The 72,089-nt window shown below is 34.2% G+C and overlaps 2 protein-coding genes across 2 annotated transcripts; both read left to right on the top strand.

Moving 5' to 3' along the window:
- Positions 1-31,203: 31,203 nt before the first annotated feature.
- LOC115717958 (pentatricopeptide repeat-containing protein At4g33170) lies at positions 31,204-41,641 on the top strand. The gene is made up of 7 exons (XM_061105761.1): positions 31,204-31,535; positions 32,231-33,076; positions 33,624-34,074; positions 34,160-34,230; positions 34,329-34,453; positions 34,913-35,206; positions 38,473-41,641. Exons 2-7 carry the CDS (start codon positions 32,318-32,320, stop codon positions 41,540-41,542), a joined length of 4,770 nt encoding a protein of 1,589 aa, XP_060961744.1. The 5' UTR covers positions 31,204-31,535; positions 32,231-32,317; the 3' UTR covers positions 41,543-41,641.
- A 608-nt stretch (positions 41,642-42,249) lies between these two features.
- Positions 42,250-46,133, top strand: LOC115705991 (pentatricopeptide repeat-containing protein At4g33170). The gene is made up of 2 exons (XM_030633488.2): positions 42,250-42,843; positions 42,998-46,133. The coding sequence occupies exon 2, from the start codon at positions 43,058-43,060 to the stop codon at positions 45,668-45,670; it is 2,613 nt and encodes an 870-aa protein (XP_030489348.2). The 5' UTR covers positions 42,250-42,843; positions 42,998-43,057; the 3' UTR covers positions 45,671-46,133.
- Positions 46,134-72,089: the final 25,956 nt, after the last annotated feature.

The raw sequence follows: 72,089 nt of genomic DNA, 5'->3' as shown, positions 1-72,089 counted from the left end.
AAAGTAATCTAATATCGATATAGATTTTGACAAACATTTCCTGAAGTAAATGTTTTATATTTGTCAAAAAAAATGATTGTATTTATGTGAATACAACTAAAGAATCATTAAAAATGATTATTATTGATGCAATTTTATAGTGGGTTTTGAATATCCAAAAAGAATGTTAAGAAAATTACATTGAAACATCAAAGTATAAGAATAACAATGAGCATGACTAATGTTATTTAAATACATGAGGCATGTATTTATTGTTCATCATTCCCTGCAGAGAATGATACGAATTGAAGTCAATTACTTTTAAAGATTCTTCGTATTAGTCATGTTATTATACATTGTTATTACTTGCAATGTTGAAAATTATTGAATCTGACATATATTAAAGATTAAATTTTGCATACATCTTGGAGACTATGCAAAAATGGCATTCATATATTCTTTGAAAGATCGTAAAAGAAATTGTTGAATAATTTCTTATATTTTTATGGATGAACAAGTAATAAATTTTTAAGAAATTTATAATAATGTTCTACTTGTTCAACGTCATTCCCCGAAGTGAATGTAATGATTTTAAATAATCAATGACATTATTTACTACTCAAATATTTCCAGAAAAAAGTGGAAACAACCAAAAGATGAGATACCACACACAATCAAAGTGCATGAAATTTATATATCATGTGTGGAATTGAATAATAGTGGTCGCGTACCTGTAGTACGGACATACTTATAATCAAGATAAAAGTATACTTGATTATTGAATAGAATGTGAATTGTACAAATTTATTGTACATTTAGAATATTTAAATATCATTTGCTAAAGAGAATGAATAGACATGAAATTCTATTTCAAAAAATATAGATTTCACATATATTGGTAATGCCAGAAGCAAATTAATATATACATATTTTATTATTTCTTGAAATCAATAGTTTCAAACTATTGTTGGTACATGATATGTAAATATATAGTTACCATATAATTCAGTTTGCATATTCCCAAAAGTGGATATATAATTTACTAATATTTGTTAGTGATCCAATATAATCAAAGTGATAAAGAATCACAAAATGATTAGTTGAAAAGCTTCCTGAAGAAGCCTTACATACAATTGCTACTTTGAGTAGTAAAATGTCTTTGTATGTACCTAGATGTGTAACTTTTATCTAGTTATGAAAGTGATAATAAATAACTTATTATATGTACTTGTTGTACATTTAAATATATAATATATCAAGTCATGATAATTAGACTGATGAATAGTCTATTAATAAATTAGACGACTTGTTAAAAAGATATCAGGAAAAATAAATGATATGTTATGGTTATATATATTTGACCATTACAATAACATGATGAAGTTGTCATGTATCTTTTAAATTATACACATCATTGAATTGATGATAGTGATTCCTGAAGAGTGTATATGTTTTGGAGAATAATATAATTATATTATTCGTGTATATAAAAATAAAACTTGTAATGATTATGTTGTAATGAATTTACATTACATTTTGAAAGTTTCATTGAAATACAAATTATAGTGAACCTGAAGTTCATGAATTGAATTATTTTGACATGATCAATCATATGCAATAAATTGTCAAAGAATTTGACTAAATTTTGTTGAATAACCAGAAGATTCTTCTCATTGTTATTTATAAGGCTCAAAAGAAGAATGTGCATATATTTCCACATAGAAAATATTTAAATTATATTTTCTTAACAATCTTGAGCCATTGTTAGATTTTTATTGCATAGTTTCTTATCGATGTGATAAGATTATATAATCATGCATTTACAAAATGTGTAAATTTATGTATTTCTAATTATACACGTATGACTCATTCTTAGAAATGAATTAAGTTCATAAGGATTGAACTTGAAACTGAAGTTTATTGAACTTGAAGTTCAATGTCATATAGTATATATGAGTTTAAACAAATATTGATTCATTGTGATATACTGAAATCCCTACAGGTATATTAATATTATTAGATATCACAATTTTTAAAAATTCTCTCGATCAGGGGGAGAGAAGCAGTTGGGATCGATGATAATTTTTGAAAAATGATCCTTGCACAAAGTATATAAGAACAATATAGTTCAAAATGATATATACCAACTGCAAATCAATATTATTCAAAGTTGAGATAGAATGAGTTGAAAACGCCTGAAGCGTAAATGAACAATGTAGAAATTATTAATAAATGTTCATTTGATTTGCCCTGAAGTTGTTAAATCTAGAGGTACTCATGGAGATACCTTAATGTTATAAAGTATTAAAATGATAACCGTGATGAAAACGGCACTCGAAAAGACTCCCAAGAGAAGTTAGACATAACACATTTGATCATAATTGAATCCCTGAAGTGATTCTATATAGGTACCTATAAATGATAAATATATTTGAAAAATATGTAATTTAAAGAGATCTCTATAAGTTATGTCAATATGGGAGGAAATTATCATTTATTGAAATTTTTGTCGATAATAAATATTGAATGTTTGCATATGCAATAAATTAACATGAGATAGCAAGGATCATGGTATTAGATTTGTCGAGAATCATCGACATACATTTTAATTTTTGGCCAAAATATTATGACGCAATCTAGGCAAATTTACTCACATAAAGTGAAGTAAGACCTGTAGGGTGTGCAAATAAATATTTCTAATGAGAAATTTGCATATATGTATTTGTACATAATGAATTGTTGTACAAAGTTTGCATAGACATGAGATTGATTGAAGTAAGGCTTAAATATTGAGAAAATATAATCATGATTTGATTATAGCCTGGAATATATTTTATGAGGATTTATAAGCGTCACATAAATGTTGCAACAAAAGGTTATTTATTTGGAGCTCCTAATATAGTGAGAATTTGAAATAAGCCTTATCTAAAAATTCTAGAAGAATTTAATACATGTCTTAAGTGATATAAATTTAAAGTCGCGCGCACTATATGACAAAGATCTTTGTATGAAATAAAGACATGTAAGTAAATTATTATTTGAAAAATACCTATGGTTGTCTATGAAATATAAATACGTAAATTATACGTTGTGATAGACTCTTGAAAAGTTTTTGATTAATTGAAGAACAAACTTTTATTTCTTTTGTATTTCGAGAAATATTAATGTATAAAGTTTGTTCATTAGTATTGAAGTCCTGAAGTACTTCATATGTATCAAGAATTATAAATATATGATCATTTGATATGGAAATTAAGATCATAAAACAAGATGGAATAAATATATGGTCTTGGAGTACCATCATTGTCACAAATGAAAATTTATAGTACCATTAATGTGTTATGTTCATATCTACTTGAAATTTTAAATTTTCGTATGAACAAAGTTGTGTACACACATGAATGATACAATTAGTTGGATAAAGACTAATGTTCCACGAACCCCTCATCTATAATTTAGAAGTCCATACATACTCTGGAAGAGTTATAGAAAATATATGATCAAAGATTATATATGGTGATATTTTAAAAGTGATAACAATAATCTTATGAGATATATTATCACCAAAAGAATTATGGATCATATGTGCATGAGGGGGAGACATATTCATGTTGCACTCTTTTTCCCTTAGTTTAGGTTTTGTCCCAATGGGTTTTCCCGGCAAGGTTTTTAACGAGGCAACTTGCAAATAATTATGAATATGAAATACATATTGTACTCTTTTCCCTAGCTCAGATTTTGTCCCACTGGGTTTTTCTGGCAAGGTTTTTAACGAGGCAACTATAAATCATGTTAACATACTTGCATTTTATGAAGCAAGTAGAGAATGTGTGTGAGTGAGATCATTGGCATAGCATATTCGGGAAACATATGGATTGCACTCAATAAAGAAGTATCAACCCAAGCAATTCTCTATGGATAATACTGCTTGCATCGTTCAACTAAAAGGAGGTACATTGAAGGAGATAGAGTTAGAACACATTTCACGAAATTCTTCTTATACGCTTCAAGAAAATGCATATTGGTGTTCAACATATTCAATCAAGTGTCAATCTTACAAACTTATTCACAAAGCTATTACCAACATCAACATTTGAGAAGATGGCAGACAAGATCGAAATTCGTCGATTAGAAGATCTCCACAAATGCCTAAATGAGGGGGAGGAAGTTAGTTTACACTATACCTTTTTTCCTTTGACCAAATTTTTCAGCAAGATTTTTAATAAGGCAGTTATATTATGGACATCCAAGGGGGAGTGTTATAAATATTAATAATTATGTGGATGTCCAAATCTTTTATTTATTACCATGAATTGTAATCAACATTCCTCTTTTCCTTAGTTTCCCTTTTTCTTAGTTTCTTAATATCTCACTCTTGTATTTGTATAAATAGGGGTTCACCCCATTGGAATAAACACCTCAGAAATTCTCATTCACTTTCTCTTTCTCTCTTCTTCTTCTTTCCTCTCTTCTACTTTATATTATTTTATATTATTTTATAACAATAGTGTATTTTTGCTTTCGATTTTCTTATGAATACTTATTCTCTAAATAAGGAACAACTTTTTCTTAAGTTAATTAGTGCTAATTTTAGTAACACAATTTAAGTTAAGCAATAAATATTTTTTGAAAAAAAAAAGTCTGTAATATACCCTTTTAAAGGGGTATTTCTTTTTTTGACATTCAAGTTTTTTGATCTAATTCTTTTTTTTTTAATGATCGTGTATATTGTTATTGTTTAATCACGTGTAAAATTTTAGAATATTATAATAGTTTACCTACTTAAAATAAAGTTCAAACAATTGTTAATCGTATGTGCTTTAAATTTTATTTTTAGCAATGTAAATTACTTGACATTTTCTAAAAATTTATATATAGCCATAAATAATTATAACAAACACAATTATATAAAAAAAATTAGATTAATTTTTTTTTTTTTTTGCTGAATTAGAAAGAGAGTCCACCGTAATACTATTTAGGAATTTTCCTATTTTTTTTTTGATAGTATTGCGGAAGAGATAATGAAACATGAATGAAAAATGTTTATTGAATTGATTAACCAAAATATAGAGAAGGAAAAGAGTATATATACACACAGCTAAAAGTCGGTCAAGAAGTCCAACCGAAATAGTAGGACAACCTTAACTAACTTAACTACCAAAACTAGACTCAACTTAACAACCTGAACTGATGTAACTGATATAACTACCTCAGCTAATATAACAGTATCTAGCTCAATATGTTTGGTTCGTTCGTGAAAGGTGGGATTGTTAGCTATATGGATGGCCGAGTGATTGTCACAGTAAATGAAGGCTGGTGTTGGTTGGGGAATATGAAGATTGGTGAGAAGATATTGAATCCAAGTCATCTCGCTAGTGGTGGCGGCTAGTGCACGGTATTCGGCCTCAGCTGAGCTTTTGGACACCGTTGCTTGCTTCTTTGTTTTCCATGAGATGAGGCAATCGCCTATAAAGATGCAAAAACTGGTGGTGGATCGCCGAGTGGTGGGACAAGTGGCCCAATCAGAATCGGAGAAGCCGCGGAGATGAAGGGAAGAATCTGTGGAGTAGAAAATTCCTTGGCCAGGTGAACCTTTCAAGTAACGAAGGAGATGATGAAGGGTTGTCAAGTGTGTTGTCCGAGGGCATGACATGAACTGACTAAGGGTGTTGACAGCAAACGTAATATCTGGCCGCGAGAGAGTTAAGTAGAGAAGACGACCAATAAGTTGTCTATAATGTGAAGGATTGTCTAAGGTGTCTCCTTCATTGTCATCTAATTGTAGTCTTGGATCCATAAGGGCTTTAGCAGGCTTGCTGCTGGTATAACCGGTGTCATGAAGAAGTTGTAAGGTGTACTTCCGTTGGGACAAAAATAGACATGTCTTGGCGCGGGCAATTTCAAACCCAAGGAAATACTTGAGGGGACCCAAAGGTTTGAGTCTAAATCTTGCTTGTAGGAAGGCTTGTAAAGCATGTAGAATGTCTATGTTGGGGCTGGCTATGATAATATCGTCTACATAGACGAGAAGAGCAATAAAGGTATTATGAGATCCCTTTGTGAAGAGTGTGTAGTCAGCTTGGGATTGAGTAAAACCTTCTTGCAAGAGAGCATTAGTGAGCTTCTTATACCATTGCCGTGAGGATTGGCGAAGGCCATAAATCGATTTGTGTAGCTTGCATACAAGGTTGTTCCCTGTGACCGAGGATGGAAGTTTGAGGCCTGTTGGAATTTGCATATAAACTTCCTCTTCTAAATCTCCATTGAGAAAAGCGTTGTTAATGTCGAGTTGTAATGTGTGCCATTGTTTGATGGTGACAATGGCCAAGAGAAGCTTGAAGGTAACCATTTTGGCGACAGGAGAGAATGTGTCGAAGAAGTCCAATCCTTCTTGTTGTGTGTAGCCTTGAGCAAGTAATCGAGCTTTGAGACGTTCTACACTACCATCACTGTTGTACTTTATTTTATAGACCCATCGGCATCCGATAGCACGTTTGTCAGGAGGAAGTGGTACTACAGTCCAAGTATTGTTGGTAATAAGCGCCAAGAGTTCATCATCCATAGCTTGTAACCACCGTTTGAATTGAATTGCTTGCTTGTAACTTTGAGGTTCAAATTCAGCTGTAACTGCAAGAATGAATGCCTTGTAAGTTTTTGAAAGTTTAGAATATGAAATAAATTTGGAAATAGGATACGCAGTGTTAGATTTATCATGTAGTAAATTATAGCATTCAAAATCTTGTAAATAGCTAGGTGGTTTGGAAATTCTTGTAGATCTTCTTGGTAAAACTGTAGGTTGAGATGGTGAATTCGGCTGTTGCTGGATTGGGGAAGAATCTGCAACAAATTCCTGCTGGTTTGGAGTTGCAGATGGTACTGTAGTAGATGTTTCTTGAGTAGAATCAAGTGTATCCTGCAAAGAGGGGTTAGGAGAGATAATACTAGTGTCTGGTGTGATATAATCTGTGATATGTGTGTGTCAGTAACATGTGTAGTGGGAAGAATAAGTGGAGTGAAAGGATCAATGATATGAGGATTAGTATTAAGCTTATGAAATGGGTACACATTTTCGTGAAAAACCACATTCCTTGAAACAAATATTTGTTGAGTGTTTAAGTCATACAATTTATACCCTTTGATACCACGTGGATAGCCAAGAAACACACATGTTCTTGCTCTTGGTTCGAATTTGGTCCTGTGGGAGGTTATAGTCGAAGCAAACGCCAAACAACCAAAACACTTGATATCAGTATAATCGGGTTTCTTACCAAATAATATTTCATAAGGTGTCCGTTTTTGTAGGTTCGGTGTAGGCGTGCGATTAATTAAGAAGACAGCCGTTAACAAGCACTCAGTCCAGTATTTGATAGGAACTTTGGACTGGAAAAAAAGAGATCTAGCAACATTGAGGAGGTGTTGATGTTTTCGCTCAGCAACGGCGTTTTGTTCGGGAGTTTCAATACAAGTAAAATCATGCAATATCCCATGTTTAGCAAACAATTCTTTGAAAGTAAGCTCAGGAGCGTTATCAGACTTGAATCGTTTAAAGATGCAATTGTATTGAGTTTGCAAATAGGAAAGAAACTCCGGTATTATTGAAATCACATCAGATTTTTGTTTGAGGAGATAAACCCAAGTGAATCTTGAGTGGTCATCAACTAAAGTCAAAAAATATCTGTGATTAGTGTAAGAAGCAACATTATAAGGACCCCAAATATCACAGTGTATAAGATCAAAACAATGAGAAGTAAAGTTTGCATTATTGGGAAAGGGGAGCCTCCTTTGTTTAGCCAAAGGACAGATGTAACAAGGCTCTTTATTATGCAAATTCTTTGTATTACAATGTAAAGTATCTTGAAGCAAATCTAAGTGTTTATTTGATAAATGGCCCAAGCGTTTGTGCCAGACTTCAGCAGTGGTGAAAGAATTGATGGAAATGATATTGGTATCCAAAACATAGAGACTATTATCCAAATCACCTTTGCTAATCATCTTCTTGGTTTGTGATTCCTGTATGTAAAATTTATCAGCATAGAACTTAATAAAATGATTGTCATCTTCGGTTAACCTGCTGACTGAAATGATATTAAATTTAAAGGAAGGGACATACAGAACATCACGAAGTACCATATGTTTACCAATACAAACATTGCCACATTTATTTACCATCAGGTGTTCATTATTAGGCAAGAGCAGTTTAATTGGTTTAATAACATGAACACTTTGAAAAGATTTTATATCAGCGCATATATGTCTATTCGCACCAGAATCAACGATCCATGAATTAACTTCAGACAAATGAGAATAATTTTTCAAGACTATACCTGACTTACCTGTCGACAGTGGGCTGTTGATTACAAGTCTGGGAAGCAAGAAGACTCAGCAGTTGCTGATATTGAACTGGAGTTAACTGGGGTAATACTGCATTATTTTCACTGTTGCTGGTACTGGTTTCATTCGGAGTGTGGAATTGATTTGCTGCAGCATCTTTCGACTTCCCAGTTTTGTTGTATCCCGGCGGATAACCGTGTATTTTGTAGCATTTTTCTATGGTATGAGCATGCATATTGCAGTGTGTGCAAAAGGGCCTGCCTCGTTTTGGTGCTTGATTTTTCGAGCCATCTGATTTTCCTGCATTCTTTTCTCCTTGAAATGCAAATGCCATATTACCATTTGGATTCGAGGACACACTTTGTCCACCCCTTTGATTTTCTTCCTGAGAAACCAAATGAAAAACTCTATTAATTTCAGGTAAAGGGTCCATGACAAGGATATTACCTCTGACTTGAGAGTAAAAATCAGATAGCCCCATGAGAAACGACATGATGTACTCCATGTTGTAATGTTCTTGCAATTTCTTGACTCCACCACATGAGCACCCATTGCAAGTACAGCTAGGGCTGAAATTAGTCAATTGTTCCCAAATGGTTTTGAGTCTAGTGAAGTACATGCTCACGGTTTGGCTTTCTTGCTTCAAGTTCATCAAGTCTTTTCTGAGGTTGTAGACATGAGCACCATTTCTTTGTTGGAATCTCACTTTGAGATCGTTCCAAATAGCCGAGGCCGATTCATCATACAAAATGCTAGATGAAATTTCTTTAGAAACCGAGTTAATGATCCAAGAAATCACAATGTTGTTATTTCGAATCCAAGCGTTGTAAAGAATATGGTTAGATATATGGGGCTTAGGAATAGAACCGTTTAGGAAGCCAAGCTTGTTCTTGACAGAAATGGCTAACTCCATCGCACGACTCCAAGCAACATAATTGTCTTGACCGGTCAGCAGCTGAGACACCAAGATATTTCCAGGATTATCACCATGGTGCAGAAAATACGGATCCGAGGGGTCTTCAATCTGACTTCTCGATCTGGTTAGTTGAGCGTTACCTCCTATATCTGCCAACTGACTTTGGTTTTCGCCATTGTTGGACTGGATTGAAGCTCCATCATCAATTCTGGTTTCTTGGTTATTATTCGACATTGAAGGAGAACAAAAGAAGAACAGAAAAGAAAGGAAGGAAGGATGTCGATGAAGAATTCAAGGAAGAAGGGAATTCATCAATACGGACAGTGATCTTTACCGGAGAAGAAGATAGAGAACACGGCAAGAAGGAACAGAGTGAAATCAGAATCGAAAGGAAGCAAGTCTTCCTTGCTCTGATACCATATTGCGGAAGAGATAATGAAACATGAATGAAAAATGTTTATTGAATTGATTAACCAAAATACAGAGAAGGAAAAGAGTATATATACACACAGCTAAAAGTCGGTCAAGAAGTCCAACCGAAATAGTAGGACAACCTTAACTAACTTAACTACCAAAACTAGACTCAACTTAACAACCTGAACTGATGTAACTGATATAACTACCTCAGCTAATATAACTGTAATGATAAGGCAGAGGAAAAATAGAAACAGGGAACATATCATCATAATCTTGTTAGATAGAATATAAAAAAATATTTATATATTTATATATATGGAAGAGGTTTCAATGGTTACATTTTTATTGTAACCATCATGGTTACATTTTTTTAAGCCATTGGATTACTATTAAATGGTTGTGATTATTTTGGAAATTAAATAAAAATAAATAATAAATAACTTGTAACCTGAAAGTAACCTAATCATTTATTTCCTTATAAAACTTTAATTAAGATTAATTATATTTTAAAATTAAATTAATTATAATTATTAATTAATTTTTTGCAATTCATTACTATATAAGGATCTTTTAGCAATTTATTTTTTTATACTTAAATTATTTAAAATTTTATAGCAAAACTTTTTATAATTTAAAATTATACACATATAATTTCATAATTTAAATTTTATTATACTTGTAATCTTAATTTTAAATTATTACACTTAATTATTTAATTTGTTTATTTAAATATTTAAAAAGTAAAAAATGAAATAAGTTGAAGGATTTTTTAGAAAAAAAAATGGCTGCACTTGTTATCGATTGATTAGCTTGAGGCCTCACACTTAGTTCATATAATTGTAACAAAATAATTAAATATCATTTAAAAATAATTAATTATTTGAAAATTTATTATAAGAAGAGAATTTTAATTTGTGTCAAAAGAAGTTTAATTTTTGTAAAAAAAATAAATTTTATTGTAAATATTATAATTAAATGGTTTAATTATTAAAATAAGTCAAGTAAGGATTTAAATATAAATATTAATTGCTAAAAGAGGTCTTGTTAAATATTTAATTAATTATTTTAAGAAAACAGTTAATTATAATTAAATAATTCTAAAAAAGGAATGTCTATTTAATTAATTATTTTAAGAAAATAGTTAATTATAATTAATTAAATCTAAAAAAGGAAAGTTTACCTATTAGTAACCTGCTATTACAGGTTAAAAAAAAATGTAACCATATAGTTACAATAAAAATGTAACCATTGAATAGTCACCCTTATATATATATATAGATAAAATTACTAGAACGCTTTTAATATTAAAGGGCAATCATATGAAGCCACGTCATTACATAGGGAGCCATACCTTATTTTATACAAAACAAGAGTACATATGAAGATCTTTCCCATCTCAATAAAGATTTTTCATTTTTGGCCAAGAATGTACACAAAAACATTCAATAACTTATTAATTTTTAAGCAATTAAATGTATTATTATTAATTAATTTAAAATATGGTACAAATATTAAATACTTGGAAACGTGTCTCATGTGTAATTGACTTAACTCATCATAGTAATAATTGTATTAAAACAAATTAATTGATTAAAAGATTATAAAAAAAATAAATAAAAAAGAGTAATAATAATGCTTTGGGCAAAACTATTTAAGCAAATTAGCATTTTTCAAAGCTTCAACTACCACGTGAACATGAATTATGTGGGGGTCAAAGGTACAATTTAATTGTGGCTTTGGGTTAAGACATATTAGACTTAGGGTATGTTTGGTAGAGAAAAATAATTGGAAAGAGGGTTAGCTCTGAATTGAAATGAGTGTTAGAAAAAAAATTAAACTTTTATTATAAGAATAAATGATATTTTTTTTTTATTTGGACTCTCAAAATGAATGAGTTTTAAGTCAGGGCCTAAACTGTCTTAGCTTAGAGTCGTCGTTAAGAGGATGAAAAGTGTAATGAAATGATGAGGATAATAACTTTCTTCTATGTTGTTTGGTATTGAAAGGAAAGAAGTCTAGAGATAAATATAAAATATAAATATAAAATTACTATATTATTAGTTATAAAATATATATTAATTGAAGGGTAATTATGTAAATTCATTTATATATTAGTTTATTGTTAATCCTCTCACTTTTATGACATGTTTACTAATAAGTAATGGGAATCAATAGTAAGGTAATCATTACCTTACATTTGTTTTCTTACATTATTAAAATTAGGAAAGGGAGAAGTTGATTAAATAAGGGAGAAAAGAAAGGGAGAACTTCCTCCACCAATTTTGTAAGGAATGCCATTAAGGGTAATGGATTTTTATTATTTTTATTTTATTTTTAATATTAAATATATAATGACAATTTTGTCCTTTAAAATATGTCTTGCAAAATAACTACCATATAATATAATTTAACTCAAAAGGGCAATTTAGTCAATTTAAGCATTCCGATTACGTTTCCTAATAAAGTAAACAAGATAAATCACAACTATTTCATTTCTAAAAATTTTTAGTAAACAACATATTACAAATATTGATTCCGATTATTTTCATTTATTCCATTACATTTCTCTATTAATTTATTCCGATTCTGATTACTGTATAGTAAACGTGCCATTAGAAAGATTGAAAATAGAGGATTCGGAGGGAGACTAAATCCATTTATCTATCCCTTCCCTTTAAATTTCCATCTGATCCTACTAAACATAGCATTATATTTATGGTCCATCGAGCTTAGAGTTTTTTTTTATTATTGTTATTAACATATATTTTATATGATAGTGTTATTTGTATTTTTTGAGTAATGACTGTTATTAATCCATGTGGGACAATATTTTTCAATAATGACGTGTACAATTTCAAAGTTTAATATCAATCAAGCAAGATAGTAATTCAACCTTCCAGTAAATTCATACTACAGTTTCATATCCGAACATAAATCTAGCTCGCTAATCTAATAAGGTTAGGCCACTTTAGTTCAGGAGTACTATTTTACACTTAGCAACCTCATAACGATTATTATTTGAGTAATGATATGTACATCTAAGAAAACATTACATATAATATATAACATGATAATTTTTTTAACTAATTATATATATTTTTTTTTTGGGGGCTCGGAATCAACTATTTTTAAAAAAAAACACAGTGCATGTTTGGCATCATAACTAAAAAACTGTTTTTTATTTTTAAAAACAGAAAATTATTTTTTGAAAACAATTTGGCTTGTTTGACCTTATTTTTTTAAAACAGTTTTCAGAAAATAAAATTACAAAAAACAAGAATTTTATTTGAAACGCACTAATCAAACATGACTTGTTTTTAAAAACTTCAAAAACTATTTTTTATTTTCATTTCTAAAAACAATTTTTTGAAAACAAAAAACAAAAAATAATACCAAACATGCTCAAAATTATTTGGGAGTACTATTTTACACTAAGCAAATAGTATTATCTTGTAAATTTTATATTGTTAGTTTAGCAAATTTTTCCAAAATAAAAAAGTTCCTACAAAAGTTCATGTTTGTAATTGATTTTTCATTAAGTCACATATGATATGTATTTATACACGTAGTCACTAACTAAAGATAATATATTTTTTCTTTTTTTCTTTTAATATTGTTGGAATTTGGAGTGTTGAATTGTATGATTTTTGATTAGTGGTCCAATAATAATGGTCCCATTTGTCTAATGAGAGCCAAACATGAAAGTACTTGCATGTTCATATGGTAGATTGATGATGAAGATTAGACATATGCAACAAACATAATGAAATGTCTTTAACACAATCACAAAAGGAAATTTAATGTTGAAGTTGATTGTTAGTTTGAGATTAATTTGTGGTATAAATACATAAGTTTAACTTTTAGTTGTAAATAAATACATACGTTTAATTTTTAGCGGTAATAATATTTAAGTTATATTTTTAAAACTGTATCGGTATTTGGTCGTTAAATGTCAAATTATTATCCACTTGTCATTTTCTAATTGGTATATTAAACTATTTTTTTTAAAAAAAAAAATTTAATGATCTTGACCAATTAAGAATTACCATGTGGCAATTTACTTAACACTTAACAATCGGATACTTATAGAAATTCATGAATTATAACTTAGATATTATTACCGTAAAAAATTAAATTTATATATTTATTTACAATTGAGAATTAAATTTAAGTATTTATATTGTAAATTACTTTTAATTTAACCTTATTTTTATCATTTTGGTTTCTATTATAGGGGCCATTTTCTTTATATATATAAATTATAATTTATTTATATATATGACACTATACATTATAATTATAGTAGACACTTGTTATCGTGCATATTTTTAAAAAATTATAAATAATTTATCATACTAAAAATAAAATTTAAACAATCACTTACATCATTTATTTTTATTTTTTATACACATACAACTAATTAGTTTGAACTTTATATTAAACATAGTAAATTATTCAATTTTTTTTTTCTTTTAAATAAGTGAAATGTATGTTGTTGTCCCTGATTTTGCCCAATATACGTGGACCAACCGGACAAGGACACGTGGATCAAAAGATCTTAACATTTGAATTATTTGCTAAGTCTTTATGAAGAAAGGCAGTATCCGGAACCTGCCTCCCGGAGAAGGCATACGGAGCCTCCTATGCTCCCGGAGGCCTAAGTAACATCAAAGCATCTACGCGAGGTGTCAGGCTTCCCCTGAGCAGTCATCTCGCACTTAATGCCGCATGGGAGGAAACGTGTTGGGACTGCTACACGCAATAAAGACTGACGACACAACCCCCAATCTGCACCTACGAAGCTATAATCACTTAAGTCTATTGACGGCTACAATGCGAAGAGTCACGTCAGTCAAAAGGCAATAATGACATTCCACATAAAAGCCCTACAGCACTTAGGGATTTGACCATGCATTACCCATGGTATATTCATTGGGAATACCCAACTTTATGGATATTTGCAGAAATACATGTACTATAATCATGGGAATCACCCCACCAAAAACACTATAAATACCCCCTCAAAGCTCATTAAATGGGGTCGAGAATTTTGGATTGCATAAATGCAAGAAGAGTAAATACTCACCAAGAACATTCTCTGTATTTAATACACTCATAAATACACAGACTCGTGGACTAAGGCTCATTAACGCCCCAACCACGTAAAAATCCTTCTCTTAATTTCTTAAAGTTCTCTAATCTTATATTATTTTATTGGTTGCCGAAAACCTCGGTCAACATTTTGGTGCTTTCATTGAGAGCTGAAGAAAGCTTATGTAAACACACTTTACATTACAACAATGGTGGAAACTAGAAGCACTCTTCAACCTCGCCCTCTAGAAGATGCTCAAGACCCGAATGAGGAAGACGTTGCCTCAAGAGCAGCTGAGGGCTCCGAGGAAGAAGAAGGAATTCCTGATGATGATTATGAGGGAAACCTCGATGAGTATGCCTACGATGAAGGTAGCTACTCAGATTTGGTGCTTCTAAGATAAAAGATTGTCGATCATGAAGCTGAGATCGCAGCCCAAAAAGCGCAAAACCAAAAAATGCAAGAAGCAATGCTGGCCATGCAAAAAGCCATGGAGGCGGCTGGCATCCACGTGCATCCCAAGGCAATGACTGCTGGACTTGGCAAGGAACCAGAGGAATCCTCGCCTAGTACCCAACAGCAAAAGTCTAGGGAACCTAGCCCTATAAGGTATCCCGCTGAAGGGAACCAAAAGAAAAATCCTACCTTTACCCCTGGGAGAAAGAAAAAGGCGTAGGATCCGCGAAAGGTCCGCTCAGATTTCCCGAAAGGGAAATGTCCGCAAAGGGGCAAACTCCAAAAAGGGAGTCTTGGCCCTCAAGATCGAGAGGACCGAAAAAGCGTTTCCGTGCACCAGGAGCCCGGAGGTAGAGGAAGAAGAGGACAGAGATATCTTCCCGTCGATTTGAGAAATCAAATCAATGGGAATCAAGGTAACCTCCGGGATCACCTTGACCAAAAGAAATATGGACCCGCGATCTCCACGGGAACGTTAAATGAAGGGATCATGGCGGAACTCTCCATACTCCGAAAAGATATCGCCCGAGTCTCCTAGAGACAGAAAGGCGATGACTCCGACTCAGACTGTGAGGACCGGGAGCCGTGTGCTAAGCACATCCTGGAAGCAGAGCTCCCCAAGAACTTTAAGATGCCCGAAATGGCAGCTTATACCGGGAACTCCGATCCAAGCGACCACCTGTCGCGGTTTAACCGTGTCATGACGGTCATGAGAGTCAGCAATGATAAAAAATGTGTGTGCTTCCCGCTTACTCTAAGTGGGTCCGCGGAGGAATGGTTCAAGAAGTTGGAACCAGGATCCGTGGGCTGTTGGAATAAGTTACAGACCAACTTCCGGAGACAGTTTGTCGCCGCAAGAAAGGTCAACCTGGAGGTCAGTGCCTTGACTAACATCAAGCAGCTGCCCACAGAGACCTTAAAAAACTATATAAAGAGGTTCCGAGAGGAAGCCTCGAAGACCAAGAAAGTTGATGACGGACAACAACTTGCCCTTCTCCAGGCAGGCATCCGTACAGGGACTCCATTCTGGAACGAACTACAACAGGTTGGAGCTGCAAACCTTCAGGACTTCTAGAAAAGAGTCCAAAAATACATCAACCTTGAAGAGGCCCAAATAGTGGCCTATGGAGGATACTATCCCACTGGGATAGCAGGGTATATGCTGGAGCCCCGGCGTTGGGTACTGTCTTGATCGCGGCTTCACCAATGAGCGGCATACAATTCTCTGCCACTCCCGGATATAGCCAGGGCCAGACTTTGGCCCCCGCATCGTCCCATTTTGGAAATCCCTCAGGGATAAATGGACAAGCTCCCTCGCACTCCGCTCCAACCGCCAGCCTAGCAGGTCCTTCCCAAGGCTCGAGGAGTAAACGATTCTCCAAAGGCAGCACCCGGACGGAGGAGAAACGCCAAAAGAGGGGGTACACTCCACAGTACACCCAGTACACGGAGTTGACGGACTTCCAAGAGCGTGTGTACTTTGCTACTAGGCAAAATACGCACTACCGGAGGCCACCTCCCTTGTACAAGGATAGCTCCCGGAGGGACCCCAACAAAAGATGCGAGTACCACAACGACATTGGGCACAGCACCAATGAATGCAAAAATCTCAAGGATGAGATTGAAAACCTAATCCGATTGGGGCACCTCTATGAGTGGATCAAGAATCGGCTGCCTCACATTAACTCGGGTCAAGCGATAGGGGTTGTGCCGCAGGGAGCACCAGGGGGTGCAGCGGGAGTATTGGCTCCAGTTGCTCTCACCAGAGATGCCCAGCATATCCCCGGTCTGCCACCCAGACCCTGTTGGGTTTTATGCCCTAAATAAAACTCATTTCAATATAATCAAATGTACTTATTAATATAGATCAGAAATAATATTTAATGTTGCATGGTTCACATGATTTATTTCATGATTATATGTATGTAATGTATAAATTCATCTGAAACCCTTTTCACATACTTGATCCTGTTTATTGTGCTGTCAACACATTGGAAAGTAAACATGACTATGTGAATAAAGTTTCCTAGATTTATCAGACACAGGGTTTTACTGATATGATAATCTACAACAGAGTTTACTTGCTTTTGGAGAAGTGCTATGTTCTTTCCAGAGCATTGGTTAAAGTAAAGCTCAGGTTGGATGCATGGAGTATGCATCGGAAGGGACCGATATTGAACTTTGACTTAGATTTATTAAACTTACCGTGATATCTATTCAAGTCAATATCGCCTAGTTGATCCTAGATCAAATGTTCTTAATCCTGTTATGATTAGGCTCAATCTTGAAAGGCTATTCGTGTTCTTTGATTTGTTAGTTAAGCCTACTTTTAGGTCAGGGTGATATGTACATTTTGGGAACACGATAGTGCAATTGAGTGGGAGCGCTAGCATAAACATGGAATCTATAGCTTCTATCTGGCGAATAGTAAGCAAAGGATGATCTCCTTCGAGCTTGACCAAACGAACATAAATGGTGGAGTACTCATTTCACATAAGCTGAAATATCATTTATACGGGGTCAAGTATTTTAAGGATAAAATACATAGTAGGGTGTTACGGTAATCTAATTCCTTTACAGTGTAGATCATTCATATAGAGGATCATTGATCACATTATGATTATAACAATGGATAACTAATGATGCGTCTATATGGTGGAACATATAGAGCATTCTATATACTGAGAGTGCAATTCTGAGTTCTATGCGTGGATTCAACGAAGAATTAATAAGTTAGTGAATTTTAGTGCTAAATTCTTGATCTACTTATTGGAAGCTCGGTTATATAGACCCATGGTCCCCGCACTAGTTGAGATAATATTGTTTATAAGACTCATGTAATTGGTTTTGATTAATCAATTATAATTCACAAATTAGACTATGTCTATTTGTGAAATTTTCTCTAAGGAAGGGCGAAATTGTAAAGAAAGAGTTTATAGGGGCATATTTGTTAATTATGATACTTTGTATGGTTCAATTAATAAATATGATAAATGACAATATTATTTAATAATTATTTATAGTTATTAAATAGTTAGAATTGGCATTTAAATGGTTGAATTAGAAAATTGGCATTTTTGAGAAAATCAGATGCAGAAAAGATAAAACTGCAAAATTACAAAAAATGAGGCCCAAATCCACTAAGTAGGGCCGGCCACTTTTGTAAGAAATTTAAACTGATATTTTCATTATTTTAATGTCAAATAATTCAAACATAACCCTAGTGGAATGCTATAAATAGATAGTGAAGGCTTCAGGAAAATTACACTTTTCTTCTGACACTTCTAATTCAGAAAAAACTGAGCCTTCTCTCTCCCTATCTTTGGCCGACCCTTCTCTTTCTCCTTCCCTCTTCAATTTCGAAAATCTTAGTGTGAGAGTAGTGCCCACACACAGCAAGTGATACCTCAATCATAGTGAGGAAGATCGTGAAGAAAGACTTTCAGCAAGAAGGAAGTTTCAGCATCAAAGATTCAGAGAAAGAGATCCAGGTTCAGATATTGATAATGCTCTGCTACAGAAAAGAATCAAGGGCTAGATATCTGAACGGAAGGAGTCATTATATTCCGCTGCACCCAATGTAAGGTTTCCTAAACTTTATATGTGTTTATTTCATCGTTTTAGAAAGTTCATATTTAGGGTGTTAATCAACATACTTGTGAGTAGATCTAAGATCCTAGTAAAATAATTTCCAACAGACCCAACGGGAGAGTGGCCATGATCTCAGGAGGACCCCATATTGGAGGAACTACCCGCAAAGAATTGAAGCGGTATGCGGGGGCCGTGAAACACAATGAGGTTTGGGAGGTTACTCAGCTCCCAGCTCAAAGGCCCCGGCTGATGGATCAACCCATCACGTTCACAGAAGAAGACGCCAAGACGGTGTGTTTTCCCCACCATGATCTATTGGTCATAGAGACCCCCATCGCCAATAAGGTGGTGGCCAGAGTCTTGATTGACAACGGAAGCTCCGTGAATCTACTTTTTAAGGAGGCCTTCACTGCAATAGGTCTGACGGACCGAGACCTCTCACCTAGTGGTTCCCAACTCACAGGGTTTAACGGAACGACGCTTATCCCAATGGGAAAAGTGAGACTTCCCGTCACCTTGTGCCCGGACACCCCCCAAATACTGCACTTTTGTGGTGGTAGATTGCCCGACCGCTTACAACGCGATCCTCGGCCGACCGGCCCTGGTAGATTTCGGCGCAGTCACGTCTATACGACACCTGTGCTTAAAGTTCCCTACCCAGGAAGCTGGAATAGGGACAGTGAGAGGAAATTTGGGGGAGGCAAGGCAATGTTACAATGTTGCAACCCACCTGCCCGTACTAATGGTCCGGGAAACCATTGAGCCAGAAATGGCTGAAGAAGATGAGTTGGACCCCCGGGTGGGGTCTGAAAAAATTATGGAACCAATAGAGGATGTCGAGGAGATATCAGTGTGCGACCTCGACTCCACCAAAGTACTCCGGCTGGGAAAAAGCCTAGATGTGGAGGAAAAAGAAAAAATAATAAAAACACTGAAGGGCGCCATCGACATTTTTGCACGGCGCCAAGAGGACATGACTGGCATAAGTCCCCATGTCATCACCCACGTCCTCAACGTCAACCCGGACATGCCGCCAGTCCAACAAAAGCGACGCCCCCTCGATTCAGTAAAGGCCGAAGCCTTAGAGAAAGAGGTGGACAAGCTTCTGACAAATAGCATGATCCGCGACGTGTACTACCCGGAATGGCTAGCCAATCTGGTCCTGGTGCCAAAACCGAACGAGACTTGGCGGGTTTGTATAGATTTCACTGATCTAAACAAAGCTTATCCGAAGGACTGCTTCCCGCTACCCAGGATCGACCAGATGGTAGATGCCACTTCCGGATTCAAACTACTGTCCTTCATGGACGCCTACGCCGGATACAGCCAAACAAAGATGCACACGGCGGACCAAGAGTGCACTAGCTTCAGGACTGATAAGGGGGTATACTGCTACCTGGTCATGCCTTTCGGACTGAAGAACGCCGGAGCGACCTACCAAAGAATGGTCAACCGGATGTTCAAAGGCCTCTTGGGGCGAAACATGGAGGTGTACGTGGACGATATGCTCATCAAGTCTAAAGCATGCAATATCCATGCAGACGACTTAGAAGAGTGTTTTGAGGTAGTACGGAGATACGGCATGAAGCTCAACCCAAAGAAATGCACCTTTGGGGTCAAATCAGGAAAGTTCTTGGGCTTCATCGTCAGCCAGAGGGGGATTGAGGCAAACCCAGAAAAAATCCAAGCTCTCCTGAGCATGCCATCCCGCAAGAAGCATAAAGACGTGCAGAGCCTAACCGAAAAGGTTGCTGCCCTAAGCCGTTTTGTCTCCCGGTCTACAGACAAGTGCATCCCCTTCTTCAACATATTGAAGAAGTGCCAAAAGTTCGAATGGTCGGACGAGTGCGAGGAGGCATTCAAAAAATTGAAAGAGAACATGGCCAAGCCTCCGATCCTGTCAAAACCTGTTCTCGGGTTTTACCTCTGATATTTTCATTATTTTAATGCCAAATAATTCAAACTTAACCCTAGTGGAATGCTATAAATAGATAGTGAAGGCTTCAGGAAATTTACACTTAAATTTCACACTTAAATTTTCTACTTTTTTCATTCAGAAAAAATTGAGCCTCTCTCTCTCCCTATCTTTGGCCGACCACTCCCTCTCTCTCTTCTTCCTTAAGATTTTGAAATTTCTTAGTGTTAGAGTAGTGCCCACACACAGCAAGTGATACGTCAATCATAGTGAGGAAGATCGTGAAGAAAGACATTCAACAAGAAGGAGTTTCAGCACTAAAGAATCAGAGAAAGAGATCCAGGTTCAGATATTGATAATGCTCTGCTACAGAAAGGAATCAAGGGCTAGATATTTGAACGGAAGGAGTCATATTGTTCCACTGCACCCAATGTAAGGTTTCCTAAACTTTATATATGTGTTTATTTCATCGTTTTAGAAAGTTCATATTTAGGGTGTTAATCAACATACTTGTGAGTAGATCTAAGATCCTGGTAAAATAATTTCCAACAGTATAAACATCCTGACCCAAAGGGCAGGTTCAAAAAAAAAAGAGCATATGTATAAACATCCCGACCCAAAGGGCAGGTCCAAAAAGAAAGATATGTGCATCAAAAAAGATCATATATATAAAAATCCTAGCCCTAAAGGCAAGTCAAAAGAATAATTGTAAATATATACAAAGGGCCCGGGGACAGGCCTTAACCATTGTTTCCCCTTAGAAAATAAAACAGCTATGTAAATAAAGATTGTCTTAAATAAAAGAAAATTAGCTGTAAATAAAAAAGAAAAAAAAATAAGAAAAATCTGGGTTGTATTCAGAACGGCCTAGTCAATTCGAGGAGGAAGGCGAGGACCAATGCGGGCCTCCAGCATGGCGTCAAGCTTCTTCTTCTTCTCCCGGAATTTAGCAATCATCTCCGCGGGTTTTGGGTAGAAGTCGAGCTTGATATTCTGGCCATTTGTTGACCAGGCCATATAAACGCCATCGTCAAAACGCTTAATGCATCGGCTGCAGGAGACGGGAGAAAGGAGCTCATCTCTCTTAGCCTTCTTCAAGGCTTGGGCTTTAAAATCCTTCAGCTCCTTCAACTCCACGGCCAGGTTAGCCCTGGACTCCAAGTCCGCCTGGTGCAATTCCTCTAAGGACTTCACCTTGGCGGCCATTTCGTCTAAGGCCTCCCTAGCCTCCCGGAGCTCGCGTTTGGCCTTGGCAGCAGCCTCGCCCTCCGCCCTCAATGCCTCCCGGTGCTTGGCCTCCAGTCTATCCCTCTGAAAGACCTCCTCTCGGATCATCGCCTCCGCTTGAGCATCCCTTTGCTTGGCCTCTTCCTCGAACTTGGCTTTAGCAAGGGCCTCCCGCCGCGCAGCCTCCTCTTAGAACACCCGCCTTTCAGCAGACAGGTCCTGCAGGGTCTTCGCGACTTCGTCTATGCCCCCAAATTCGGACAAGACAAAGCCGTGATTGACTAGGTTCTTGGAAAGGCGGCCCGCCTCTGCAGCAAGCTGGAAAAGGAGGCAAGAGTGAGTAAAGGCCTTAAGAAAAATAATGAGAAAAGAGGTAAACCACGAAATACTTACCACAGTCAAGGAATGGCTGAGATCCTGATTTGAAAGACGGAGTTCAAGGATGCACAAGCAGCGAACCTTTTTGGTGCGCACCGGGTTAGCTGGGAGACGAACTCACCGGTCATCTCCGCGGCAAAAGGAGCCAAGGTAGGCCCGAGGAAACGATTGAACCAGTCCGTCAGGGGGTCCAGGTTTAGATCCCACGGGTTCTCGTAGTTCTGATCGTTGAGGGAATTTTGCATCTCCTCTCGCAAAATCCTCCTCAAGGCCTCCACCTCAGCATGCCCCCAGGAGTATTCGTCCATAGCATAATTGTACTTGGCTATCCGAAGCTCCTGCCTCGCTTCATCTCCGGGAACCGGAGTCAGCACAATGTTAGGAGGCACTGTAAACTCCTCCACCTCAGGAGGGATCCCGGAATCACGGCTCGGGGCCGGAGTGTCCATTCTCCACGGCCGTTTAGGTGTTTCCTCAGCCATCATCTTGCCTTTGCGCTTGCGGATCAGAGCAACCTCTTGCTCTTCTTCACTTTCTTCAACTTCCCCCGGAAGAGCCCATTGCTCTTCTTGACCTTCTTTAGCTTCCTCAGGAAGTACCTCCTCCTCATCCACTAATTCAATAGTGTTTGGAGGGGCACTGGAAGAAGCCTTCGTGGGGGTGACCATCTGGGAAGAAGTTGGAGGAAGAGAAGCATCAGGACTGTGGGCTCCGGCAAGGGTGGCCAAGATTGCCTCCATGGGATTAGCTGCTGCAACGAGAGAAAAGAGTTAGTGTTAAAATATCTGTGAAAGTAGTAAACACTTAAAAAGCAATCAAGCTAGTCCTACCCTGACTCTCTAATTCGGCCCTAGCAAAGTTTCGAATCTTAATGCTGGCTGCATCATCCCCGAGATAGCTGTCCGAGGGCCGAAACCAGCTAGAAGAAAGATAGGCCGAAGGATCCAAAGGAACGGGCTCCGGAGGTGCAGAACCCATCCGGGACCGACCTAAATAATCTCCTAAGTTGGAGAAATAATACTCCTTTGCATGATCCTCCCACCGGGTCGAGGGCATCCTAAACCTAAGGAGACGTTCATCGAACCCTACAGGCCTAAGGCTAGCATATTCGCTAACAGGAGGGACATACTGTATTGCTAAAGGGGACTTACCGGACCCGGAAGTGCTGGCGTCAGGAGCCCTTGTATTCGGCACCTGGATGGTAGGCCTTGGCCTGGGAGCCCTCTTCTCAATCGGGCTCCCAATGCGAAGGGATCTCCCGGTAGCCGTTTGGCTCCTCCTCTCGACTGGGCTCCCAACGCGAAGGGGCCTCCCGGAAGCCGCCTGGGCCTTAGTATAAGCCTTCTCCTGAGCCTTCCGGTAGAGATAATCCTGGTACTTCTTCTCCGCGGTGGCAATGATCTCATCCCGGAAGGTCTTCTCCGCGGCCGGAACCCTTACATTCGGGCAGAGGACCTTAGAAAGGTTGGAGTCATCCACCGACTGGTGTGCCATGATCAGCTTGGCCTTCCGACAGTTCTCCGTCGTGACCAAGCCCCCGACGTCGAGGTCCGCCTTATCATAAGTCGCGAAGATCTGGGCTCGCTGAAGAAAGATCTGAGTAGGCGCGGTCCGTTCGTACGGAGGGATCCTAACCCACTCCGTAAGAAGCTCCGGGTGCTCCACAGCTCGGAACTCGGAGGAGAAGAAGAAGCGATGGCGGTATTCCTTGACGTGTTTTTGCTGGTTATAAGGGACCACGCCATCATTCGAAGGGTGGGCCCGAAAGCCGTAAAAACCATCCTTAAGTTTGTCCCCCTTCTTGGGGTTAGAAACAAGTTCATAAAAATACAAAATCTCCGCTGGACTGGGAGAGGCCCATCCTCGGGCGGAGTAAAAAATAAAAGCCTGAAAGCAGGCGGTAAGCTTGAGGAATTAGTTGGTATGGCGCAAGGCCGACAAATACAAGGAAATTAATAAAATAATCTTGAAGGGGAAGCATAGCCCTAACCATTAGATGCGTCTGGCTCTAAGCCCCGAAGCCTCCGTAGTTGTGGTTAGGGGTCTCCGCATCTCGGGGCAGCCGGTGGTACGTCCCGGACATCGAAGCCTTGATACCAGCCACCTCCACGATGTTTTCCAGTTGGTGAGGGCAAGTCAAGGTAGAGTGAAGCTCAGCCGCCTCCCATCCTGTGGCACGGGGTCTATACCCCTCCTGGGCAACGAGACCCACCATGACTTATTCCAAGGTGGCCAGACGCTTTCCACCCTTCTTGGAAGATTTAGAACCGGATGCAGACATTTTGGTTCTGAAAAAGAATTAAAATTCCAGCAATTAGGTCCCATACCAAACCCTAAGTCAAAAGAGGAAATGGGGGTCCCTAACCGCTGGAAAGAGGCCCCCTCCGGACGGTTGTCAACAAGAAAGCCTTGGAAAGATTTCCTGGACAAAAGTCGGGTGCAAAAGTATCACAGAAAGTGACATTGCGCATAAAAGAAAAGAAAAGGAGAGGGGCAGAAAATCGAGAAAGACAAAGTCTTCTCTATACCCTCGAAGGTCATCACATAGAGAATAAGTGAGCCTTCACAAAAAATAACAATAATGTGTAACAAGAGTGACCCTAACACCAAAGAAGGGAAATCTAGACATATTACGTGAAAACTTGAGGGAAAACATTCCCAGAAACTTCAAACACTAAACCCAGGAAAACAAATAAACAGTAAAGCATGCCATGAACTCGAACATTAAAGTGAGGAATGCGAGAAACTTACATGAAGTGTTGGAACTGGGGGTTGCTGTTGATCAACAAAGAAATGTAGACTGACAGTAACGAGCAAAGGTTAGCAAAGAAATCTGTAAAGTGTTTGAAGGTTTTCTGGTCTGAGGATTTCTTTCTCTCTGGAAAACTCGAAGAAACTTGGCGAAAGGATGAAAGTAACCAAATGAAGGAAAGGTGGCGGCTTTTATAGGCCAAGGTGCATGTGGAACAGGCACAATCACCTACCAATCGAACGGTTGGGGAAGCGCACGATTCGAATTCCCAAGAATCCACGGTGAGATTGATTCGTAATTAAGGCGGTGGAAACGTTTGAGTATCCGTCTGACACACATTAATGCGCCGTATCAATCAATGGGCATGAAACAAATCGACGCCTGCAAAAAGTGAATCGCTGCATTAATGGTGATCATTAAATGCACCTTCACGCGCCCAAAGCACGTGCCAGGAAACCGAGGAGTCAACCGGAGGCACTTGAACAATCCTTGATTCATTTTGCAAATAAACAAGGCTTGGGGGGTAAATATTGCCCCTGATTTTGCCCAATATACGTGGACCAACCGGACAAGGACACGTGGATCAAAGATCTTAACATTTGAATTATTTGCTAAGTTTTTATGAAGAAAGGCAGTATCCGGGACCTGCCTCCCGGAGAAGGCATACGGAGCCCCCTATGCTCCCGGAGGCCTAAGTAACATCAAAGCATCTCCGCGAGGTGTCAGGCTTCACCTGAGCAGTCATCTCGCATTTAATGCCGCATGGGAGGAAACGTGTTGGGACTGCTACACGCAATAAAATCTGACGACACAACCCCCAATCTGCACCTACAAAGCTATGATCACTTAAGTCTATTGACGGCTACACTGCGAAGAGTCACGTCAGTCAAAAGGCAATAATGACATTCCACATAAAAGCCCTACATCACCTAGGGATTTGACCATGCATTACCCATGGTATCACCCCACCAAAAACACTATAAGTACCCCCTCAAAGCTCATTAAATGGGGTCGAGAATTTTGGGTTGCATAAGTGCAAGAAGAGTAAATACTCACCAAGAACATTCTCTGTATTTAATACACTCATAAATACACAGACTCGTGGACTAAGGCTCATTAACGCCCCAACCACGTAAAAATCCTTCTCTTAATTTCTTACAGTTCTCTAATCTTATATTATTTTATTGGTTGTCGAAAACCTCGGTCAACATATGCTATAAAATACAATATACAATATCATATAAAATGAGATATAATTTTTCTAGGTGACAAAAATAAAAAATGATCTATCATAAGAGCAAAAGTAATAGGGATAATAATAATTATATAAAACACTATTTTTTATAAAAAAAATCTACATTTGTACATTTTTTTTCTTTTTACGAAGTTTTATAAAAATATCACAAAAATAACAAAAAAATAATATAAAACTAACAAAAAAATAACATCCAAACAACAACAAAAATAAACATACAAATAATAAAAATCAATAACAAATTAACAATAGTACAATATAAAAACATATCAAAAGACCGTATTTTCTAAACTTTGGGACCCCTGTGATTAGTGTTTACCCAAAATTTTACGACGATGACGTGTCAAGAGTAGCAACACGTGGCACAAAAATACCGGGACTAAATTAATGAAGAATGTATAAAGTCATGACCGTTGAGATGACTGCCAACCATGAAGTGTTAGTCTAGGGGTATACCCCTACCTCCTACACCTTCATAGTATGAGTCATGCATTTTATCATAGATACAATGACATTCTCAAAAGTATATGGAGACATCCATATTGCACCATAACTACTGACAACGGAAGAGGGGTCACCCAACGAAGGTGGTAGTCACCCCTCTCAAGTTGGGTCCCGAGGGGTCACCCAACAATGGTGGTTGTCACCCCCCACAAGTCGGGTCCAGGGGGGGTCACACAACGATGGTGGTTGTCACCCCCCTCAAGTTGGGTCTTAGGGGGTCACCCAACGATGGTTGTTATCACCCCCCCTTAAGTTAGATCCTGGGGGGTCACCCAACGATGGTGGTCATCATCCCCCTTAACGAGAGTCTCGGGAGTGTTGCCCCCAAGTATGAGCTTCATCGCTAAAGGTGGTTGACGACCATGTCACACCCATAAGGGACTCTTGTCGTCAGTAGCTCCTTCAAATGTTTAAATCTCACGAAAGGCTCAAAGACAGTTGTCATTCCACGAAAATAGCGGGATATTATCATAAAAATCAAACTTCAACTACCTCCGAAAATCAAGGAGACGGTTGAGGTAGCTCCGCGTTGGTCGCGTCTCCTAAAGCGAAAAGCACCGACCCCCTCCCCTATATTAGGGGTCATCCATCACCTGGGAGGGGGATCCACAATTTTGAACACTTAGAAAAATAAATACTTCTCATTCTTTGCAATCAAGAGCCTGTTCTTAACTTTTACAACTCAGATCAATAAAATACAAGGAGATTATGCTATTGCCGACATCCAGGGCCGAACCTCTTTGAATTTCAGTGTTTTATTTACATTTATTGTAAATTCTGGTGTTATTAACTGCATTTATTATTGTAATTTTAGTTTAAATCTCATTTATTACGACTCCGCATCGGTTGGCTAAAAATCTAGCTAAGAATTAAGTGTCATGGATTAATGTTTTATAAATGATGCTAACACTCATTTGTCTATAAATACAAATTAAACAATTAATGATATATTAGATTTTTAATTACACAATTAGGCAGTGTTTGGATGGTGGAAAAAAATTGTGAGTGAAAACAATAAAAAAAAAGGTTAGGGGAAAACAATTTCTTAAAACTTTATAGTAATAAACTTTTTTGAATCAATTATCTTAACTTATATTATTTACAATTGCTTTAAATTTTATAATATTTTATCAACTCTAACACTAGGTTTTTCTAAAATATATTCTCAATTTTTATTATTATTATTAACTTTTAATATTAAGTCCAGTTTAAATAAATATATTTCGTTTAAAAAATTGTCATGTGGCTAAATATACTATTTAGATAATTTGTAAGAGTACTTATTATTATTATTTTTTTTTTAGCTTAAAAAATTTAATGAAACTTCATAATTAAGCTAAAAACAGTGACAATTAATTAGTTTAAACTTTGTTATTGTTTTCACACATGGGCCTTGCAAGTGTACAAGGCTAAGATTGTTTATAGTGGTTTGGTTTCTAATGTGGCCTCTTGCTCTATTGACCTTAGTGCAAAGTCGGGCTTGAGCTAAAGCATGCAAAGTCGTCATTTTAAAAAAATTATTTTAAAAATACATGTATATTTTTTTTTAGTAATTTTGAAATGGCCTAATAATTTTGTTGCTATCTAAGACTCAATTAATCTCAGAAACACCTTGCATTAGTTGTTCTATTTTATTTTGAGTTGACGTATGAGCTTTTAGTATTTGTCGATGACAATGAGGTGTGCTTCTAATTTTCGTGGATGATGGAACGAATATTTGGTGCGTGTGGAGTATGCGATCGGGTTCCTTTGTCTCTTTGTCTCTGGCTTTCTGCTTAGATGAGTCCTTATTTGTGGTAAGTTCTAACATTGTGTAGTTTGATTTTGTCTTTGATTTAATTTCTTATATTTAGATTTCTTAGTTTGTATTTGAAATTCTTTCAAACTCATATACAATTAGGTTATATTTTGACGAATTAATAATTATTTCAAGGAGATAATTCGTTTATTGATAATAAAGATACTTGCCATTATTGTAAATAAAATAAGTAATACAACTTTTAATCTCAATAGCTGAAAAAAAATTGTAAATTAAGGTAGCAATTTGGTAACACTATTATTTTTAAATTTTTTAATCATAAAAATAAAAGTAAAATTTTTATTTTCAATCATTTAAAAGATAAAAATATATTTTATAACCATTTTTGTTTTTTAATTATAATAACAAAGAAAAAAAGTGTTTGTAAATTTGATTTGATTTTTTGATTTTATTTAAGTTGTATCTGAGTCTGGGTTGGGTCCGAGTTCGAGTTCGGGGCTGGGGTCCAAGTTCGGGTTCGAGACTAGGGTCTGAATTCAAATTCGAATTTGGTCTGATCAGAATCTAAAATATTGATTAAGAAAAAAAAATTGAAAGTGATTTTTTTTATAATTTTGTGAACATTTTGATTCTCAATTAAAAAAAAATTGAAAAAAAAAATAGTTTTAAAGAAAATGTTTTTAAAAATATTTTTATTTTTCTAATTAAAAATTAAAAAATTAATTAAAAAAATATTACTAAACGCCACTTAAATTTTATTAATTAATAAATTTCATTTATCAAAATTATTTTTTTTTACCTCTTACCATTATTTCATACTACGTAATTTGGTATGGTTTTAAAAGTTTTGATATTGAAAAAAAAAAAATCATTACCTAACTTAGAATATATTTTTTATTTTTTTTTTTCTTGAGAGAACCTTAGAATAGAATTTTGAGACAAGGAAAAAAGTTAAAAAAAAAAAAAATAGTGGGTAGAGAGATAGAGAGAGTAAGAAGAATTAACAATATTTTAATAAAGCTTAAAAAGTCGTGCACTAACTTTTAATTAATTCACAAATCCCTATTAAATGTATGATTAGGTAATTAAATAATAATTTACTTTAATAATTTTTATTGTCAAATTAATTACAACATAGTTTTTTGTTTTAATTTTAAGCATTTGTATTAGATATTGATAGTGTTAAGAAGATTGAGTTTGGGCTAAGACGAATTAGATTTGTATTTAGTGCTACCACTACATCTCAATAAAATATTTTCTTTTGAAATTTAAATTATACATATTTTTTAATTATTTTTAAAATTACTACACATTTTATTAATAAAAAGTTTTTTTTTTCTAATATTTTTTGATAAAAAATTCAATAATTTTATTTTTTTTACTGAGAGTCCAATACCACGAGATGACATATTGTGTTGGTTAATGATATTTCATAATAATTATTAATTGAGCATTGTTATAATATATCAGTGATATATATACCATTATAAAATACCTTGCAAATAGTTAGCAGTATTTCATAAAATTATTAATTTAAATTATGTTGAACATTATACTTAATTCAATCAGTAACAATATGACATATTAGAGGGTGCTAAACACTGCTAGTGTCTTTCACCATTTCTCTTATTAATTAAAGAACATTGCTATGAAGTGTTACATTGTGATTGGTTATTGATATTTTATAAAAGTTAATACATCAAAGGATATGAGACTCGATACTTAGCTGTATCAACAGTGATATGACACGATGAAAGGTGTTTCATACTAATAATACCTTTTATCATTTCTCTTAATTAAAACATAGGCTAATTAGCAATATTTCCCCCCAAACTTTGACATGTACGAAATCATGCTCCCTGAACTTTTTTGACCGTTAAAAATTCCCCCTGAACTATTAACATTGTTAAATTTAAGGACTTTTATCTAATTTTAGTAAAACAATTCCAACATGGATGAAAGTTCAAGGGTCATGATTTAATGCGTATAAAAGTTTGAGGGGCATGATTTGGTAGATATCAAAGTCTGGGGAGCATGATTTAGTACCTTAAATAGTAAAATTAAATGAAATTAGACAAAAGTCTTTAAATTTAACAATCTCAATAGTTCAGGGGGAATTTTTAACGGCAAAAAAAGTTCAGGGGGCATGATTTAGTACATGTCAAAGTTTGGGGGGAAAAATTGCTAATTACTTCATATATTAATTATAGGCTAATTAGTAATTTTTCCCCCTAAACTTTTTTGTCTGTTAAAAATTCTCCCCGAACTATTGAGATTGTTAAATTTAACGATTTTTGTCTAATTTCATTCAATTTTACTGTTTCAGTGATTGTTTATGTACTAGACCATGCTCCCCAGACATTGATATCTACCAAATCATGTCCCTCAAACTTTGATATGTACTAAATCATACCCCTTGAACTTTCATTTATGTTAGAATTTTTTATTAAAATTAGACAAAAATTCTTAAATTTAACAATCTCAATAGTTCAGGAAGAATTTTTAATAACAAAAAAAAAATTTAAAAAGTACGATTTAGTACATGTCAAAATTTAAAGAAAAAATTACTAATTAACCTTAATTATATGAATAATATTAACATTTCTCTTTTAGTTTTAGAGAGAGAAAGAAGAGAGAGGGGTCAAATCTAGTGGTGAAGGGTTTGCTGTCTTTTGTATAAAATAAAAAATATATTTTTGTGGTGGGTGGTGTTGCTACCATTACAAGGGTTTCACAAAAATAATAATAAATAAATAAAATAATTTATAGAGAGAGAAAGTGGAGAGAGAAGCCCTGAAATGCTAAAGATAATAGTTGAGAGACTTTGTATATCACATTTACCCTATAAAGCCCCAATCTTTAATTTTCTTCCTTCTCTCTCTCTCTCTTATCAGATTCCTCTGATCTTTTCTTAATTGGGGTTTAATCATAGTCCATGGATCCTTTTGATTTGATTCGTAAAGGTTTGTAATTTTTCACTGGATCTTTAAGATTTTGTGGAATTGTGGTTAAATTTTAGGGCTTTTTGTGTTTCTTGAATTCTTTCTTGGAGTTGAGTATGTTTTTAGATCTATTAATTTTGTTTTGTTGTTAATTTTGAGTTGATTATATATTTTTATTTCTTTTGAAAAAAAAAGTTTAATTCTTTATTTATTGCGGGTTTTATTAGCTTGATTGTGTTTAATAATAGTTAATCTTGTTTAGGGTTTCATTTTAACAAGCTTGGATATCAGTTATTCGTTGAGAATTTTGTGAGTTGACTTGTTTTTTCTTATCTACAATTCTGGGTTTGAAATGTCTTATCTTATCTTTTGTGGATTTCTATCATTTCTTGATAATTTGAGGTGTGACAGAATTGGGTAAATCTCATTAAAGCTGTTGTCTTTTTGTGATTTTTGATTGAGCTTTTATAACCTTTGACTCAATTTCGACTTGGACTATAAAGGGTTATCATTAGTTTGTCTTATAATCTGACTGTGGATTTTGTTTCTTTTAAACTTTCAATTAAATTCAAAAGAATTTCTCAATTATTGGGTAGTTTGTTGCAATTGAGATAAGGTTATTGAATACATTTGAGCCCAATTTGCAGTTTTGAATGTTCTGTTTTGGAAAATTGTTGTTCAGTGGAGACTAATTTTCCATTTTTATGTTTTTGCAGGATTTGGTTGAAGCTGAATGAAAATTTGAGTTGTGTTCAATTATCTAGCATTAGTTTTAGTTATTAATTTTTCGATTTCGGTAAAGAATGAGCTTATCCAAGAAAGGAGTCTATTCGACTGAGAGCACTGCTAGTAAGATAACAAGGTTGAATCCAAATGCAGCTGAATTTGTTCCTTCTGGCTTCAGGTCTTCATTTTCGGGGAGCACTAGTGCAGCGAATTCAACGTCTTTGTTTTCTTCGTCAGGAAGTTTAGGAAAGGCGGTGTTAGATAGAACAGAGTCATCTGTGTCGAATAATTCTGATGAAGAGGCTCATCAGTATTGGCGTCGCCAACTCCCCGATGATATCACCCCCGATTTTAAGGTTATGGGAGAAGATGAATCCCAAACCATTGGAAATCTTACTTTGTCTGGCTTGTCTTTACACGATGAAAGTGAAGTAAGCAGGTTTTCGCCTACCAGTGGTGGTGGATTTCAGTTGAATGAGACTCACACTAATGGCTCTTTTACTGAGAAGTTGAGACTTTCCGGTTTGGGCTATGGTGATGATCTTTCTTCGGCGAGTTATTTAAATATGTCAGCTCAGCCTTGGGATAAGCAGATTTTGAATGGTAATAGTCAGCTTGTTGGGAATGGTGGTCAGGATGCGAATCCTTACGATGGCCTTTCTCAACACGCGTTTATGAGTGATATGTTCGGTGAACAAGTGGAAGATAATGATATCAATCCTGTAGAGTTTTTGGCATCACAATTCCCCGGCTTTGCAGCTGAAAGCCTTGCAGAGGTGTATTTTGCCAATGGCTGTGACCTGAACTTGACTGTTGAAATGTTAATCCAGTTAGAGGTATGATTGATTTGTCTGAGCTAGACTTGTCTTTCTCAATCAATTGTTGGTTAATATCCTTGTACAAAAATGAATATAGTTTGTTAGATTTCGATCTTATAATATCCATGTCCTGCATTATTGTTAATCTGAGAATTAGGGGTTATAGTTAAATCATAGGATTGGTTGAACTTGGATTTTAATTGTGGGGAACACTACCTCATATGCCTTATTTTAGCAGGGAAGAGCTGGCTCGACATAGAGTCTCGAGCTTACTCAAATGCAACTATGGTCTTTTGTCTATTCGTCATGAAATGGGGGCTTAGAAATTTTATATCGTTTGCATCTATATTTTTTCTTTAGGCTTTAAATTATTTTTCTTTTTCTGTTTGTGTTCTGAGAATGTTTTTCGTCGATAATGTAGGACTATAAACTTTGGCTTAGCCATGTATTTGGTGTGTGTGTGTGTATTTTGTATATATACATGCATATATGATAAGACTTGATTGTAGTTTCCATGTTCTGAATATCTCTGGTATATGACAATGTAACTTTGTTCGAATTGTAGCATCAAGTTGATAATGGTTTCAGTCCAAATCCAAGCCCAAAGACCTTATCTTCTCCTAATCTCACCGCAATGGACTTTCCTGCACTTAATCCAACAGATGGTCAGAACGTTTCTCGAAAGTACACTGGCGATGAATTCCAGCAAAGTGGCTATCCTTATCGGTCTTCTGACAAGGAGAGCTTGCTTTTATTCAAGTCCAGCTCTTCCATTCCATCGAGAGGCAGTGTAGATTTTGCTACAGCTGTTAGGAAATTGGCTGCCCAGGATTCTGGTGGGTGGAAATACGAACGGAATAATTCTACAGATGCCGCTATTGGCTCAAGTAGAAGTGGCCATTCTTTAGCAAGTAATTACAGCAGCGGGCATGGAAGAGGTACCTACGGTGATAGGTTACAGTCACGGGGTTCTGCTCGAGCTGCTCCTGTTTGGCTCGAAACTGGAGAAGCTGTTGGTAATGTTCTTTTGGTCAATCAATCAAATTTACTTGTATTTATGTGCCTATAGATGTATCTAGTTTAACAATGTTGAGATGGCAGCAAATATGTATTCCGAACAAAGGGAGGAAGCTCGTGATCATGCACGACTACGTAATGCATATTTTGAGCAGGTTTGTATGCAGACTATCTTTGACTAGAATTGTATAGAAATTACAATAAATTAGTCTGTTGGTTTAGTTACTTTTGTGTTTATATTTTCGGGAAACAGGCTCGCCAAGCATACCTTGTTGGTAATAAGGCTCTTGCAAAGGAATTGAGTGTGAAAGGGCAACTTCACAACATGCGAATGAAGGAAGCTCATGGAAAAGCTCAAGAATCGATATATCGGATGAGGTCTGTAATCATTTGCTGTCCTTTCGCTTGTTGTTGATTGTTTTTTTAATGAGATTCATTTGCTTTTACCATCGTCTGTTATCTGTTATCAACCTGTTCATCTAGATCTTTTTATAGGCTGATTGATTAGCTTAATCTCTTAGACCTCTCTCGGGCATTAATCTTTCGACCCTTTAAATTCATTCAAGTCTCTCTCTCTCCTTTTTCATTTTTTTGTATCGATGTCAGAATGGTTCTTTGTAAGCACCACAAGTCCCCTGCTCGGGCTGCGTCTATCTGGCATATCACAAGCATATAATGAAAGTAAAGTAGGTTTGTTTGTTCTAATAATGCCCCGAGTGTAACATGAGATCGAGTTTGACATTCGTTCGTTCCAATAATTTGTGTGAAAAAAAGAATGAGTAGATTGATTGGTTCATTTTGCTCTGCTCTTTTGCTGTGTTTCCAAATTGTAAACAGGAACCCAGTTGCTCCCGAGATGCAAGGCAACGGTAGAGGAAACGAGAGGATGATAGATTTACACGGGCTACACGTAAGTGAAGCTATTCATGTCCTGAAACAGAAACTCTCTCTCCTTAGAAGCACTGCAAGGGCAACCGAGCAACGACTGCAGGTATATATCTGCGTTGGAACAGGCCACCACACTAGAGGCTCCCGCACACCAGCCAGACTTCCAATTGCTGTACAAAGATACCTTCTCGAAGAAGAAGGCCTTGATTACTCCGAGCCACAACCAGGGCTTCTTCGAGTTTTGATATGAGAGTCGAGGAAAAGGGGGGGATGAGTGTAAGGTATAGGAGTTTTTTTGACACACCGAAAGGGCCACGAAATCATTGTCATCATAGTCATTCTTGTATCTGTATACTGGAAGTTAAATGAAGATTAGTTCACACCCGAAAATCGAAAAAGAGAAAAAAAAAACTGAAAAAACAGAAAGAAGAAGAACAAAAAAAAAGATGGGAACTTTAGACAGAAGGAAGAGGAGGAGAAAATTGGAAAGCACAAGTGTATCATTAAAAGGGTTTTTCTTTTTGTTTTTTTTAACTGGTTGACAGTAGCATTATGTTTTTAGAGAGTTCCTATTATTTTGGAGCTTTTTCAACCTTTTTTTTTCACTTGTTAATTCTGTACCTTAATATTTTTTTTCTTTGTTCTTTTTGATATGCAGATGTAATTGATAGAATTTAATTACATGATAGTCAAGTCACCTTTCAAAATTTTCATCCTCTTCTTTACAACTTGTGTTGTGTGTATGTATGAAAATGAATGTAAACTAGGGAGTTTTTTTTTTTTTTTGGACATTTTCACACTGCAAAAAATGACTATTCTTTGATGATGATGACAATGAATATAAGTTTTTTTTTTTTTTTTTTTTTTTTTTTTTTTTTTTTTTTAAGTGGTATAAAGTAGACTTTAATTCAATTTTAATCATTTTTTTTTTCTTAATATAACTGTTTTGAAACTAGTTTCTATTCTTATTTTATACCATGAGAAATTTTTTATATTATTATAAATTAAAATTCATTTACAATAATAGAGAAAATAGGATAAGGTATTTCTCTTATCCAAGATACATCTTGATCCAACTCTAGAGCATACTTTGTTAAGCCATGGACAGTTTGATTAGCTTGCCTACGAGCATGAGTAACAGTAACTAGGATAAAAGACCGCAGACATCATCAATGAGATCAAAAAAATATGATAAATCTCTACGAAAAGCATTTAAAGCAGAGGAGACTCTTTGGGCATTCGTTTCCACAAGTGCTATTGGCCATTGATGTTGAGTAGCCTAAATAAGACTGTGGAAGAGCGTCTTTGCTTCCATTTCATCACTTCTAAAACAATCTTAAGATGACTTAGAAAACACAACTATTACTTCTCCTTTATTGTTACGTACTACTGCACCAATTCCTAATTTCTTCTCCTTTATTTTATATCATTTAAAAAATACAATATTTAAATTATCATTTAACAAAATTAATGTAACTTTTGGTGCCAATCTATTAAATGACTTTGTTGGGACCATTGTTGGAGATTTTCTTTAGACAAGTCTTTTTTAACAAGTAATTTTGATCAAGAACATAAATCACAAACATATCAAATTGTTATATTAAATTACAATTTCTTAAATAATTGATGTTATATATCTTTAAGCACCTTAAGTTAACTTATATCAATGGAAAAATGTTGAGAATGTGAACTTAGTGGGCCATCTAAAACTCTACACTACAATAGATTTAGATTTTCTTTTTAAATTCACCTCAGACATACAAAAAATTAATAGTTTTTCACCCTTAATTTAAACCAAAAATGAATTGTATACACATTCTCCCACAACCATACTTTGTAATGATTTGATATGATTCATATGAAGCTTGGTGTAGTTGCAATTGTTCTTTCTGTTTATTATGATAAGGTTTGACACTCTTTCTTTAATATAAGTAAATTTAGTGATTTGTGTTGAGTTAGAAAATTGTAAATAAATGTTAACATCATCAGTATATTTTGAGTGTATATATATACATATCTTCTCGCTAATTTAAATTAATTATTTAATTATTAAAACTCTACTATATTAAGACTTGGTAGCTATAAAGTGTATATAAACCCCACAAATAAGAGCTTGTTATAGTGTGATTTTTTTTTTAATATTTATTTTTAAAAATACTTATACGATCACAATTTGATTTCAATCAAAAGTTGGATAGAATGTTATCAAAAATTTATTAATTAATTAAAGTTATTTTTTATTAAAAAAATACAAGCATTTAGATGAAATAGGAAAATTTTACTGTGCACCTCCTTAAAAAAGGTATACTCTTGTATCCTTATCTTTTACGGTATTTGGAAAAATTTCAGTCTAATTTTTTTTCATGATCATATATGTTATTATAATTATTTAAGACATCCTATAAAATTTTAAAAAATTTTAAAAAAATTTAACACTCTAAAAATAGAATTCAAATATTTTGTTGGCTTGCATGCGTAAGAAATAGATTATTTGAACACTACTTCGTATATTGTAAATTATTTCGAATTTTTTAAAATTTGCAAGATATTTTAAATAAGATTATTTACGATTTTTACCCCTGAACTATGACATATGCATTATTGTACCCCTAAACTATTCACAGTATTGTAAATTGGTTATTCAGTCAAGTTTTGTCACGCGTGATGATAAAATGATGACATAACTGCTTAGTCAATTGACACATCAACGCCACGAGTATAATTTAATATTAAAAAAAATTATATATTTTTAAAAAATTATTAAATTAATAATTAAGAAAATTACGTAAAACTGAATTAATTTTTTTTAAAAAAAATTAATGAATCACGTATCGTTGACATGGCACTAACGTGACAACTGATTAAGCAGTCATGATATCATTTTATTTGCTACCTGTGATAAAATTTAACAGAATGACTAATTTACAACCCTATGAATAGTTTAGAGACCATTTTTAATGGGTTTAAAAGTTCAGGAGCACAATAATACATAAATCATAGTTTAGAAGGATAAAAATCCTAAATAGACTTTAAATAACTATAACATGCACTAAAACAAAAAAAAATTATTAAATACAAAAACAAAAAAAAAAATCTTATATATTATTATTTGGCTAATTAAGATTTTTGTCTCCTAAATTTTGACATGTACCAAATTATTGTTCATGAACTTTTCTAATCGTTAAAAATTTCTCTAAACTATTGAGATTTTTGAATTTAAGAATTTTTGTTTAATTTTATTTAATTTTACTAATTCGGTGATTACTTATGTACTAAATCATATTCCTCAAGTTTTGATATTTATCAAATTATGTCACTATGTACCAAATTATGTCTGGTGAACATTCATCCATGTTAGACTTTTTTTACTAAAATTGAACAAAAATTTTAAATCCAATAATCTCGATAGTTCATGAGAGTTTTTTAACAGCTTTAAAAATTAAAAGACATAATTTGATACATATTAAAATTTGTGGGCAAAAATCATAATTATTGTTAATGTTTTGAAGAATAGCCGTTATATTAAAGCTCCTCCGTCCGAAGAATGCTCTACCGGAAATGCCATTCCAATCCGACCTCAGGCCGGTGGCAGCCATTATCACCTCTATAAAAAACCCATCTGTATACTCTCTTCGCTCTCTCTTCACTTCCCTCTCTACTCCCACTTCTCACTCTCTCCCATTCTCCTCTTCTTCCACTTCGCCATGGTTTTCTGTTCTCCGTTCCGCCGTCGCCACCGCCGACTTATCACTCGGAAAGCGAGCTCACGCTCTTATCATAAGAACTGGGCAAGACCCAGATCGTTTTCTGACGAACAATCTCATTACAATGTACTCTAAATGTGGGTCTCTTTTATATGCACGATACCTGTTCGATAAAAGTCCTGACAGAGACCTTGTTACTTGGAACTCTATTTTAGCTGCCATTGCTCAATCTGCTGACTCTAAAATTGAGAATATTCAAGAGGGTTTTGATGTTTTTCGTAATCTTCGTGAGTATTTTGTATCAACTAGTAGACTTACTTTGGCACCATTGCTTAAGCTTTGTTTATTATCTGGTTATGTTTGGGCTTCTGAGGCTGTTCATTGTTATGCTGTTAAGATTGGACTTGAATGGGATGTGTTTGTTTCTGGTGCTCTTGTCAATATTTATTCGAAATTCGGGAGAATTAAAGAGGCTCGCGGTTTGTTTGATTTGATGCCTGAAAGAGATGTTGTGTTGTGGAATGTAATGCTTAAGGTGTACTTGGAAATGGGTCTTGAAAAAGAAGTAGTTTATCTCTTTAATGAGTTTCATCAGAGTGGGTTACGACCTGATGATGTTACTATGCGTTGTGTTATTTCTGGGATTAACAAACTTGGTTCTGATAAATGTGGTAGGTACTTGGACCAGGTTCAAGCTTACTCAACTAAATTATCTTTGTATAGAGATGATTCGGATGTGTATGTATGGAACAAGACACTCTCTGAATATCTTCAAGTTGGTGAGAAAAGGCTTGCTATTAGTTGCTTTGTTAATATGATTAGATCAATGGTGAAGTTTGATGTTGTTACTTTAGTAGTTATCTTAAGTGCAGTTTTGGGTACACATGATTTGGAGTTGGGGAAACAGATTCATTGTGTTGCTGTGAAATCAGGTTTTGATTCTGAAGTTTCTATTGCTAATAGTCTAATCAATATGTATTCAAAGTTAGGTTCTGCTTATTTTGCTCGAAAAGTGTTTAAATACATGGAAGAGTTGGACTTGATTTCTTGGAACTCAATGATTTCGAGTTGTAGTCAGAGTGGTTTAGAGGAGGAATCTGTGAACCTATTTAGAGATTTATTGGATACTGGTGTAGTACCCGATCAATTTACGCTAGCAAGTGTTTTGAGGGCTTGTTCTTCACTTAAAGAAGGGTTACCCATTGCTAGACAGGTACATGTTCATGTAGTTAAGCTTGGTAAAATAGCTGATAAATTTGTTTCAACAGCACTTATTGATGTTTATTCAAGAAGTGGAAAGATGGAAGATGCTGAGGTTGTTTTACACAAGAAAGTTGAATTTGACTTGGCTTCTTGGAACGCCATGATGTTCGGGTACATCATTGGTAATAAGAGTCACAAAGCATTGGAACTTTTGAGTCTTATGCATAAACTTGGAGAGAGGGCTGATGAGATTACTTTAGCTGCTGCCACGAAAGCTTCCGGTTCCTTGGTAGCACTGGAACAAGGCAAGCAAATTCATGGCCATGTTTCAAAAACAGGGTTTGATGGGGATTTGTGTGTCATTAGTGGGATCTTAGATATGTATATAAAATGTGGAGATATGGTAAGTGCTAACACAGTGTTTGCTGATATCCCTACACCTGATGATGTTGCTTGGACAACAATGATATCGGGATGTGTTGAAAATGGCGATGAGGATCGTGCTCTTTCTATATATCATCAGATGAGGCTGGCCGGAATCCAACCTGATGAATATACCTTTGCTACCTTAGTCAAAGCTAGCTCATGCCTTACAGCATTGGAACAAGGGAGACAAATTCATGCTAATGTGATAAAGTTGGATTGTGCTTCCGATCCTTTTGTTGGGACATCGTTAGTTGACATGTATGCCAAGTGCGGGAATATAGAAAGTGCTTATTGCTTGTTCAAAAGGATGGACGTTAAAAATGTCGCCTTGTGGAATGCTTTGTTAGTTGGTTTAGCTCAACATGGAGATGCCAAAGAAGCTCTTAATCTTTTCAAATGTATGGTTGGTAATAATATCGAACCCGATAGAGTTACATTTGTTGGGGTGCTTTCAGCTTGTAGCCATTCTGGTTTAATTTCAGAAGCTTATGGATATTTCTCTTCAATGCATAAAGATTATGGCATCGAGCCAGAGATTGAGCATTATGCTTGTCTTGTTGATGCCCTTGGCCGATCTGGACGTGTAAGAGAGGCAGAAAATCTGATCTCATCAATGCCTTTTAAAGCTTCAGCATCAATGTACAGAGCCCTGCTCGGTGCTTGTAGAGTTCAAGGGGACACTGAAACTGGAAAACGAGTGGCAGAACAGCTCTTGGTTTTGGAGCCATCTGATTCAGCTGCGTATGTTCTTCTATCTAACATGTATGCAGCTACAAATCGTTGGGATGAGGCTAGTAATGCTCGAAAACAGATGAAGAGTAAAAATGTGAAAAAGGACCCGGGTTTCAGCTGGATTGATGTGAAGAACAAGATGCATTTGTTTGTGGTTGATGATAAATCCCATCCTGAAAGTGATTTGATTTATGACAAGGTTGAGGACTTAATCAGAAGAATTCGAGAAGAAGGGTATGTCCCCGATACGGATTTCGTGTTGGTTGATGTGGAAGAAGAGGAAAAAGAGCGAGCTTTGTATTACCATAGTGAGAAGCTAGCAATTGCTTATGGACTCCTAAGGTGTCCTCCTTCAACCACCATAACAGTGATTAAAAATCTTAGAGTCTGTGGAGATTGCCATAATGCTATCAAACATATTTCAAAGGTTTCTCAACGAGAAATTGTATTGAGAGATGCAAATCGGTTCCATCGTTTTAGGAATGGAATCTGCTCCTGTGGTGATTACTGGTAAAAGCCATTTGATGAAGTTTTGTTTGTTCTTTTGAGATTTTTTCAATAATAATTTTTTTTAACAGTATCTAATACCAAAATATATACCAATTTATACCTATATTTGTTTAATTCTAATTCAGGTTACAAGTTAGTTCAGCTTAGTTCCTATAGGATCAGTTGTTTTGTTAGTTAGTTAGTTAGAGTACTGTTATTGTTTTTCTTTAGGTAAATACTATTTTTGACTTTGTGTTTTGCTTAGACCATCTATTTTGTTGAATGATGAATTGGATTCCATATTTTCAAAAATAGTATCTTCAACTGATTTTTTGTCAAAATAAAACTTAATAATTACTCAATCTAGAAGTGTTGTGACAAAAATAGTTATGTTTTCTGCATCTATTCGTGTTAGGAATTGTCTTTAAGTTGATTATATTAAAAAAAATATTATCTAAAATTGAGTTCAGGCTATTATTTGTACCGTTTTGGAAAATGCAAGATCTTTTTTGTCATTTAACAAAACAAAAGGTTCAGTCGATAATGTTGCAAAACATAAAGTCTAAAATGGTATTAACCCTTATTTTTTTAGTTAGTGGCTGAGTATATATACACTCATAACTACTTGGGGAGATACCAAACTGTTTGAAGAGTTTGGAACCTTGAAATGTTCTCTTTGATATCAATGAGATGCCTATATTTTAAAATAGTATTAACCCTTGTTTTTTAGTTAGTGTATCTATCATAAATTCATAATGCTGTTTTGGTCCCACTTTGTGGTTCCCATAAGACTAAGTCACATATTTCTAGTCAATTTTGACTGTCCCTTGTGATGATGCCTACTTTACACTCATTGGTTGGTTGTTTGATTTTCTCTTTTCTCTTATTTCTCCCCCTGTTTGATAATTGGTGGTTATAATATAAATATATATAACATTTCTTAATGGGTATTACCTATAAATATATATATATATATATATATTTATATATAAATTAACATGAGCCTAATACAGAAACTGACTAGATAACGATCTGTCTAAGGTGACATGATTTTCAAGAGTTCAAGATATTGACTTTGTGGCCTATAATCATATATTTTTCTCTACCACAATATTTGGTGGACTATAGTCTCCTTGCACATATTTTATTAATCAATGTTAATAATTGAAGGGTAAGAGGTGTATATTAGAAAATTTGTTATTAATTGACACATATCTTAATCTTTCTCTTTCTATGTCTCTGTAATTTGCTATTTTAGTTCTCTCAGATTATTATTTTGGAGGACTAAATTGATCCAGTACTAGTGTATCCATCAACTGCTATTGGGTAAGTTTTGATTTGAACTTAGTCAATTTTGTTTGTTCTTTCTGTAGTAAGATAGGTTGTGAGGTTTGTGATATAGCTGTGTTGATCGTCTATATATATATATACATATTTATTTGAAAAGAAATGACATAACTAATGTTACCATTGTATTAAGGCTCCTGTGAAGGTAGCTGTTGATTTTTTGGAGGGAAAAACCGAAGAATGCTCAGTAGAAATGCAATTCCAATCACAGCCATTCTGTAGAATTTCTCTTTATGTTCTCACATCTCAGTCTCTCCCTTTCTCGTCTTCTTCTTCGCCATGGTTCTCTATTCTCGGCTCTGCTGCTGCCACTGCTGACTTATCACTTGGCAAGTGTGCTCATGCTAAAATCATAAGAACAGGGGAAATTCCAGATCGTTTTCTGACCAACAATCTTATTACCATGTACTCTAAATGTGGTTCTCTCGTATATGCGCGCCACTTGTTCAATAGAACTAACTATAGAGACCTTGTGACTTGGAACTCCATTCTAGCTGCCATATCTCGATCTGCTGAATCTAAATTCGAGAATATTCAAGAGGGTTTTAGTGTTTTTCGTAATCTTCGTGAGTCTTTCATATCAACTAGTCCATTTAGTTTGGCACCGATGCTTAAGCTTTGTTTACTCTCGGGATATGTTTGGGCTTCTGAGACTGTTCATGGCTATGCTATTAAAATTTGCCTTGAACAGGATACGTTTGTTTCTGGTGCTCTTGTCAATATTTATTCGAAATTCAGGAGGATTAGCGAGGCTCGTGCTTTGTTTGATTCCATGCCCGAAAAGGATGTTGTGTTGTGGAATGTAATGCTCAAGGTGTACTTGGACATGGGTCTTGAAGAAGAAGTACTTTATCTCTTCACCGAGTTTCATCGAAGTGGGTTACACCCTAATGATGTTACTATGTGTTGTGTTATTTCTGGGATTAACAAACTTGGATTTGATAAGTGCAGTAGTAGGTATCTACAGCAGGTTCAAGCATATTCAACTAAATTATCTTTGTATAAAGATGATTCAGATGCATACATGTGGAACAAGACACTTTCGAAGTATCTTCAAGTGGGTGAAAAATGGCTTGCTATTAATTGTTTTATCAATATGATTAGATCAAAGGTGAAGTATGATGTTGTTACTTTAGTAGTTATGTTAAGTACAATCTCAGGTACACATGATCTAGAGTTAGGAAAACAGATTCACTGTATTATTGTGAAATCAGGTTTTGATTCTGAACTTTCTATTGCAAATAGTCTAATCAATATGTATTCGAAGTTAGGTTCGGTTTATTTTGCTCGGAAAGTGTTCAAATACATGAAAGATTTGGACTTAATTTCTTGGAACTCGATGATTTCGAGTTGTACTCGAAGTGGTTTAGAGGAGGAATCTATGAGCCTATTTAAAGATTTACTGGATTTCGGTGTAGTACCTGATCAATTTACACTAGCAAGTGTTTTAAGGGCTTGCTCTTCTCTTAAAGAAGGGTTATCCCTTGCTAGACAGGTACATGTTCATGCAGTTAAACTTGGTAAAGTAGCTGATAGATTTGTTTCAACAGCACTTGTTGATGTTTATTCTAGATGTGGAAAGATAGAAGAGGCAGAGGTTGTTCTACACAAACAAGTTGAATTTGACTTGGTTTCATGGAATGCCATGATGTTTGGTTACATAATTTGTAATAAGAGTCACAAAGCATTGGAACTTTTGAGTCTCATGCATAAAATTGGAGAAAGGGTAGATGAGATTACTTTAGCAACTGCTACCAAAGCTTCTGGTTCCTTGGTAGCATTGGAACAAGGCAAGCAAATTCACGGTCATGTTACTAAAGTAGGGTTTGGTGTAGATTTGTGTGTCGGTAGTGGAATCCTAGATATGTATGTAAAATGTGGAGACATGGTAAACGCTAATATCGTGTTTTTTGAAATCTCTGTCCCTGATGATGTTGCGTGGACAACAATGATATCTGGATGCGTTGAAAATGGTCATGTGGATCGCGCTCTTTCAATTTATCATCAGATGAGAGAGTTCGGTGTCCAACCTGATGAATACGCTTTTGCTACCCTAGTCAAAGTGTGTTCGAGCATAACAACATTGGAACTAGGAAGACAAATTCATGCAAATGTGATAAAGTTGGATTATGCCTTTGACCCTTTTGTTGGGACATCATTAGTTGACATGTATGCCAAGTGTGGGAGTATAGAAGATGCCTATTGCTTGTTCAAAAAAATGGATGTTAAAGATGTCACCTTGTGGAATGCTTTGTTGGTTGGCTTAGCTCAACATGGAGATGTTGAAAAAGCTCTTAACCTTTTCAAATGTATGGTTGATAATCATATTGAGCCTGATAAAGTTACATTTCTTGGGGTGCTTTTCGCATGTAGCCATTCTGGTTTAATTTCAGAAGCTTATAGATATTTCGCTTCAATGCATAAAGATTATGGCATTGAGCCCGATGTTGAGCATTATGCTTATCTAGTTGATGCCCTCGCTCGATTTGGACATGTAAGAGAGGCAGAAAAATTGATCGCATCAATGCCTAGTAAAGCTTCAACATCAATTTATCGAACCCTACTTGGCGCTTGTAGAATTGAAGGGGACATTGAAACTGGAAGACGAGTGGTGAAGCGGCTCTTGGCCTTAGAGCCATCTGATTCTGCTTCATATGTTCTTTTATCTAACATGTGTGCTGCTTCAAATTGTTGGGATGAAGTGAGTAATACTCGAAAAATGATGAAGAGAAAAAATGTGAAGAAGGATTCAGGTTATAGTTGGATAATTGTGAAGGAATTTCATGAAAAACATGAAATGTACTAATGTTTGTTAAGATACAAAGTGATCATTTGAATAATGCTATCTTTGAAACTACCTTGGTACTCAGGTTGTTTAATTTTCTTTTTCTTTTTTTAAAAAGAAAATTTAGCTTTATTACGCTACTAAAAATAGTAGTAAATTAGTAGGAAAAGATTCCTAACTAAAACGACAATTAAAGTATAATATAGCAGCCCTAACAAGGTTACGAGTCATTCTATTAGTTGCTCGCTTAACAAAAATAATAGAAATATTTCTTAAAAGATTTAACAAATACTTACAATCATTAATAGCAAGCCCAAATAAAGAAATCATATCAAAAATTATTTCGCAAGGTTTGCACAACCAAGAGACAATTAGTTTCAAGAGACACCTGCCATTGATGATCTTTGATAAAGAAAGTGCTTCTTGATTCCCCATTATTTTAGCTAACTCCAACTTCATTTGACCTTGAAAGAATGAAGTATGACCTTCAATCCAAAAAATCATTTGAAACCACCATGCCAAAGCCAAAACCATTATTCCTTTTAAACTGTTTGAATGTACATTTTTCAATAAATTTTGTAAAATAAATAAATAAAGAGTAAATACCATTTTGGATCCTGTGTTTTGCAAAAGTTATTAATTGGACCCTCTATTTTGTTAAATGACAAAATGGACCCTGTATTTTCTAAAAGGGAAATTTGATTTTCTATACTTAGAAAATCAAAAAATTTGATTTCTAAACCAATAATTTAAACCCTAAAAAAACTATACCTTTTTTTTTCAAAACCCCAAAAATACCCCCAAACTAAAACTATCTCTCTTTCTCTCTCTATCTAGCCGGTCCCAAGAATCCCACACCCCTGGTCCGATGGTCGGACCATGGGGTCCGATGGGGTCCGACCAATCGGACCCATCGGACCCCAAGGTCCGACCATCGGACCTCTCTCTTCCCCTCTCTCTCAAATCGCAGGAAAAAAAAAATTAAAGCTTCGGGTCCGATGGGTCCGATGGTCGGACCCATCGGACCCGAAGGTCCGACCGTCTGACCTCTTTCTTCCTCTCTCTCCAAAATCGCAGAAAAAAAAAAAATTTAAAAGACGGTCGGACCTTGGGGTCCGATGGGTCCGATGGTCGGACCCATCGGACCCCCAAGGTCCGACCATCGGACCTCTGTCTTCTTCCCTCTCTCAAATCGCAGGGAAAAAAAAAAAAGTTTCGCAGGCGGGGTTGCTCTTTCGGGTTGGGGTTGGGGTCGGAGGGGTTGGGGTCGTGGTCGACGGGGGTGAGGGTGGTGATCGGCGTTGGGGTTGACGTGGGTGGGTGAGGGTGGTTCGGGTGAGGGTGGGCGGTTGGGGTGAGATAGAGGGAGAGAGAGATGATGCAGAGAGAGAGAATATTGTGAGGGGGGTATTTTTGGGGTTTTGAAAAAAAAGGAATAGTTTTTTTAGGTTTTAAATTTTTGGTTTAGGGAAAATTTTTTTTGATTTTCTAAGTATAGAAAATCAAATTTCCCTTCTAAAATAGTACAAATAGGATCCTGAATTAATTTTTTGTCAAAATAAAATTTAATTATAATCTGACTTGAAAGTATTATGACAAAATTGTTTACATTTTCTGAAACTGTTCGTATTAGGAATTGTTTTCAAGTTGATTATATTAAAAAAAGTTGTCAAAAATTAAGCTCAGACTCCTATTTTTACTATTTTGGAAAATCAAAGTCCATTTTGTCATTTAACAAAATACAGGGTCCAATCGGTAACTTTTGCAAAACAGAGGGTCCAAAATAGTATTTACCCATAAATAAATAATGTTGAAAAATGTGTAATATTTACCTTTATTCCATTAAATGTTTGAACATGTTGTGTTGTGAAGTGTATGAAGGTATCCTTTGAATCAGTTATTTAAAAATGGACAAAATTGGACATTTTAAAATTAGGAATTTATGTTTACACTCAGGGACGGACCCATTCACAATAATGTGGGGGCTATAGCCTCCACTAACAAAAATATTGCCTTTTAAAAAATTAAATTTAAATTTTTCAATTTAATAATTATAAACCAAAATAGTAGAATAGCCCCCATAAAATTAGATAAATTTAATAAGAGTGATTATAATGTAGTTATAAATATTTTTTTATGATAAATAAGCCCCCACAAAGTAAAAATCCTGGGTCCGTCACTGTTTACACTTAGAATAAAATATGAGACCACCACCCCTAATTAAATACACCCGAAAAATACTAATGATCTCTCTATCTACTATTAGGGGTGTGCATAAATCATCCAATACAATGACAATCGACCGCCAAATATCGAATATCTAATTATGATCGGATTAGATTGGATGTTATTTTTGAATATCCAATTGGATCGGATCGAATGTTGGATGGGGTGTCCAAAAATCCAATACATCCAACATCCAATCGAACTAATTAGTATTTTCATTTAGTTTGGATGAGTAATTAGATTTTATATGATTATACGTAAAATATATATGTATATATAAAAATTAACATTAAAATTTTTACTCCTTTTTTTTAGATTGGATGGATCCAATTCAATCTAATACATACTGGACTTAAAATATTGGATGGATCCAATCCGATCCAAAAAATACTAGGTCTAAAATATTGAATAAACCTAAATTAAACCAATAAATATATATGAAATACATCCAACAGATAGAACCGATCCAATCCAACATTCAATGGATGTTGGATCGATTGGATGACTGAAATTAATTGGATCGGAACGGATGGTAAAATCTAACATCCAATATATAATTAGATCAGATCTGGATAGGCCTAAAAACATTGGATGTGATCCAATGAACACTTAAAGATCAAATTACATATTTTTTATTCATCAAAATTAGTGTTAATATAAAAGTAATTTGCGGTATAAATACTTAAGTTTAATTTTCTATTGCAAATAAATATCTAAGTTTAATTTTTGACAGTAATAATACCTAAGTTAAATTTTTGAAATTTTGTAAGTACCTGACCGTTAAATGTCAATTGTCAAGTTATTATCCACATATTATTTTTTTATTGGTATATTTAAATTTTTTTAAAAAAAATAAAAATTCATGATTTAGACCAATCAGAGATTGTCACGCGGCAATTTACTTAACACTTAATAATCAGGTATCTACATAATTTCAAAAATATAACTTATGTATTATTGCTGCAAAAAATTAAACTTAGATATTTATTTATAAATGAAAATTAAATTTAAATATTTATGCTGTAAATTACTTTTAATATAATGTATATTTATTTTTAACATGAATTTGTTATAAAGTACACCACACCATTTTTAATTATACACTTAAATTTACTTACTCAATTTATTATTTTGACCAAAAATTCAAGTTCATTAAAACAATAATTAGAGTAAATATTTTTCTTTTAAATACTGAAACAAATAAAAAAATACATCATTTACAACTTGAGAGCATAAAACTCATACAATTCTATAATACCACATTGTATGGAAAAGGACTCACAAAGTTTTTCTTAGAAAAAATTTTGTTCCTAAAAATACTTATCTAAATTTAAATCATTAAAACCTTTCAAAATAACATATTATATCATTAAAATGTAGTTTTGGCTTTAAATATTTATTGCAATTAGTTAACCAAAATGAAAAGTCCGTGAACTGATTGGACTGACAATCCAAAAAGCCTTTGACTCAGTTTACTTCACTTTTAATTCTTTTTTTCTTTCTTTCATTATTATTTCTTAAATAATTAATAGCATAAATATTTATATTTAATTCAATATATAACTTTAAAATTTGACAATAAAAAAGTTATATTTGTGGAACTTCTATAAGTACCTGACCATTAAATATTAAGTATTGTGTAATAATTTTTGATTAGTCTAAGTTATTAAATTTTTATCTTTTATTTAAAATTAATTTAAATATACTAACAAAAATAACATGTGGATGATGACTTGATACTTAATAGTCAGACACTTACAAAAATTTTAAAAATATAAGTTAGGTATTATTACCGTCAAAAATTAAACTTAGATATTTATCTATAATCGGGAATTAAACATATGTATTTACTATTTACACTGTAAATTAATCTTTTTGTTATTATTTTATAGAATTATTCCATTTCCATTAATAAAATAAGTATTTTTATTGGCCACCAGTGCCTAACACTATTTATAGGTGGCGCTTTTGTAATTGACTAACGATATTCCTTAAAATTATTAAATTAAATTATATGAGACTCGATACATAATTGCACCAATAATAATATGACACATAAAAAAATGTTAAGCACCAACCTTTTAGCATTTTTCTAATACTCTAATATTTTTTTATTATTATTATTAAAACGTTTAGAGTAATCTTTTTTTATTGTGATTAAAATATTTAGAGTAATCTTATAGCATACAAACCTCCTTTTAGCCATTTTTTATTTTAAAAAAAAAATTGAATGTGTTGTAATTATTTATAACCACTTGATCATAAAAAAATAATTATATTAAATTTTTTCAAATAGATTATAAAGCATTGCTATTACTTGATTATCAACTAACACTATTTATATATATAACGTTTTATCATTAGTTAGTGATAATTTTTAAATATTATTAAATTATACTTTATGAAATCCAATACTTAGTTGTACTAATAATAATATTGTTAGGTTTTATGCCCTAAATAAAACTCCATTTCAATGTAATCTATTTTATTCAACATCAATAAAGAAACAAAAGTATATTTCATTCATTTGTGTATGTTTTGGCTCACTTTATCAATTGCTTGTCTAATTGATTTATAAATTCATCTTAAACCCTTTTCACATACTTGATCATGTTTATTGTGCTGTCATCACATTGGAAAGTAAACATGACTATGTGAATAAAGTTTCCTAGATTTATCAGACACAGGGTTTTACTGATATGATAATCTACAACAAGAGTTTACTTGTATTTGGAGAAATACTATGTTCTTTCCAGAACATTGGTTAAAGTAAAGCTCAGGTTGGATGCATGGAGTATGCATCGGAAGGGACCGATATTGAACTTTGACTTAGATTTAATTAAACTTACCGTAAAATCTATTCAAGTCAATATCGCCAAGTTGATCCTAGATCAAATGATCTTAATCCTGTTATAATTAGGCTCAATCTTGAAAGGCTATTCGTGTTCCTTTGAATTGTTAGTTAAGCCTACTTTTAGGTCAGGGTGATACATACTTTTTGGGAACACGGTAGTGCAATTGAGTGGGAGCGCTAGCATAAACATGGAATCTATAGCTTCTACCTGGTGAATAGTAAGCAAAGGATGATTTCCTTCGAGCTTGACCAAACGAAAATAAATGGTGGAGATCTCATTTCACACAAGCTGAAATATCATTTATACGGGGTCAAGTGTTTTAAGGATAAAATACATAGTAGGGTGTTACGGTAATTTAATCCCTTTACTGTGTAGATCATTCATATAGAGGATCATTGATCACATTAGGATTATAACAATGGATAACTAATGATGTGTCTATATGGTGGAACATATAGAACATTCTATATACTGAGAGTGCAATTTTAAGTTCTATGCGTGGATTCAACGAAGAATTAATAAGCTAGTGAATTTTAGTACTAAATTCTTGATCTACTTATTGGAAGCTCGGTTATATAGACCCATGGTCCCCCCACTAGTTGAGATAATATTGTTTGTAAGACTCATGTAATTAGTTTTGATTAATCAATTATAATTCACGAATTAGACTATGTCTATTTGTGAAATTTTCACTAAGTAAGGGCGAAATTGTAAAGAAAGAGTTAATAGGGGCATATTTGTTAATTATGATACTTTGTATGGTTCAATTAATAAATATGATAAATGACAATATTATTTAATAATTATTTATAATTATTAAATAGTTAGAATTGGCATTTAAATGATTGAATTAGGAAATTGGCATTTTTGAGAAAATCAGATACAAAAGGTGTTAAAATTGCAAAATTGCAAAAATCAAGGCCCAGTCCACCTAAGCCATGGCCGGCCACCTTTATAGGTATTTTAAATTAATTTTTTCATTATTTTAATGCCATATAATTCAAATCTAACCCTAGTGGAATGCTATAAATAGATAGTGAAGGCTTCAGGAAAATTACACTTTCTGAATCAGAAAAACCTGAGCCTTCACTCTCTTCTCTAGCCGCCACTCTCTCTCTCTATTCTTCCTCTATATTTCGAACCTCTCTTAGTGATTAGAGTAGTGCCCACACACATCAAGCAATACCTCAATCATAGTGAGGAAGATCGTGAAGAAAGATCATCAGCAAAGGAGATTCAGCATCAAGGATTCAGAGAAGAAGATCCAGGTTCAGATCTTGATAATACTCTGCTACAGAAAGGAATCAAGGGTTAGAGATCTGAACGGAAGGAGTCATTTAATTCCGCTGCACCCAATGTAAGGTTTCTTAAACTTTATATGTGTTTAATTTATCGTTTTAGAAAGTTCATATTTAGGATGTTAATAAACATACTTGTGAGTAGATCTAAGATCCTGGTAAAATAATATCCAACAACTGGCCTCAGAGCCATGGTAATTGATTTACTTACATGAAATTTGGACTTTAAAACGATTGTTTGTATGTTCTTTGGATGGTATCATGTTGTATTGAGTGTTATTTGATGAATGATTGATGTTTGTGAAATTTTCGTGAAAAATAATTGTGATTTCGTTTCTGGAATTATTTTTATTGGATAGTATGGAAAAAATTAAGCAAGTTAGCCTTTTACAGAACTCAATTTGGATTTTATTTGAATTAGTTATGATTTTTTGAAGATTTGACAAAATCGGGGTTGTGCTGATATTTTTCTGCGATCGCAGAACTGTCCGTACAGTTTCGAATTTTTTCTTTTTTCTTCAATTTTTCATACTTTTTCAATTAACTTCCAATTTTTTGTATGGTTTTGTATATATACTATTACTATTCCTAATTCAATTCTAATTATCATTTTGAATTAATTTAATTTTTTTTTAATTAATTCAAGATATTAGTGTAATTTGAATTTGAATAGAATTAGTATTTATCTTTTTGCTTAAAAATCTATCTTATTTTTAAATTTGATTATATTTTTTTTAAATTTAAGGTCAGGTTTTATAAGATATTTATAATATCTTTTAAGATATTTTAAAAATATCTTTTAAGATATTTTAAAAATATCTCTTAAGATATTTATAAAATCTTTTAAGATATTTTAAAATATCTTATCTTTTAAGATATTTAAAAATATCTTATCTTTTAAGTTTTTTTTTTAAAAAATCTTTTTAGATATTTTGACCTTATTTAAATTTAAAATAAGATATTTATAATCATGTAATTTAAATAGATATAAGATAAAAGTAGGTTTAATTTTTAAATTTTTTTTCGAAATTTAATTTTAATTTCCGAAATTAATTTTTTTTTTAAATTATTTTTCGAATATTAAAATATTTTTTAATTTATTCGAAATTATTTATTTAAAATTAAATAAATCCTACTTCCAACTATCCAGCTAACCCTGTTGCAGGAGTATGTGTTTTAACTTATGTGTAAGTTTTCAAAATCTATTATTACTTGATTGCAAATAGCCATGGTTACCTTTTTGCCAGATCTAATGATCTGATGGCTCCCTTGGTCAAGATAATAATTTGTAACAGGTATAATTTACAATCTTCTTTCATCTGTGTATGACCTAGCAACATGATAGGACCCATCCAAAGTGTGCTTGTGTGAGCCTATGTGTTTAATTTTATTATAGATGCATATAGGTTAATGTTGCTAAAATAAATTATCATAGTTCTTGATAGATTTATTTAGGCCCATTTAGTTTTTGGGCCTATTCAATTAATAAGAGTTGTTCTTATTAAGGTTAAATTCCTCTCTTTTGGGCCTTGTGTGAGAGTTGGGAGCCATAGAAGTGGGTACGACATACTGAACCCAGCACCCCCTCACACAAACTACCCCAATTGTGAAGGCCCATTTTCCTGATTTGAATGACTGTACTAGGTTAATTAAACTAGTTTAACCTAATTAAAATTGAATTAGCAACATAATTAATTTCATTTGTTTTGAAATTAATTTAGAAAATCATAGTTTAAAGAATTTTATATTCTAAGCTAAACTATATGTATTTTCTTGTATTTAATTAAATATAGAATTATAACCATCTAGATTCTTTCTGGAACTTATTTTAAATTTTTCATTAAATATTCCTATTTAAGTTGATATTTAGTTATCCATAACTAACCAACTTAAATCTGAATATCTTTTGAATTCAAAATTTCAAAAATAAGTTGAGGAATTTTAGGAATTGATTATTAAGATTCTTTAGATATTTTTAAGTTGATATTTTTCAAATATTAACTTAAAATGGAATATTTTAGATATTTTTAGGTTAATATCTTTTTGAATATTAACTTAAAATATCTACAAAATTAAGTGGTTACAACTTAATTTTGAATTTAATTAAATCTGATTTGAAAGATATTTAAGTTGATTTTTTAGATTCTTCTGAAACAAATTAAACAAGATATTTTCAAATTTGTTCCATTTTATATTCAAATTATTTTTTGAATTTAATTAATAATTGAAAATTAATTAAAGTTGATTTTTTATTTAAATCAATTTTGATCTTTAATTTTTCATTATTATATTATGGAACTTATTCGATATTTATTTGAATTTATTTTTCAAATTTAAATAATAATTGAAAAATAATTAAAGTTGATTTTATTTAAACCAACTTTAGTTTGTAATTTTTCATTATTATAATATCGAATTTAAATGATTATACAAAATACATATATTATTTTTTAAATAATGAGCTTTTAATCAAGAGACATTCGATCTCCATTGTGGGTTTTACACCGCGTTTGTTTTAGTGAGTAATCCTCCCTAATGGAGGATCGTTCATTAGAGATTTCGCACCGTTTAACCTCGCATGATAAGTAGTTTGTAAGTGTTTTGTATGGTATAGATCACCCTAATGGTGGCGACCATACTTGACTTGCAAGTTATGAAACAATGGTGATAGCTCATAAGATAGAATTGCCTTGACTCTCGCCTAAACGGGACAACGCTGAATTCCAATCTTGATCGAATAAAAGGTTGCTAGAATGGTTATCATTTTAGATGAGCTGACAACTCTATTCAATGAATGATGCTTTGACTCTTGCCTAAACGGGACACTGTATCAGTTTGTTGAAATACCTTGGAAAATAAACTATGTTAGATTTAGTATTTCTATAACATATGTCATTACTTGTTATTTTCTGAATTGTGTATGAATTTATGAGCCAAAACCTTACTTCTGTTTTATTGATGTGTTGTAGTGTCATTATGAATAACCCACCCCCCGATCCTCTCCTAGTTACTATCTTAGCAAAAGAACTCTATAGTGTGAAAATGCATCCTGGTAGTTGCATTAACTCGCACTTGCTGATGATGAATCTGAAGTTCCAAAAGGCAAATCTACTGGGAATTGTTTTATCAAGAGAACAATGGGTCCAACTTATCCTCAATAGTCTTCCTCCGGAGTATAATGAATTTGTTATCTCTTACATGATCAACAATTCTAACTCCTCCGACATGGACAAGCTCGAAGCAGAATTACGAGCCCATGAACGGAACTTGATTGCAATGGGTCCCCCTGGGTTTGTAATCAATAATCGAAGGAAAAGGACTAGGTATGAAGGATCTAGCAAAACTTCTTCTTCAAGTACAATTATCAGACATAATCTTCTATGTTCGAATTGTAATGGAAAAGGTCATCATGAAGAACGATGTCCCAGGCTTCTAAACAATTCAAACGAAGGTAATGCTTTTGTCTTTGAATCATTTGTTTTAGAGAACGACAAATCCATCTGGATTGTTGATTCTGGGTCTACTAACCATGTATGTTCTTCACTGCAGTTGCTTGAAACTTGGGAAAATCTACTTCCAGGAGAGTTACAGCTTAAAGTTGGCAATGGCGAATTAGTATCGGTCAAAGCTAGAGGAAAAGCCCGCATCAAGTTTCAACAAAGATTTTTAATTTTAGAAAATGTTTTATTTATTCCAAACTTTAGTAGAAACTTGATTAGTGTCTCATGTTTGCAAACACAATCTTATATATTGAATTTTTCGAGTACAAATTGTTCAATTTCTCGTAATGGATTTCAAATATGTGTTGCTATAATGGAACAAGGGCTTTATGTTTTAAGACCGAGTACTCAAATCTCACTAAATAGTGAACTTTTCAGTGTAGCTAGACCTAGAAACCTTAAAAGAAAAGAGATTGATAATGATGATCAAACTTATCTATGGCATTTACGTTTAGGTCATATAGGCTTTGATAGACTCAATAGGCTCACCAAAGACGGTCCATTGAAAAATGTCGTCTTAGGTGAACTGCCAGTATGCGAGTCCTGCCTAGAAGGAAAAATGACTAAACGTTCTTTCTCTGCAAAGGGAGAGCGTGCCAAAATCCCTCTAGGGTTAGTGCATTCCGATGTCTGCGGACCTTTGAATGTCAAAGCCCGAGGTGGTTATGAGTATTTTGTCACTTTCATTGACGATTTCTCTAGATATAGTTTTCTTTACCTAATGCAAAAGAAATGCAAACGTTTGAAAAGTTTCAAGAATTTCATGCTTTGGCCCAAAACCAATTAGGTAAATCATTAAAGATCTTGCGAACTGATAGGGGTGGAGAATATATGGATATGCAGTTCAAAGATCATTTAATTGAACTTGGAATTGAATCCCAATACACTGCCCCAGCTACTCCACAACAAAATGGAGTTGCAGAAAGAAGAAATCGCACTCTTTTGGAAATGGTTAGGTCTATGCTGAGTTATTCAACTCTGTCTACGTCCTTCTGGGGATATGCTATACAGATGGCAAATGACATTTTAAATGTTGTTCCATCTAAAGCAGTCCCTAAGACACCCGTCGAACTTTGGAATGGTCGAACACCTAGTTTACGCCATTACAGAATTTGGGGGTGCCCTGCTCATGTCTTAAGAAAGAAAGAAGGCAAACTTGAATCACGTACCGAAGTATGCATGTTTGTTGGAAATTCTAAAGAGACTAGGGGTGTACTATTTTATAGTCACAAGGATAATAAAGTGTTTGTTTCTACAAATGCTACCTTCCTTGAAGAGAACTATATTAAAGACTACAAACCGAAAAGTAAAGTTGTTCTAGAGGAATTGCTATCAGAAATAAGTCCTTCCAATGTTCCGTCCTCTTCCACTCGTGAAGAAGACGATCCCACTCCCTCAGTTGAACAAACTGAGAAATCTACTACTAAAGTTTCTGTTCAGAAGACAACCGTACCTCGTCGTAGTGGGAGGGTTTCAACAAAACCTGCTCGTTATGGCTTGGATGGTGAAATCAATATGGTCGTAGGTGACGGTATTGATGACGATCCATTAACCTATAAACAGGCAATGGCTAGTCCGCAACGGAAACGATGGTCAGCCGGCATGGATTCAGAAATGGATTCCATGAAAAAGAACAAAGTCTGGGTATATGTAGACGCACCTGACGACTATCATCCGATAGGATGCAAGTGGGTTTACAAGAAGAAAAGAGGAGCTGGAGGCGAAGTCGAAACTTTTAAAGCTAGACTTGTAGCCAAGGGTTATACCCAAAGAGAAGGCGTGGACTATGAGGAAACTTTTAGTCCTGTTGCCATGCTCAAATCCATCCGAATTCTTCTCTCCATACCGCCGCTTTCGATTATGAAATCTGGCAAATGGATGTCAAGACTGCCTTCCTTAATGGGGTACTTGAAGAAACCATCTATATGGAGCAACCAGAAGGTTATGTTCTTCCTGGGCAAGAAAAGAAAGTTTGCAAGTTAAACAAGTCTATCTATGGACTTAAGCAAGCTTCTCGCTCATGGAACAAAAGGTTTGATGAAATCATCAAGACCTACGGTTTTCTTCAGAATGAAGATGAACCTTGTGTTTACCAACTCAAGGAAGACCAAATAGTAGTATTCCTGGTCCTTTATGTTGATGACATTTTGATCATTGGAAACAATATCAAGAAAATGACTCACATTAAGGAATGGCTCAACACTCAATTCGAAATGAAAGATTTGGGTGAAGCAGATTATGTTCTTGGTATTTAGATTATCAGAAACCGGAAGAACAGATCTCTTGCTCTCTCTCAAACAGCCTACATAGACAAAGTCTTAGAGAGATTCTTCATGAACAATGCCAATGGGGCAAACATGCCCTCTAGATTTGGTATTCGTCTATCTAAGGAACAAGCCACCGACTCGATCCTCAAGAGATAGAGGACATGGCAAATATTCCCTATGCCTCTCAGTTGGAAGTCTAATGTATGCAATGTTGTGCACTAGACACGACATCCGTTATGCCGTTGGAATTGTGAGCAGTATCGCCTAATCTAGGACTAGAACATTGGAATGCAGTTAAGTATATTCTGAAATACTTAAAGAGTACAAGGAATTTTGTGTTAGTCTACAAGGGTGGTGCTTTAAATCCCATAGGCTACACTGATTCAGATTTCCAGGCAAGTCTTGAAGACAGGAAATCAACATCTGGGATGGTGTTTACTCTTGGGGGTGGAGCGGTGGTTTGGAGAAGTGCTAAACAAACCTCGATATCGGACTCAACTATGGAAGCTGAATACATAGCAAGGCCGAAGCCGCTAAAGAACTTGTCCGGCTAAGAAAGTTCTTCACCAAAGATAGGAGTTGTTCCCGGAATGGAAAAGCCTGCGGTACTACTCTGTGATAACAATGGAGCAATAGCAAACAGTAAAGAACCTCGAAGCCACAAGAGAAGCAAACACATTGAAAGGAAGTATCACATTATCAGAGAATACGTGGCAAGAGGGGATGTACTAGTTGAGAAAGTCGACACAGAGGACAACCTGACTGATCCATTTACCAAAGTCTTGGCCGTGACAGCCTTTGAAAAGCACCGTCAGAATTTAGGATTAATTGATATGTACTAATTAGTTTTATATTAGTGCAAGTGGGAGTTTGTTAGGTTTTATGCCCTAAATAAAACTCCATTTCAATGTAATCTATTTTATTCAACATCAATAAAGAAACAGAAGTATTTTTCATTCATTTGTGTATGTTTTGGCTCACTTTATCAATTGCTTGTCTAATTGATTTATAAATTCATCTTAAACCCTTTTCACATACTTGATCATGTTTATTGTGTTGTCATCACATTGGAAAGTAAACATGACTACGTGAATAAAGTTTCCTAGATTTATCAGACACAGGGTTTTACTGATATGATAATCTACAACAAGAGTTTACTTGTATTTGGAGAAATACTATGTTCTTTCCAGAACATTGGTTAAAGTAAAGCTCAGGTTGGATGCATGGAGTATGCATCGGAAGGGACCGATATTGAACTTTGACTTAGATTTAATTAAACTTACCGTAAAATCTATTCAAGTCAATATCGCCAAGTTGATCCTAGATCAAATGATCTTAATCCTGTTATGATTAGGCTCAATCTTGAAAGGTTATTCGTGTTCCTTTGAATTGTTAGTTAAGCCTACTTTTAGGTCAGGGTGATACATACTTTTTGGGAACACGGTAGTGCAATTGAGTGGGAGCGTTAGCATAAACATGGAATCTATAGCTTCTACCTGGCGAATAGTAAGCAAAGGATGATTTCCTTCGAGCTTGACCAAACGAAAATAAATGGTGGAGATCTCATTTCACACAAGCTGAAATATCATTTATACGGGGTCAAGTGTTTTAAAGATAAAATACATAGTAGGGTGTTACGGTAATTTAATCCCTTTACTGTGTAGATCATTCATATAGAGGATCATTGATCACATTAGGATTATAACAATGGATAACTAATGATGTGTCTATATGGTGGAACATATAGAACATTCTATATACTGAGAGTGCAATTCTAAGTTCTATGCGTGGATTCAACGAAGAATTAATAAGCTAGTGAATTTTAGTACTAAATTCTTGATCTACTTATTGGAAGCTCGGTTATATAGACCCATGGTCCCCCCACTAGTTGAGATAATATTGTTTGTAAGACTCATGTAATTGGTTTTGATTAATCAATTATAATTCACGAATTAGACTATGTCTATTTGTGAAATTTTCACTAAGTAAGGGCGAAATTGTAAAGAAAGAGTTAATAGGGGCATATTTGTTAATTATGATACTTTGTATGGTTCAATTAATAAATATGATAAATGACAATATTATTTAATAATTATTTATAGTTATTAAATAGTTAGAATTGGCATTTAAATGATTGAATTAGGAAATTGGCATTTTTGAGAAAATCAGATACAAAAGGTGTTAAAATTGCAAAATTGCAAAAATCAAGGCCCAGTCCACCTAAGCCATGGCCGGCCACCTTTATAGGTATTTTAAATTGATTTTTTCATTATTTTAATGCCATATAATTCAAATCTAACCCTAGTGGAATGCTATAAATAGATAGTGAAGGCTTCAGGAAAATTACACTTTCTGAATCAGAAAAACCTGAGCCTTCACTCTCTTCTCTAGCCGCCACTCTCTCTCTCTATTCTTCCTCTATATTTCGAACCTCTCTTAGTGATTAGAGTAGTGCCCACACACATCAAGCAATACCTCAATCATAGTGAGGAAGATCGTGAAGAAAGATCATCAGCAAAGGAGATTCAGCATCAAGGATTCAGAGAAGAAGATCCAGGTTCAGATCTTGATAATACTCTGCTACAGAAAGGAATCAAGGGTTAGAGATCTGAACGGAAGGAGTCATTTAATTCCGCTGCACCCAATGTAAGGTTTCTTAAACTTTATATGTGTTTAATTTATCGTTTTAGAAAGTTCATATTTAGGATGTTAATAAACATACTTGTGAGTAGATCTAAGATCCTGGTAAAATAATATCCAACAAATATGACATCTATAAGAGTACTAAACATCACTAGTACTTAAGCATTTCTCATAAAAAAAAAAATTGTATCGAAACAAACTTTGTAATATAATTTTTTTATTATAATTGTAAAGTAGCCCAGCTATAAGAAAAATTTCAGCTAGGCACCTAGAAATTACAAGTTAAAACACACACTTATATAACAAATCAATTTTAATAATTATAGCGACCCTTTAGTAATTTTTTCAAAGATTTTTCAAAATAATTTATAATATAAAAATAAAGCTCATAAAGCTTAATACATATATTTTTGTTGTTGTTGTTGTTGTTGTTGTTGTTATAAACCATATTTTATTAGTATAATTTAGTGTTATAAATACGGCTTTTTGACACGACACAAAATCAGCACGAGCATGACTAGGCGTGACTGGACACAACACGACATGAGACTACAAATTAGTACGACACGACACGACATGAAAAATATATCCTTAAACACAACACGATATGAGAAGCACGAACGGTACAACGCGTAAGCATAAATAAACTAGCCTGAAAAGCACGACACGCGACAAGACCGAAAAAGCATGACACAACATATTAATTATAAAATATAAATTTATCAATTATAAATAAGTTAAAATAATAATAAATCTTAAATATAATATTAATTATCATAATTCATAATTCTATAATTAAAACAATTAAATCATGAAAAAATAAGATTATATATTAATTTATTAATAGGGTATGATATACAAATTTGAATATTTATAAGTAAATATTCAAATTTTAATGATGCTAATAATTTTTTTATATGATTATCCGTAAAATATTATTAAAATTTATGTAAAAATAACTAAAGCTATAAAATATACATATATTTTAGTAATTGTAAGAAAAAAATATAAAAAAATAAAGCATGAATTTAAGTTCGGATATAAAAATGAGTTGTCTGTTTAAGAAATATGGACCGACACGAGCAAAACACGACACAAATTCGAGTACGACACGAAAATATTAGGCTTACATGCCTTACAAGGCCTACCATTTAAAAATATTGACACGACACGGCACAATCCATAATTTTTCGTAGCATGACACGACCTATTTTTTGAAAAGCACAAATAAATATGGTTCAGGCCAACTTAGCACACACAAACTTACAACACTTGTCTCAACATTAATTTTTAATACATATGTGAAATAAGCTATTTAAAATTTTAATTTTATTGTAAATTCTTCATTTTTTTATAGAAAGTTTACTATAATTATAATAAACATAAAAAGGAAAAAAAATACCTACTTATATTAAATTACACTAATAATAATATTACAACTCATTATTAAATACTTTTTAATATATATCTAATTAAAAAGGGAAAAAACAAAAAAATACAAAAAAAGAAAAAAAATTACAAAAATACTATGGGCCGGCCCATTAAATATTTATACAGTCCACATACAAATATTTACAAAAATACCACATGCAATAAACCTTCAACTGCACAGAGCGAACGATGAAGATGAACATACCTCGATCATTTCAAATTAGCAAAACAACCAAAATGAGGAAAATACAACCATTAATTCCGGCGAAATCAACTGGAAAAAGAAGACCTGCAATGATCTAAACAGAAAATGACGAAAAAAAAACCTAGAAAAACTGTGAAGAAACTGAAATTACACATTTGTTTTTTGTTTTATTCGATCAAAACAACTCCCCCTAATATCGAAATCCAGATTCATGAAATGTAGATCTGTAACAAACAGATTTGGAGCTCCCACCGAATCCAAAATAATGTATGATTTGAAATTTTTTTTTAAAAAAAACCTCATGAATAATAGATCTACGTTATATACAATTACATTAAGGTACAACCAGTTACGTATACATTATGCAGGAATTTATTTTTTGTTTTGTTTTGGTTGCCTTCGAATTAAGGTACAACCAGTTACGTATAAGTCTGTTTATTTTTTGTTTTGGTTGCCTTATAGTTGCATTATCGTTTTATGATAGTTTATATATTATGCAGGAATTTAATTTGGCGGAGACCAAGAAATAGCAGTTATACATAGTAAGTTTTGTGCAAATAGTTACATATTAGTTTTATAATGAAATAACATAGCAAAACTATAATAAAACTACAAAACAACTGTATACAAACTAAAATACAGAAAAAACTCCTTGAACATCAACATCTATGATAAATCTAATCGTTACCCATTGATGATATAAAAATGAACAGGAAATAACTAGACAAAAAACATATTAAAAAAATACATACAGAAGGTGTTTACACTATTAAAAAACTATGAAAAAACTATTACAAAATGAGAAATCAATAAACACAAAACCCACAAAAGTTGAATATGAAAAAATTTCAAAAATGGAGGAAAACTAAAAAGAAACCGAAAACAAACTTGCGATCGAAGAGGAGCACCATCCTAATAATTTTTTTGAGCAGGAGCATGAGAAATTTTTTCATGGGCAGCAACCTTTGATTTCTTTTTAGGAGGAGCTCGCTCACGTTTCGACAATTGAGGAGCAAAATCGGAATCATCGTCTTGAACAACAGGACGTTTGCCCTTATTCCTATTAGCTACATATTTCAACCCCATTTTAGAACTTTTCTTTGGCACAGGGAAAGGAGTGGATGAAGAACGAGTAATAGCCATATTTATAAATGGATTAAAAGCAAAAGAAAGAGAGGGAAAACGGTTATGTAAATCGGTTAACGTGAGTTGAAAAAATGGAAGAACAGATTGAAGAGGGAAAACGGGTTAGGATCGTGGAAGGAGAAGAGTTCAGCTATGGATGTTTTATTTTTTTTTAAAAAAAAAAAACTGAAAAGAAATTGAAAATAATAATAAAAAAAATAAGAGAAAAAGATAGGGAAATGATGTAAGGTATGATTGATATAAGTCATCAAGCAATGACGTGTACTGTTGCATAGAGTGTGTGTACAAGTGGTAAAAGTGTAATAAAATAAAGTTGATGAATATAAATGTTGGTTTAACCGTGTGAAGATATACATGTAAAAAAGTGTGTATTTTGTATATTTGGTGTAAAAATTTCAATTAAAAATCACATACACTCTTTAGTAGTGGTTCGTGCTATATCATTTAACGTTTTGCGAATAGAATAGTCCGTGTACTAACTACTGCTATTACTAGTTTTGTAAGAGATAATGTATGGATAAGTATTCATCTTCGATTTTTGAGTTCTTTAGTAAAAGTTGACTGTATATTTTAATAAAATTTTTTACTTCAAAAAAATAAAAATAAAAACCACTATGTATCTCCAATAAAGTATTATAAATGTAGTGAATATATATTTTTTAGTCCATAATTATTCAAAAAAAATAGTAGTGTATAATGGGCTGATGTTAAAAGTTATGTTAAATTTGACATATGTTAGATATTAGATGTATATTAGCTGTAAAAGAATTAGATATTTAGTCTCCTAACTTTGTATATAAATATGTATTATTCTATGAAATCAACACACAATTCGAATCACTATTTTCTACATGGTATCAGAGCATTGTGATTCAAAATTCGAAATTTGAAATTAGGGTTCTGAAAAAAAAAAAAAATTAGGGTTTGAGTTTAGGGTTGTTTTTTCGAAAACTCTATTTGGAGTGAACATTTTTTCTCACCGCCAACATAGGAGGACTGCCCAGCCGCCGGACTGCAAAACCCAAAAGTCCGGCGTCCAGATTCACCGCGCGTGGGGCCCACGCGCCGTCGTTCGCCGTTGCCGACCATCCCACGCGCCGGCGCGTGAGGGCGCGTCCGGCGTCTTCTCCGGTGGCGGTCGACGCCCGTCCCACTCCTGCTCCTTTCTCGTCCTCCTTGCTTCGGTTTTCGGCGGTTCTTCGCATTTTGTGGTTTGATACTTTTGTCTTCTTTGTGTTTGGGTATCTATTCCTTTGAGTTTGCTCTCTTCTTTTTTTTTTCTGTCAATTTTTTGGTTTCGAGATTATGGCAGAGATAAAATCAGATTCGAAATCAATCGTTGTTTCTGATGTGGTTCCCGTGATGTCTAAAATCACGGACCATAAGTTGATTGGTTCGAATTATTTAGAATGGAGTAAGACGATTCGACTGTATTTGAGGAGTATTGACAAAGATGATCACTTGATTGACGATCCTCCTGAAGAAACAAACGATTCAAGGAAAATATGGCTCCGTGAGGATGCTCGCTCGTTCCTTCAAATTCGAAATTCTATCGATAATGAGGTAATTAGTTTGATTAATCATTGTGAATTGGTTAAAGAACTAATGGGTTACTTGGAGTTTTTGTATTTTGGCAAAGACAACATATCTCGCATATATGATGTTTGCAAAGCTTTTTATCACGCGGAGAAACAAGATAAGTCTCTTATGAATTATTTTATGGCTTTCAAGAAAACATATGAAGAACTTAATGTGCTATTACCGTTTAGTCCTGATGTAAAAGTTCAACAGCGCCAACGAGAACAGATGACTATTATGAGTTTTCTTGCAGGACTCTCATCTGAATTTGACTCTGCAAAGTCACAAGTTCTCTCTGGTTCTGATGTCTCCTCTTTACAAGATGTGTTTACTCGTGTTCTTCGCACAGAGACTACCTCTTCAACTCCTCTTAATAGCGCCTTGGTGAGTCGTAATAATTCTGGACCGGAAAGAAGCTCTACTCCAAGTGGATTTAAAGGAGGTAATTCACAGGGACCTAATAACCGCACACCAAATTCTGGGAGCATCATGTGCAATTATTGTAAGAAACCAGGCCACACCAAGTTTGAGTGTAGGAAGTTACAATTTAAGAATCGACAACAACACTCTGCCAATATTGCAAGCACTAGTGATGCATCTGACAAATCGGTCCTTATTTCTGCTGATGAATTTGCCAAGTTCTCAAGGTATCAGGAAACACTTAAGTCTTCATCTTCTTCTGTCACTGCGATTGCTAATTCAGGTAACTCTAATGCATGCCTTCTTTCCAAATCCTCAAAATGGGTCATTGATTCTGGTGCCACAGATCATATGACAGGTAATTCCCGTCTCTTTTCCACTTTTCAGTCTCACAGTCCCACTTCTGTTGTCACCTTAGCTGATGGGTCAACAACTTCTGTTCTTGGATCTGGCACTATTGTTCCTACACCTATGCTATCTTTGTCATCAGTCTTACATTTACCTGATTTGTCCTTTAATTTGCTTTCTGTTAGTCAACTCACTCGTAATCTAAATTGTTGCATCTCATTCTTTCCTGATCATTGTTTGTTTCAGGATCTTATGACGAAGAAGATTATTGGTAAAGGACATGAATCTGGTGGCTTGTATGTTCTTGACCCACTTCCGCCAACCTCTATTGCTTGTTCGAGTGTTGCTTCCGCTTTTGAGGCTCATTGTCGTTTAGGTCATCCATCCCTTCCTTTGCTCAAGAAATTGTGTCCCCAATATAGTAGTTTATCTTCGTTAGATTGTGAGTCATGTCAGTTTGCCAAACATCACCGTGTTAGTTTGAGTCCACGTGTCAATAAACGTGCTAGTGTTCCTTTTGAGTTAGTTCATTCTGATGTTTGGGGTCCCTTCTCTATTTTTGTCTCAACCTGGATTCAGGTATTTTGTTACTTTTGTGGATGATTATTCTCGTGTAACTTGGTTATATTTAATGAAAAATCGTTCTGAGTTGTTTTCTATATTCTGTGCTTTTTGTGCTGAGATTCAAACTCAATTTAATGTATCTATTCGTACTTTGAGAAGTGATAATGCCAAAGAGTATATGTCTGCTCAATTTCAATCTTATATGACCTCTAATGGCATGCTTCATGAAACTTCTTGTGTTGATACGGCACCTCAGAATGGCGTTGCAGAACGTAAAAACAGACATCTTCTTGAAACTGCACGTGCTCTCTTGTTTCAAATGAAAGTCCCTAAACCTTTTTGGGCCGATGCAGTTTCCACGGCATGTTTTCTTATTAATCGCATGCCATCCTCTGTTCTTAATGGTGAAATTCCATTTAAAATTCTTTTTCCTAATAAGTCATTATTTCCAGTTGCTCCGCGAGTATTTGGTAGTGTTTGTTTTGCTCGCAATGTCCGTCCATCTGTCACCAAATTAGACCCTAAGGCACTAAAGTGTGTCTTTCTTGGTTATTCTCGTCTTCATAAAGGGTATAGGTGTTATTGTCCTGATCTCAACAAATATCTTGTTTCTGTTGATGTTACTTTTGTAGAAAATACACCTTATTTTTCATCTTCCACTACTTCTACTAGTTAGGGGGAGGATGATGATTTGTTGGTTTATTCTGTCACATCCTATGCGCCTGCTACATGTTCTGGCGGGTCTCTTGTTCCTTCACCTGCCTCGGTTGTCACCCCCACAATGTCTACACCTCCACCACCTCCACCACCTCCACCACCTCTACCACCTCCACCACTCCCTCGGCCTCCTATAGTGTACACCAGGCGCCCCCCTCCTCCACCTCCTGTTCCATGTCCTGCACCTGCATCTTCGTCATCAGATCCGGAAATCTCAGATGATCTTCCCATTGCACTACGTAAAGGTAAACGCCAATGTACTTTTCCTATTACTTCTTTTGTGTCTTATAATCATCTCTCCTCTTCTTCTTGTTCTTTTATTGCTTCTCTTGATTCTATCACTATTCCTAAAACTGTTCAAGAAGCGATGTCTCATCCTGGTTGACTTGCTGCAATGATAGAAGAGATGAATGCTTTGGTTGCGAATGGTACTTGGGTCTTGGTTGATTTACCTTCCGGAAAACAAGCCATCGAGTGTAAATGGGTGTTCACGGTTAAATTCAATCCAGACGGCACAGTTGCTCGCTTAAAGGCCCGTCTTGTTGCCAAGGGTTATGCTCAAACCTATGGAGTGGACTATTGTGATACTTTTTCTCCTTTTGCTAAACTCACATCTGTTCGACTGTTCATTTCCATGACAGCTACTCATCATTGGCCTTTGCATCAGCTTGATATTAAAAATGCTTTTCTTCATGGAGATCTTGAGGAAGAAGTATATATGGAGCAACCTCCTGGGTTTGTTGCTCAGGGGGAGTTAGGGCGAGTTTGTCATCTTCGCAAATCTTTATATGGATTGAAACAAAGCCCTCGTGCTTGGTTTGGTAAATTTAGTCAGGCTGTTGAGAAGTTTGGTTTGTTGAAAAGTAAGTCAGATCATTCTGTGTTTTATAAAAGATCAACTGTTGGTATCATTTTGTTAGTGGTGTATGTTGATGACATCGTTATTACTGGAAATGATACTGAAGGCATCTCATCCCTTAAATCTTTCATTCACACCCAGTTTAACACGAAAGATTTAGGGGAGCTCAAGTATTTCTTGGGGATTGAAGTTACTCGGAGTAAACAAGGTATTTTTCTGTCTCAAAGAAAGTATGTACTTGATTTGCTAACTGAGACAGGGAAATTGGGATCAAAACCTTGCAATGCTCCAATGAATCCAGCTGTGCATCTTACACGTGATGGGAAACCATTTGAAGATCCTGAGAAATATCGCAGGTTAGTTGGAAAGTTGAATTATTTAACTGTGACTTGTCCAGATATTGCATTCCCGGTTAGTGTTATCAGTCAGTTCATGTCTTCTCCAACAATTCATCATTGGGCAGCATTAGAACAAATTTTATGTTACTTAAAAGGAGCACCAGGACGAGGTATAGTTTACAAGGATCATGGACATACCCAGATTGAGTGTTTTTCTGATGCAGATTGGGCAGGCTCCAAGGTAGATAGACGATCCACTTCAGGATATTGTGTATTTGTTGGGGGCAATCTGGTCTCTTGGAAGAGTAAGAAACAAAATGTTGTATCTAGATCCAGTGCTGAATCAGAATATAGAGCTATGGCCCAGTCTGTGTGTGAGGTAATATGGATTTATCAGCTTTTGACTGAATTCGGGTTTAAGACTTCTATTCCAGCAAAATTATGGTGTGATAATCAAGCTGCTCTTCATATTGCCTCAAATCCCGTATTCCACGAGCGAACTAAGCACATTGAGATTGATTGTCATTTTGTTCGTGAGAAAATTCAACAAGGTCTGATCTCCACAGGATATGTGAAGACCGGAGAACAACTAGGAGATATTTTTACAAAGGCTTTGAATGGGGTGCGGGTTGATTATCTTTGTAACAAGCTGGGCATGATTAACATCTATGCTCCAGCTTGAGGGGGAGTGTTAGATATTAGATGTATATTAGCTGTAAAAGAATTAGATATTTAGTCTCCTAACTTTGTATATAAATATGTATTATTCTATGAAATCAACACACAATTCGAATCACTATTTTCTACAACATAAAATATATCATTAATCAAATTCTACACCATAATAAATATTATTTTTTTTATTTTTTCCTTTGGTCACTCATTAATATAATTAACATTTTTTTTTATATTTTTATTTTATATTTAATATAGTTTTTTTTATACATTTTCAATAACAAATTAATGTTATGGCTAATTAGGATTTTTGCCCCCTAAATTTTGACATGTACCAAATTATGCTCCCTGAACTTTTCTGACCGTTAAAAATTCTCCCTAAACTATTGAGATTATCGAATTTAAGGACTTTTGTCCAATTTCATTCAATTTTACTAATTTAGTGATTGTTTATGTACTAAATCATGTTCCCCAGACTTTAATATCTACCAAATCACGTCCCTCGAACTTTGACATGTGCCAAATCATACTCCTTGTACTTTCATCCATGTTAGACTTTTCTTACTAAAATTGGATAAAAGTCCTTAAATCTAACAATCTCAATAGTTTAGGGGGGATTTTTAACGACTAAAAAAGTTCAGGAAGCATAATTTGGTACATGTCAAAGTTCAGAGGGTAAAAATCCTAATTAGCCTAATTTTTTGTTGATTTTCTTACATCTTTTATCAAAGTAAAGTTTATTTTGTTGGGAATATTTTACCAGGATCTAGATTTACTAACAAGTATGTTGATTAACATCCTAAATATGAATTCTCTAAAACAATGAAAATAAACACATAAGGATTTAAGAAACCTTACATTAATTGCAGCGGAATATAATGACTCCTTCCGTTTAAGATCTCTAGCCATTGATTCCTTTCTGTAGCAGCGTTATCAAGATCTGAACTTAAACTCTTTCTCTTCTTCGGGTTTGGTTACCACCGTCTTACTCACTATGATTGAGTACTTGACTTGCTATGTGTGGGTACGACATTCATTCACTCACGGTTCGAATGGTGAAGAACAATGAAGGAGGTGAGAAAACACTAAGGAAGGAACTCTCTCGTCAACTAGTTGTCTCACATAGAAAACTAGGTTTGATTTGGTTGAAGGCATCAAGTAGATGAGTGAGAGTATCATGTTCCTTTTATAGTGTTTCAACTAGGGCTTAGGGTAGAATTATATGGATTAAAAAAAAATAAAATATTGGGCAAAAATAACTCAATGGATGTACATGATAGTGGACCAATCTCTAGTTAGATTTTTGTCACTTTATTTTAACTACTTATTCTTCTTTTCAATAATACCATATTTTCCAATTCAACCTTATAAATGTCAAAACTATTTATTTAATAATTATAATTAATTACTAAATAAAATTGTGATTTATGTAATGTATTAATTAGACCATACAAAGTCTCTTAATTAATAAATTGACCCCAAAACCTCTTTTCTTCACAATTAAGCCCTTAGTGAAAATTCTTAAATAAGACATAGTCTAATTTTAGAATTATAATTGATTAATTAAAATCAATCAATTGAGTCTGCAAGCAATATTATCTCAACTAGTGAGGGGATCATGAGCCTATATAATCGAGCTTTCAATAAGTAGATTTAGAATTCACCAAGTAAATTCTCAACTTATTAATTCTGCCTTGCTCCACTATAGATTTGGAATTGAATATACTCTCAATTATATAGAACTCTCTATATGTACCACGATATAGATACGTTATGATTATCCATTGTTACAATCCTAATAGTCAAGGACCCTCTATAGATGATCTACACTGAATAGGGACAAATTTACCGTTCTACCCTTCAATGTATTTTATCCTTATTACACTTACTACCTATAAATGATACTTCAGTAAACTAATATAATTACTGAAATGATGCCTCAATCATTTATCTCTATTTAGCCAAGCTCAAAGGAGATCATCGTTTCACTTCTATGTCCAGATAGAAGTTATAGATTCCATATCTATGATTAGCGCTCCCACTCAATTGTACTATCATGTTCCCAAAATGTACGTATCACCCAGACTAAAAGGTAGGCTTAATTAACAGGTCAAAGAACACAAATAACACTCTTGAGATCGAACCTAACCATGTCAGGATTAAGATCCATAGACCTAAGATCAACCATTAATATTGACTTAGAAAGATATAATGGTAAGTTTAGGATATCTTATCTAAGATCAATATCGGTCCCTTCCAATGTATACTCCATACATTCGATACTAGTAAACTTTGCCAATGCCTTGGAAAAGACATAACACTTATCCAAGGATTAAGTATACCTATCGCAGACTATCATGCCAATCTAAATCCAGCGAACTGACAAATTATGGGAATTAAACTTTTGAACATATATTCATGTTTATATTCCACTGTGCTGACGACACTATAATCATGAACAAATATATACATATTTATATATGTTATGGACTTAATAGAATTTATACATTAAATAATCATGAAATAAATCATGTAAACATGCAACATAAAATGTAGTTTCTGAACTTTATTAATTAATAAATCTGATTATATTGAAATGAGTTTTATTTAGGACACAAAACTCAACATATTTTACCCGTAATACAGAACACAATTATAAAATTTGGGCCAAATATAAACTTAACTTATTTTCTAAGTCAAATTTAACACAAAATTTACACTGAAATGATCTAAATAAGCCACATAAAAAAATTGGAAAAATTGCATAATAAACTATTATTTTTAGTAAAATATTTACACTTTTACATTGATAGTTTTTTTTTGTATATTTTTACGGTATTTTATAAAATACAAGAAAATCACATAAAAGTAACTGAAAAACAACGTAAAGAATATATACAAATAACAAGAAATCAAAAATAAAATAACAAGAGTACAATATAAAAATATATCAAAAAACTTTATTTTATGTAAATAAAATCTTAAAAACCATAAAAAATATTTAAAATTTTGTACAACCGTATTTTTATAATGTTTTATTTTTTATTGAGTAATTTACGACATAAATACTTAAATTTACTCTAACTTACAAATAAATACTTAAGTAAATTGCCACGTGATAATTTGTAATTGGTCTATATCATAAATTTTTTATTTTTTTTAAAAAAAATAATTAAAATATACTAATAAAAAATAACAACCAAGTGTCAGAAATATAACTTGCGCAAAAAATTAAACTTACATATTTATTTACAACCGAAAATTAAAATTAAATATTTATAAGCCAAATAATTCTTTTTTATTTTTGTGTTTTAGTGAAATTATCCCTAAAAAATTCTTAAAAAAAAAAAAAAAACCTTTTCGTAAAGTG

Source organism: Cannabis sativa, chromosome X, assembly GCF_029168945.1.
Source record: "Cannabis sativa cultivar Pink pepper isolate KNU-18-1 chromosome X, ASM2916894v1, whole genome shotgun sequence".
NCBI classification, from domain to species: Eukaryota; Viridiplantae; Streptophyta; class Magnoliopsida; order Rosales; family Cannabaceae; genus Cannabis; species Cannabis sativa.
The sequence above is the reverse complement of the archived record's forward strand: the minus strand, read 5'-3'. Positions and strand labels throughout refer to the sequence as shown.

Coding starts and splice junctions, on each gene's coding strand:
- LOC115717958 (XM_061105761.1), top strand. CDS start 32,318: ATGAGCTTATCCAAGAAAGGAGTCTATTCGACTGAGAGCACTGCTAGT. Junction 34,075..34,159: donor CGAAACTGGAGAAGCTGTTG/GTAATGTTCTTT, acceptor TTGAGATGGCAG/CAAATATGTATTCCGAACAA. Junction 34,454..34,912: donor GAATCGATATATCGGATGAG/GTCTGTAATCAT, acceptor AATTGTAAACAG/GAACCCAGTTGCTCCCGAGA.
- LOC115705991 (XM_030633488.2), top strand. CDS start 43,058: ATGCAATTCCAATCACAGCCATTCTGTAGAATTTCTCTTTATGTTCTC.